This window comes from Camellia sinensis, chromosome 2 (assembly GCF_055761805.1).
Source record: "Camellia sinensis isolate YWXY chromosome 2, ASM5576180v1, whole genome shotgun sequence".
NCBI classification, from domain to species: Eukaryota; Viridiplantae; Streptophyta; class Magnoliopsida; order Ericales; family Theaceae; genus Camellia; species Camellia sinensis.
The window spans coordinates 226,933,025-227,005,113 of record NC_138962.1 but is presented as its reverse complement, the minus strand read 5'-3'; the positions used below and the strand labels follow the sequence as shown (position 1 = coordinate 227,005,113).

Here is a 72,089-nt window from a genome sequence, read left to right as displayed (position 1 = left end):
CCTACCACCTTCAACTTATTGCTAAGAGGGCCCTGGTTGTATCTGGTCAGAGTAGTCTCCTTTACCTTCCACCAAATGCTGAAATACCCTCATGGGAAGTGAGTGGCGATTGTCTTTGTGAATTCATTCATCTATCCTCCTCTAGAGGTAACTACACCAGTGCTGGAGATCGTTCATGGCAAGGAGGATGTATTCCTCTCAGGGTTTACTCTAGCTAAGGCCCGAGTAGTGCAGACCATTCTAGCTAAAGATGAGGGCATGTATGTCAGTGCCCAATCTATCTATTTCATGAACAAACTGCAGCATGTGCCAGGAATAGGGCTTGGAAGAAGTGGCCAGAAATGTGTCACAACATTGGCTGATGTGCTGCATAATCCGTATGCATTTGGTCTTGGCTATGTGTCCACCAAAGAGGATTGGGATAGGAAAAGAGAAGAGATGGCCAGTAGAGCTAGAGCCAAGCAGGCTGGAAAACACTATAAGCTTGTTCACAAGCCAATTTGGGAAACGCTGAATGGCCACTTTGTTTGGAAGGGTGAAAACTTCTCCTTTTATAGCTTTCCCGAGCCCTGGATGAATTCTACGAAGCAGCATGTTCTCGGCTTTGAAATCTTTTTCGACTTGCAGCTGCAAGATAGTGATGCTGAGGAAAGGGCTGAACCAACTGCTGAAGCTGAAAAGAGCATGAAAAGTAACTCGGACAACAGCGAGTATGGAGTAGGGATAGCACTGGCATGTCTCCTTGCAGATCCTCCGGCCGACTCAAAGAGTTTGGGGGATAACCTTACCATCTCCATGATCGGAGACTAACTGGGTGTGAACCCATCTGGCAACATTTTGGATGCATCTGAAGCACCATCTCTTGTCTGGAAGCTGGAGGAGGGCTACCTATCTAGTTCTGAGTCGGGTGATGAACCAGAGTTTGATTCCACAGAGTCTGTGGAATCGAAATCAGATTCCGGTTCTTCTGAGTCCAAGTCTAGTATTCTTGGGGGTGATAACCCAGATGCCAAAGTCTTGGGTAGGTCCTCTTTTTCTTTTGCTTTTGAGTTGGTTGTAACCGAAAAGCTAGATGAGCTGGATCTTATGAATGAGAATGCCGCTGATTCTGAGTATTTTTCTGTGCCGTTTGTTTATTGCATTAACCAAAAAATTTAGAATTTTAATGAAAACGAAGATGAAGGAATTCCTCTAGTTTTGAAAAACTTGATTAATCGAGAGGATGAGAGGTTTGCAAAACCCCTCACTGATGAAATCATTGCTATTAATGTGGGTGTTGAGAAGGATTCACGTCTGGTCCAGATCGGGTCCATGTTGTCTTTGGAGGAGTGCGAGTGCTTAGTCACGTTATTAAAAGATTTCAAAGATGTTTTTGCATGGTCCTGCGAAGACATGCTTGGAATTGATCCTGAGATTGTACAGCATTGAATCCCTTTTGACCCCGAGTCCCGACCCGTCAAGCAGAAGTTGCACAGAATCCATCTGGATTGGGCGTTGAAAATCAAAGAAAAAGTCACCAAGAAGATCGAGGCAGGTTTCTTGTTAGTATTTGAATATCCGACTTGGTTGGCCAACATTGTCCCAGTGCCGAAAAAGGATGGTAGAATCCAAGCGTGTATGGACTTCCAGGATTTGAATAGAGCCAGTTTGAAGGATGATTTTCCCCTACCGCACATTGATGAATTAGTGGACTTCACTGCAGGTCATGCATTGCTATCCTTCATGGGCGGGTTTTTCGGGTATAACCAAATTCTGATGGCACTTGATGACAGAGAGAAAATTGTATTTACTACGCCGTGTGAAACCTACTGCTATCAGGTTATGCCATTTTGGCTGAAGAATGCCAAGGCTACCTATCAAAGGGTTGCAACCACTATTCTGCATGATATGATCCACAAAGAAATCGAGGTGTACGTGGACGACATAATTGTCAAGTCCAAAGAAAGAGAGGGCCACTACACCGCCTTGAAGAAATTCTTTCAATGGATCAGAGAATACAGATTGAGGTTGAATCCGCAAAAGTGTACTTTCAGCATGACAATAAGGAAAATGCTGGGCTTTTGGATCACACAGAGAGGCATCAAGGTAGATCCTTCCAAAATCAAGGCCATCCTAGAAATGCCACCACTAAAGACTGAAAAGAAAGTGCGAGGCTTTCTGGTTAAAGTGCAATTCATAAGACGGTTTATTTCTAAGTTAACTTTGACTTATGAACTACTATTTGGTCTCCTGAAGAAAGAAAAGAAATTCCAATCGATGTCAATTCGTTTTTGAGCAGATTAAGCAGTACCTTCAGAATCCACCTGTGTTGTCGCCGCCAGAGCCAGGGAAGCCTTTGATTCTGTATCTATCAGTCACAAACACAACTATGGGATGCATGCTTGCTCAGAAATTTGAGGATAAGATGGAGAAAGCCATCTACTGCTCGAGTAAGAAAATGCTAGATTATGAGACTTGCTACACTCCATTGGAGAACGCTTGCCTAGCCTTGGTATGGGCTACTAGGAAGTTGAGGCACTACTTGTTAGCTCACTCCGTAATTATGGTTTCAAGATTAGATCCCATCAAATATCTCTTTGAAAAACCAACGCTTGCGGGTAGGCTAGCCCGTTGGTTACTTTTTCTCTCTGAATTTGATCTCAAGTATCTTACCCGCAAGTCAGTCAAGGGGAGAGCAGTAGTAAAGTTCTTGGCATATCATCCAGTAGAAGGGGATGAAACGGTGGAATACCTGTTCCCAAATAAAGCCATTCTGCAAGTCGAGGAAGAGACTTGGACAATGTACTTTGACAAAGCATCCAATCAATACGATTATGAGATAGGTGTGTTGCTAATAGCACCTGAGGACTCCCATATATTGTTAGCCTTCAAACTCCGGTTCAAGGTGTCCAATAATGAAGCAGAGTACGAAGCGTGTATCGCTGGTTTGGAAGCCGCCCTAAAACTAGGGGAAAAAAGATTAGACATCATCAGGGACTCGAACCTAGTTGTTTCTCAAGCAAATGGAGACTAGAAAGTTAAATAAGAAAAGATGAAGGTTCATCACCAGACCCTGGACGTTCTGATTCCTAGGTTTGAAAAGTTGACATTCACACATCTAGTAAGGAAGAACAACAGGTTCGCTGACGCTTTATCAATTCTATCATCTATGATAGACATCCTTCTTGGAGTCTGGATGCGTCCAATTATCATTGAGCAGAGATACACGCCAGCCTATGAGACTATCGTCGCAGAAAAGGAGATTTATCCACCAGGGGCAAATACCAAGGACAAAAGAGGAATACGGCGAATAGCAGTACTATTTATTATCTGCAGAGGTAAACTATACAAAAGAGGTCATCTGGGAATGCACAAGTTGTGTGTCAAAGAAGAGGAGTCAAAGCACCTGATGGAGGCCATCTATGGAGGAGAGTGCGGAGCACACATGAATGGAGTGATGTTAGCCCGGAAGATTCTCGGGCAAGGTTACTACGAGTCTACTATGGAGGAGGATTGTATTGGTTTTGTTCGGCGATACCACAAATGCCAAATTCATGCTAATCGCATGAATATTCTGCCGTCAAAACTGTACAACATGAGTTCACCGTGGCCTTTCTCAGTCTAGGGAATTGATGTCATCGGCGCAGTCACACCAAAAGAGTTGAATGGGCATGGATACATTCTGGTGGCAATTGATTACTTCACAAAGTAAGTGGAAGCTCAATCCTACGCAGTGTTGAAAGCAGTGCATATGGCTAAGTTCATCAGAAACAACATCATTTGCCGTTATAAGGTCCCAAACGAGATCATTTCAGATAATGGCTCTCACTTCAAGAAATAGGTGATAGACTTGTTGGAGAAATACAATGTGGATTTTCACAAGTCATCTACATATCGGCCACAAACTAACGGAGCTGTTGAGGCTGCCAACAAGAACATCAAGAATATCTTAGAGAAAATGGTTGAGACCTACAAGGACTGACCAGATAAATTGCCATTCGCATTCTGGGGCTATAGAACTTTAATTCGTACGTCTACAGGGCAACTCCTTATTCTCCCGTCTATGGGATGGAAGCTGTTCTGCCAATTGAAATAGAAGTCCCATCGCTGCGTGTTATGGCTGAGTGTCAGATAGCAGAGGCGGGCTGGCAACAAAACAAATTCGAAGAGCTGATGCTGTTTGATGAGAGAAGGCTAAAAGCATTGTATCACGTTCAGGGCTATCAATGCAGATTACTAGGGATTTTAACAAGAAGGTTAAGTCCCAGAATCTCAAAGAGGGAGATATGGTGCTGAAAGACAACCGAGCTCCCATCCATGACCCTAGCGGCAAGTTCAGACCCAATTGGACTGGTCCTTACATCATTAAAACTATCTGGTCGGGTGGAGCTGCTATTCTCATGGACCTGGATGGCCTGGAATTTTCCCAACCAATCAACATGGACAAATTGAAGAAATACTATCCCTGAGACGCTCGGTAGGCTGAAAACCCGAAAGGGTGACCTAGGCAAAAGTTAGAGTATAAAAAATAGAAATAAAGAAAAACTGAGCTTACAAGATTGAAAACCCTAAAGGGCTTCCTTGGCAAAAGTTAGAGCGTAAAGTGAAAGAGTTAATACTCGAGTGAACCTGAACCGAACTACATAAGGCCTAATTCCTATCTTCGGGATATGTAGGCAACTTCATTCTGAAGTCCGGCCGTAATCATCTCCAACTCAACTATCCTGTCCATGTGTCTGATCAGGTCATCTTTATTTGTTCTTTACTTGAGAGTTTAGTTGTGATCTTCACTCTAAGAGAAGAGCTGGTTACAATGCTGAGCAATGCTATTCAATCAAGGGGCAATTATCATCTTTTGATTCAGGATTGTACATCTCGTGGATTAATTCCGTGCATGTCAAGTGGTCATCCTTTTCAAAAATAGTTTTGAAAAGTTTTGATAAAAGTTGATTTTGTTCAAATTTTACCTTTTACAATTTAGACCATTTTTGAACCAAAAGAAAATTTTTTAGTGATCACAACTTTAATTTCATTGATTTCAACATGGAGTTCTCTAACTCTTCGATACAAATCAAAGTTGCTTTTATTACATTGAAAAAACTTGAAAAGAAAGGTCAAACCAATAAACTAGGGGCATAGATGAATCAGGTGCTCCTGCGTCCCCCGCTCGTGCTTGTGGAAGCTTCTGAAGCTAAAATGGGCCCGGTTTGTGCCTCATCCTTAAGCCGAGTTGAGCCGAGCCAAGCACTCGATAGAAAGGGCGCAACTGAAACTAGGGGCAGGGGCCAAAAATTCTCTCATCCTCCAAGCTATGAGGTACCTGGCCAAATGTAAACCTCAGATGGGGAATGAAACCAGGTACTCTACCCCCTCTTCTGGGCGGGTCTGATCATGCCCAAACTGACGTCTAAATAGAAAGAGAAGTAGAACACACAATGTGTGAGGCCAATCAATTGTATCCCAGGTTGCTGAGCTATGCTGTAGCTCATCTCGGTCAAATTAAGCTAGGGGCAATGCCAAGCTATGTTAGCATCAGACCTGTTGCACAGCCAGTGGCACCACCATCCCTCATTCGGGAAATCCACTAGTCGGTGGTGGAAGAAATAGCTTTGAGCTGAGTACTCAGGGCAAGAGTTCACTACCTTCAGCTTATCCATAAGCCACACCTGGGAATGGATGAAAGAAAAGAGAGATTAAAGAATAGAGAGATGTATGTTGAGAGAAAAGTGAGAAAAGTGCGTTGAGAGAAAAATAGAGCATGAGTGCCGAGCGATGTGAGAAATACATATGAGAAAGTGTGGGAAACATTACCTGAAGAAGTAATGGGCTCCCCGCGAATCTGGTAGTCTTCTGACGATGAAAGGCGTCAAAGCCCATCAAGGTCTCGGCCAGCACAAAACCAATGCAACTCTTTCTTTCTCTCAAACCTTAGGCCACTTTGATCAAACGAATGCTGGACCCTCCAAAACTATAGACAAGAAAAAAATGAGCCAGCATACATAAGCAGAGGGCATATTGCAGAAAATCCAGCCAAAGAAGGTTGCCGCAGTCTCCAATGTCGGAAAATCGATGAATCAAACTGAGATTGTCCAGCTCTCCGTTGTGGGCCAGAGATCAAACCTCGTGCAGAGTAAGCCCACACATCTGTCCCAAAGCTTAGATGTGCCAAAACAGGGCTGAGCATGATTTTCTCATCGCGCCAGGATTCCTTTAACGCCTGAAATTCTTCAATTTTCGGGCTTATTTCTTAGCCCCCAAAGCTAAAGACGTGTGTAATAAGGTCCCAACATCTAGTCACGACATGATGAAACGGAAAACAAAGTGGAGTTTGGCTCAACGAAAAAAGTACATTTATGCCGAAACCCTAAAAATTTACCTTTTCATAGCCATCTAAAGTCGCAATCCAATCCGAGAGTTTTTCGGCGAAAAATGGCTCCATTTATGGAAGAATTTGAGGCTGAAATGAAGTTCTGAAGAGAAATCACGAAGCTGAATCCTTTTGTAGAAGATAAGGCAGTGAGTGGAAGCCAGCTGTCAACAATCTGGAGATGCTTCACATTGATGGCCGGCAGGTGGCCGGCAGTCCATCTCTTGTGGCTGACATATGGTCGGCAAGCTCATTTCCTGGCCGGCAGCTTTCTTTTCAAGACTGTTATCCACCTTTGTGCTAAACAATGCTGAAAGCATGTGTTTTGTTCTGCTCTTTGTGTGTTTTAAGGTCTTGTTTTGAGTCATTTTGGTTTTAGCAAGTTTGTTGAGTTATTTTGTTTTGTTTATCGAATTGTATGTTGCATTTTGTTTGGTAGTCGGCTCATTACCCTATTAAGAACGTTTGTTTCAATCAAGTGCTCTTGGCTAATTCGATTCCATGTCCATTTTTATGTAAAAATGGTGCTCATGATGCAAAAATAACAACTCTTTTCATAAAAACTCGAGGTTTTTTATTCCGATCATAATTTTTTTTATAAAAGAGGAGTACAAGTTTTAAAACAAAAAACCTATCTGAGGCTATACAAGTGCTAATACTACTAGCAAAAAGAAACTAAGCAAAAGTACAAAAATTAGCGCCAGTCACCTTATACTCTAAAGGCCCTCTTCGTCCTCGTCCTCGGAGGAGAAGACTCTAGGGCACTATCTCCATCAGCACTGCTGTTTGAATTAGTCTCTGAGCCAGAACCAGAGTCGGCATCATCTCCGCTCTCTGCCCTTGATCCCTCATCGGCATCAGCACCTTCGCTCTCGGAACCCAAGCCGACATCATCGTCTCCACTCTCGGATGACTCAGAATGCTGACTTGCTGCCTCCTCGGAATCACTAGTCTCAGTATCATCATCGCGCACTGCTCCAGTCTCGAGTGCCCCTAGCTCTGCCTTTCCTCTCTACTACTGAATGAGGTACTGCCGCTACTGGCGCTACTGGCGCTAGAGCCATCGATATGGGTGGGATTTGAAAAAGGATAGTTGTCAACATATCAGTTTCAGTGTGTGTATCAGAAGCAAGCATGGTATGAAGAATGAGTGTATACAACAGTCAGATATAGTGTGTAAGTACAACGTTTGAATGCAATGTGCTAAATGTAGTGTATCAGTGCAGTTTGGGAGGTTTACAGTTGAAATGTCAATGTCAATGTATCAGTGGAAAATTTGATGCTAGAGTGCAAACTGAAGAAATTACCAAGATGCCGTGGAGGCTGAGCAATGTCTCTCTCCTCTGTACCATGCCCATCAAGGAGGCTATCAGCTTGAGAGCGTTCTATGTATACTCGATGGATGCTGGCAAATGCATTTGAATGATCAGTGTTCGCAATAAACATATCTAAAAGGAAATATGGGATGCAAATCGTAAAGTGTGGTCCATACCTGAGTCGGGCCTCGAACCCCGACAAGCTCGTGCCCAGCCGCTGTAGGCTCAATCGCGACCTGGTAAGCATCTCCAGTATGAAGCTCTGCCTCGCTTGGGAAGCCCCTCTAGCACAGGCCCTAGTCGCCCGGGTCACTTTAGGCGCCTCTCTCGTAGCAGGAGCTCTCGCTCCCTTACCTCTACGAGTGCCTGTCAGAGATGGCATAAGGTGTGTCTGAATGAAGGCTGCATAGTCGCCTCTGCTCGGAAGTAGTCAGTATCCAAGCCCACCATAAACTGAGTGACCTCATCGGTTAGGCAGGCCCATAGTTTGGTGCACGAACCGTTCGTTCAAGAACCAGGCCCAGCAGATTGGGCCCTCATGTAGAATGCGAAAGTGGGAAGTGGCCCAGGCCCCGGCGTACTGGTCCCGAATCCCAGCCAGCATCATCGCCCATGGCTGCCATATAATCTATAAATAGAGGTTGTACAAATTATTAGTTACTGTCAGTTGCTAAATGTGAATCAGAACAGTTGTAAAGCAAAAATGACTTTCGGGTTACCTCATGAGCAGCTACAGTGCCGAAGTAATGGCGAAAAAATGTGAAGGTCTCGCGGGTCCTACGCTGGTGCTGGCCGTCATACCTCTTCGAATAAGGGACTGCTAGGGGGTGCTCCTCCATCGGCTCTGGGGCTAAAGTTGGAAAATATGCATAGACCCACAGCTGTAGAGAAAATACAGTGATATGTGAGCATAATGTATGAACAGATACAAAAAGTGCAAAGTAGAAAGCACACTGTATGAACAGATATAGAAAGTGCAAAGCAGGAAGCAAAATGTATGAACAAATACATAAAGTAAAAAGTAGAAAGCACAATGTATAAACAGATACAGAAAGTGCAAAGAAGTAGGCATAATGTATGAACAAATATAAAAAGTGCAAAGCAGAAAGCACAGGTGTTGAATAGATGTAAAACATAAATTGTAAAGTACAAAGAGGGAACTGAGATGCATACCTCCTAGGCTCTCCAATAGCCTCCGATCAAGTCTCCTCTCAGGCAGGAGGTAGAGCTCATGTAGCCATACAGGGTGGCGAGGCCAGCTTCGCCCTAGTCATAGAAGCGCACTCGGGGAAGGTTCACCAGGGCACTTAACAAATATAAGCCCACGGTGTTCCACCTGTTTGAAAACAAGGTGGTACCGAAGACGAACATCAGAAAGCATCTAGCATACTGCTTCATGTCCTCTACTGTCTCGGGCTCGCTCCCTCTAAACTACTCGATGAACCAGGTATATCTGACTATGCCTACCTGATACAAGGATGGACGCACTCCTAGCAGCTCAACCCAGGCCGCCTCTTACTCCCCCATGTCTGTATCGAAGAGAATCAGATAAGTCGTAGGGAGTTATCGTCATCTCCTTAGTAGTGGAGAAGTTGAAGGAGTTAGTGGTGTCCCATCACCTCTCCACAAGTGCTCTAGAAGTGGATGGCTAGCAATGACTCGCGTCAGGCCAGAGCAGAATAGACCAAAGCCGGTCTCATCCACAATGTCACGAACTCCTACAGGGAGCTCACCATACCAATCTCGTGCGGTCGTAGCCTCGTACCCTCTAAAGGCATGAGACTCGCCCTGTGGCAAAGAACAAGTATAATCAGATAAGGCAGTAATGAAAGTATAGTCAGAAAATGCAGTGCAAGAAATGCAAGAAAAGAAAGGCAGAAATGCATGAAAACAAAGCTCATACCTCAACGGCGATGGATGAAAGGTGAGAAGCCGGCTTCCTCAGCAAGAGATCCTCTAGCACACCGAGAACGAAGTCACTAAAGCGCCTAATGCCACTTGCTGGCAAGATATATGTCCGGGGATGGTATCTTTTCGGGTCAAATGGTCGTGCTGTCATTGGTAGTGCCTCTAACTCAGGCTCAAGCTCGAACTTTGCCTCGAGATCAGCCTCAATACCTCTAGCCACCTTGGCAATGATCGACTCATCTGCCTCAGGAGCAGGTGAAAATGTGAGGGGAACCTCTAGAGGGGCCCCATCGTGTAGTAAACCATCTGCTATCTAGAAAATGGGTGAAAACTAGGTGAAAAATAAAGAAAAATGGATAAAATAGGGTAAACTTGGAAAAAGTCAACCCTAGTAGAGAGAAAATGGAAGAAAAAGTCACAGCTCGGAAAAGTTCACGGAACTCGAGAGAAACTCGAGGGGAACAAGTCTAGAAGGGTGAAAATGAGGAAAAGTGTGTCGAAATCAAATTCCAATCAGTTCAAAGTGAAGAGAACTAAGAAGGTTTAGCGAATAAAGTTTGCGTGGGGCGTTGGAAAACCCGTAAAAAGCTCGGATCTAGAGAGAGAAAGCACCTAGAGAGAAAGAGAGCAATTTCGGATGTGTGGTAGTGAGGAAATGAAAGGCCTTTACTTATATTTAAAGACCTAAGCCAAAAAGACCGAAAAACCCCCGCACTGCCATCGGTGGCCGGTAGGGGGCCGGTAAGGCTCATTGGTGGCTAGTAAGGCTTTGTAGTGGTCGGTGGCCTCCCCCTGTGGCCGGCCAATGGCCGGTGGCCTTCTTTTGTGTCGTGATGCTGTTTTGTGTCCTTGTTTCTCAAGAAGTGTAAGGAAGGTTCACTGTTAGGTCCAGATAGTTTCTACAAAAGCTCAAGACTATGTTTTCGACGCACGATGTTCATCACTTGTCAACACGAATAAGGTGTATCATTTTTAAACATATTTCCTCCGAGAGGTAAATCAGAAGGTCCTATCGAATGTTACTTTCATTCGTTTTATGCCTTTGTTTTCTTCTCATTCTCTTATTGCATAAAATGTGCATTTCATATATATCGTTGCATAGAATATGCATTACATACGTTGCATGCGTATTTTACATCGCATAGAACATGTTGTTAATCATGCATATAGGCTTTTATGTCTTACATGGAACATGCCCTCACTTAAACGTTATATCTCGGTTGCTTATCTTGCATAGAATATGCATTGTCTCTATATCGTACATTGTTCATGTTAGCTATGCTTTCACAAATAGAAAAGTTCCTTTCTTTCTTCCTTTGTCAACACAAACAAATGATATTGTATGTACAGTTCATTTGGAGGAGTTCCAAATAAGTCTTTCGAGCATCAATCGCACTTGTTCATTTTGTGCATCTATCGCACACCTCTGTTTTATCTCAGGGCACGTGATGCGTAACCCTGGGTGGGTTCCATCTCCGGACGTGCGAAGCACAAGCTCGAGCGGTTTTCTTGTTATCTCAAGGCGCGTGATGCGCAGCCCTGGGCGGGTTTCATCTCTGGACGTGCAAAGTACGAGCCCAAGCAGTATTCTTGTTATCTCAGGATGTGTGACGCGCAGCCTTAGGCGGGTTTCATCTCGGGACATGCGAAGCACAAGCCTAAGCAGTTTTCTTGTATCTCAGGGTGCATGACGCACAACTCTGGACGGGTTTTATCTTGGGATACGAAAAGCGTGAGCTTGAGCAGTTACGCGCAGCCCGGGTGTGTTGTATCCCGAGATACGTGAAACGCAACCCTAAATGGGTTTTCTCTTGTTTCTAGGGACGCGTGAAATATGACCCCGAGTGATTTTTATTCTCTTGTTACGTGTGAAACACGACCCCGAACGGTTTTTTATCTCAGTTTCTCAGGGTGCATGAAACACAACCCTGAGCGGTGTTTTCTTTCCTGGTCTCTTGTTTTGGAGTGGTTAGAGTGCAATTTTATCTTTTTTAAGCTTGAAGCTACTCATTCATATGTTGTTATCTTGCTTATTGTATTCATTCTTTCTTATCACATTTTGTTTTTGCTTATTACATCATCTCGCATGATCATGAGTTTTCAAAATAGACGGCTTCACGTAGCGCATTAGTCCAACTTTTAAAGTTTTTGTGCAAATCATTTGCGTTTTGCCCCAGAACTACGCTAGTTTGATTCCTTGCAAAGGGATACGTAGGCAGTCCGCAGGCGCAACCATTTATTTTTGTCTTGATTGTTTTTCCAAGTCTTATGACCTTGTCGAAATGGGTCGTCTCTGGGCTTTAAAATTCACTCACGTCATTTCATGACTCCGAGTTCTGTCAAAGAGGGGCAACTGTAGACACCCCATTTTTTACGGCTCTTATGACTTAGACATCCTCGCATGCACACCCGATGACAAATATATTTGCTCGCCAAGTGTTCAAAGTCCTCAGCAGAATGCCATAGCTTTTAGCCTTTCAAACCCTGCACCCTTGTTGCTTCATTTTTGGACCAAGCCTTAGTCCTTCAAGCCTGCAGCTTTTAGTGGCTTGCCGGCTACTTTTAGAGGTTGTCGGCTATCACTTTTGGGCTGCCAGCCATTGATGTGGCTTGTCAGCCACTAGTGATGGCCAGCCGGCCACCAGTGTATTTTGCAGATATTTTAGGCCAACTGTGCTAGCTGTTTGCATAGATGCATGCATCTATCTCCACGTGTAGGGCTGGATCTCCTTGAGGGAATTTCATATTTTCTATATATAGGAGACCCCTCTCTTATGTTTGAAGGTTAGAAAATTTTGAGATCAAAAATTTTCCTCTCTCTACCAAATCTTTACACTTTTGCCTACAATTCCTTAATCTTTGCATATACACCCTTAACCAAATCTTCTCATCTTTGAGCTAAGGTGTCTTTGAGCTTGGTTTGAGCTCTAGAGGGTGTTGTTTGCTTGGTTTTGTTGCTTGACTTGCTTCTTATCTTCAAGAGGTATAAGACTTTACTTATTTGCTTGCTTTCTCTATTATTTTTCCTACTATTTTTCCATTATTTTGGACTATCAAAACTCTATGTTTTTTTGGCTGAAGCTTGGGTTTAAGGCCATTAAAGGTTGAGGGGTTGATAGCCCTTTTTTATACCTTGTTTTGGAGGCCTTTGCCCTTGTGTTTCCCACCATTTTACTATTTTTTTTTCAAGATTTTAAACACTGATTTTCAGAGCTTTTTCAGTGGCTAAAATCATGTTTTGAAGTTCAAAATTGGAGGGGTTAGCCTCCCTTCCTTGTATCTTGCTTACTAGCCTAGTTTGTGCCATGTTTTAGCATGTTAATCTAGACTTTTTTAGCTCAATTCCAGCATGCTTTAGGACTGTACTAGACTTGTTTTAGTACTGTTTTGAGCTGTTGGTTGTATTTGAGCTTTGCTTTGCATGCTTATAGTGTAATAGTCCTCATGAGTTTGGTGTTCTAGGCCTTAGACACCATCTTGTTTGAGTTGATAGCATTTATTTATGCTTTTCTCAGCACTTAATCATCTATGCAACCTCCCTCATTTCGTAGCTTTTTATTTTTCTTTGAAAGTAGGTCAAACTATTTGTTTGTTTAAAGTATGAGATTGAGATGTCATGCTTAATGGTTTAATCCCTTAGGAGGTTCAGTACCAACGGTATGATGTTTCTTTCATGCCTAAAACGACTTTTGGTTTGATCCCTCTTTCCATTAGAGGACTTAAACTCACCATTTGGACTCAATTGATTAAAAAATGGTTGGTAATTTAAAATGGAGTAACTAAAACTTGGAACTAAAAGTGAGCAAGATAATAATTTAGTTGTGTTCAATCGGACGTTAATTGAACACATGGAAACTTGAATCATTTCATACGTATTAGTATAAAATGATTCAAGGTTCCAAGGTCACCACTTCCCGTGATCATTCATGAAAGGGAGGAGGTTTGTGTCTTGTTTTGTATTTATTGAACTTGCACGCTTGGTTTCACAAGCCATCATGCAATGAAATTGCATCCATTGATGGTTTGTGAACCGAACTTGCTACTCCTTTGATTTGCTTATGAAAAGGAAGGGTGAGTTGTGCAAACTAACCCTTAAAATACCCTGTATATGCTCTGTTTGTCCTCTGTTGTAGCAAGATAAACCTATGCATCAATGGTCGGTAGGCCACTTTTATGGCTGACAGGTGGCCAGTAGATGGCCAACCGGCCATCACTCTTTATCACTAGCCGACTGGCCACTAATGAAAAATTGAGCAGTGTGTTTCTGAAGTGGAATAGGGTTATTTTGGAAGTGGGCAATAATGTTAATGTTCAATTATGCAAACAGAGACATTCAGAAGCAAAACGGTGGTCTTTTCGAGTGGAAACCGAGCATATGCATGAGCATTCCTCACGTGCTGAGCATGTTTAAGTTTAAATTGTTGTAATTAATTAGTAGTAACTAATTAATTTTGTAAAGTGTTGTAACTAATTAGTTAGTTAACTAGTTATTTAATTTCGTTTTGTAATTAGTTAGTTAACTAGAATAGTTCGTTAATTCAACTGTTGTAATAATTAGTTAAGTAGCTTAGCTAGTTTATTCATTTTGGTTTGTAATAGTTAGCTTAATTAGGTTAGCTTTAATTAGTTAGTTAATTAGCTTAGTTCATTCGGACTCTCCTTTGTGAGAGCGCAATGTAATAATGTTTATGTTTTCCAACCCTACGTCTTTCTTTCTTTTATTTACTAGCTTATGATGGTTAGTTTAGGGACTTTATGTTTCAATTAGCATACTCCATGCTTGCATCCATTTGTGTTGCACCAAGGCTCGATTCATCATTCTAACTACATTGTTAGTTTAGTACTTCTTTGAAGGCGTACTTAGACCACATGCTATTTAATTGATTCATATGCCATATTAGTAACCGAGCCTAGTAATTGCATATTGCATGTGTTGCATTAGTCATATTGCATAGTTAGGAATCATGCATTTTTCTAACTTTTTCATCTTTTTGGCTTGGAGTACTAGGTGAGCCTTTACTCGCTTTAGCATATTACATGAGTGTTTGTTGCCATGTCTAACATTTTGCCATGAGGCTAATTGCTTAAGTGATAAACTGCCTGAATGCTCGTGGATGAAGGCTAATTTCTTGAATTGGAATAATTTGAGAAATGTTCATATGCGATCACTTTTTCAAGTGGTACATATTTCGAAACGATTTTCAAAACGAACATGACTCAAGTGTTCCAATTCTTGCGAGATATTCTATACTTGTGTGTGTGCGCATCACATATTAATGCTAGCCTAATAAACCGGAACAAGAGCATATAATGTAAATAAAAATTATATCATGATTAGTAGAGGCCGATCTTTGATCGGGCAAGCGGGGGGTGCTCAAATGTATTCATGACCTTCCTCCCTCGTACTTAAGTTCCCGAGCCGAGACAATCTTGGTGATGACGGACACGTGGCCTTTGGCACAAGGCATGGGTTTATTAAATTTTTCAAAAATATTTAGGTGGCGACTCTGTATCTGGCGCAGCAGTTCATTTTTGGCAATTTGATTCAAAATTGATTTTCCAAAAGATTTGTCGGATTTAGACTTTTTGGTGTTTATCAATTTCACATTGCACTTGTGAGATTAGATTCAGAACCGCGGGAGTCCGAATTGTAGGGCTTATATTCGAACTCCCGAAAAGGGGGCGTGAAAAAGCCGAGCTACATATATAACAAAACGTGAGCTAGAGCCTAGTGAATAACAGCTGTGTAAAGGGGTTCTGAATGATGATCATAATGTAAGACAAAGCACATACTGAACATATTCGTATCTCATACAGAAAGCATAAAAGTCATACGTGGTACATCTCAAGTCAAACTAATACAAGCAATCATGAAGACCGAACAGGCGGTCATAAAGACCGGTAATCAGATATGATGGCCATCACTATAGTAAATAGGATTACCAGAAATTGGAACTGATAGAGATCTCTGTAATCATGTAAACAGGTACTAAGGATGCTACGAAATACAGTGTAAGTAAATAGGATCATCATTCAACGAATATAAGATGAAACATGTTCAAAACAAGGAATAAAATACTTAAGTTAAACATATCTTTACAACAGTGTTACTCACAAGTTGGTTTCGAGATGCACGTGACTGGGACGTGGCGTTTGACCTACACAGATAGATATGAACGTAGCACATTTAATCCGTTATACAATCAACTAATTAGTTTCATTATTTAGGAAGTGATTGGTCTAAATGTCTTTTACTCTATTTTAATGTCTGGGAAATGTAAATGCACGTCTAATATGGATGCAAATTATGTTAATGGAGTCCCGGGAGTGGGGTAAACGAAGTAGAAAAATGAAATTGATGCTGCTAAAACAGTTGCACGTGCAGGACTCTCACCGCATGTGCGCTGCACATGCGCCAACAAGTGCAATTATTTCAGAATGCAAACTGACTCTCCTCTGTTTTCCACACGTGCAGGCCTACCCGCCGCACGTGTGGTCACCCCTACTGTACGTGGGGTTCTGGGCAGACCAGAATCGAGAATCTGCTCTGTTTTTGGTGAGTTCTCTCTCTACAAAACTCTAGCCCAATTTGAACAAATCAAAGTCCAAAACAATTACCAAAATAAGAAATAAGCAACCACCAAGTTTCAACCAAAAATGTGACTTTCACACCTCTTGTAAACACATGAATAAACTTATAATTGGAAAGAAAATAGGAATTATACATAAAGGGAGTTCTATGTTCTAAAAGCCGTGGAAAGCTAACTCAAGAGTCATACAAAACCAAGTGATTTAGTTAAAATAATGCCATAGATACAAAGGTTTGGAGAACACCTCTTATTAGGGTTGGTAACACAACCCACACTACTCAACTCCTCATTCTCTCCTTAAATTCCATGAGTTGAAGATGAAAGTTGTTCTAATGCAAGAAATTGCGAAAAATCCTTACCTTTAACGGTTAATTTGATGAAGTTACTTCAAGTTCTCTTCTTCCCCCTTTCTTTTCTCTTCTTCTCTCCTTGTTCTCTAGAATTCTCTCAAGCTCTAGAACACGTACTCTCTCTCTCTCTCTCAGGTGATATTTCTCTCTCTCCCTCTTATTTGAGTTCAATATATATATATATATAATATCTAATTTCCTTAACTTGGATTAATTAAATTAGAATCACAACAATTAAGTTGAACCCTACTTTGCCTAATTAAGGGGAATTAGGCTCTACCTACCTAGTCCATTATTTAGTTTGTAACCTTACAAATTTAACAAATCAGACAAGTCTTTTCCATAAATTAACATATCTGGCAAGCCAAACATGATGCACATAGTATATAACACATAAATAAATATAGAACGCACGAAGAAACACAAAATTAAAATTAACCATAATTTTAACGGCTTATCAAGAGGCGGGTGTTACACTTGGTCTCTCTCTTCTAGACTCTTCTTTCCTTAACTTGATGGGTGGAATTAGGAAATTATTTATTTATTCACTAATTTTTGTCTTAAGCCTTGTTTAAGTATAAGTTTAGTTAATAATTCTCATTATCTAAATTAATTCTCTTTTCCATCCACTTAATTTCATCCTCAAATTCTAGTTGAAATTAAACTAAACTTTGTCAAACTAATGTGAATTAGGCTCTAATTACCTATTCCAAATATTTAATTTTAACCTCACGATTTACAGATTCAGACAGGTTTAATTTCTATTCCCTACACATCTATTCACATTATCACAATTCACATAATATATGGCACATAATTAACATATAAGCACATGAACAAGGAAAATCATAGAATTAGCAATTAATTAAGAAGGTAGTTGTTACAGCCACGGTACAGAACAAAACAAAACAGAAGTCACAAGAGTAACAATCAGAATAGAGGTCAATGAATCCATGACAAACAGGGCCACAAAGTGACCAATCAGAAACCAATGGTTTATTTAAGTCCCCTAATGCATGGGACTCCGTAGTGGTACTCACAAAATAAATATTTAAATAATCATTATCAAATCATATCCATGAGTTTTAATTTAAGCAAAAAAGGTTCATAAAATAATTAACGTAATTGATGGATCCATAACAAATAAGGCCACAAAGTAACCAACCAAAAGCTAATGGTTTATTTAAGTCTCCCAAGGCATGGAACTCCCATGGTAGTACTCACAACATAAATATTTAAATAATCATTGTCAAATCATATCCATGAGTTTTAATTTAAACAAAAGGGGTTCATAAAATAATTAACGTAATTGAAATATTAGCATAATTTATAAATATGAGTTGCATAAAATAAACCATGGCAACTCAAGACATACGTAAAACATTTTATGATAACCCAAGATATAATGTAACTCACCTTAATATTAATTCATGACTCTTACTTTCTACTGTCAAAGACCTTCTTACTTATTAGTTTCCTTTCTCCAGTATATCTTTCCTTTGTTTGTTGCTTGATCTGAGCAAATCGTTGCCTATTTATAGAGAGGCAACCGTGGGCACCAAGCCACAAGGTTGCCCCCAGCTCATACACGTGGCTCATCCAAATTCTTATCCCTTAACTCATGTTAGCTAACATGTAACCTTTTTTTTTTTATTTTTTGTTTCCCCCTTAACTTTTGGTGTAATGTTTCTTTGGCCCAACATATAATTCCTGATTACTCTTTATTACATACAACCATAATATTCAATATTTTATTTTATATATATATATATATATATATATATTTATGTGGTATTTAACTAAATATTTGGGGTGTCACAAGTTGGGCCTAAACCTTTACGCTTGTCTTTGAGAACTCACACATTGGGATGATTGGAATTAGTTTATGACATTGGTCATGAACTGTAGACATCCCATTTTTGACCGCCCTTAAGACTTGGGCACCACTGATCATTTACTTGGTGATGAAAGTTGTGCAGTGCAAAGGTTTGATTTCTTTGGCAAGGAGAGCGTCAAATCCAACCTCACACCACCAAAACTATTTTCAATGGTTTTTAGACCTCTCTTTCAAAATATTTTTGAAATAAAGTTCCTACGATGTTCCAACGCTCGCATTTTGTTAAATGTTACGCTTTTCGGTAAACCGGGCAAGGACAAAGTGGAAATGAATGAAAGAGAGGTGAACTCTTTGAAAAATCTTCCAAAACATCTTGTGTTAGAGGTTTGGAGTTGAAGAAAAGAGGAGAGGAGAGGAGAAAGCAAGTTGGGGAAGAAGTTGGGCATGAATTGTTAAGGAAGAGTCGAGCAGCCTTCGCTAAATTAGGCCTATCCTTTTGTATACTTGGATTTAAGATATGAGGCTACCACCGTTGGAAAGAAGACTTCCGGGGCTTTATTTTCACTCAAGAATCTTCCAAAGTCGAGTCCGGATGAAGGAGATATGGTTGGTTGAAGTTGGGCATGAATCCGGTTGAGCCAAAATTGAACAGTCTTCACTAAAATAAGAATAACTTTTTGCACACTTGTAATTTTAATGTGAGGATACCACCATTGGAAATCTTATTTCCGGGGCTTCAATTTAGACATAAGAATGACCTGAAAAGGAGTCCAAATGAAGGAGTTATGCCCGTTTGAAGTAGAACTTGCAGAGCAGAATTTGCAGTCGCCCACAGAAGTGGCCGGTCGGCCATCATTAGTAGTAGGTCGGCCAAACAGATGGCCGGTTGGCCAGAAATGTCCAGAAAGCTTAGAATTTGAAGATATTTTGCTCCAACTGTCTTCCAAATGCTCCAGTTGTCTCTATATTCAGATATTTCGACCAAATGCTCTCTTTTTGCTATATATTGAAGCAATATCTATCATTTTGCAAAGGGAGAACATTTTAGCAAGTTTGGGAGCTTCTCACACTAAAATCCCTCTCTCTACAAAATTTTCAGAGCTAAATCTCTGCTTTTCTCTCTAGAGTTCACTCTCTCTTGCCCTTTTGTGCATGAAAGCTTAGATACACCATACTTTTGCATACAAATCCTTGATCAAACTTGACCACCATTGGGCTGAGATTTCTTAGGACTTTGTTTGAGCTCCAAAAGATGGTTTTGACTTAGATTTTGGCTGGTTTTGCTGCTGTGCTTTAAGGGTAAGCACTTCTCCATTTCAAGCTTATTTTTGCACACTTGCTTTATCCCCCATTTTCCATTGTTTTGTACTATTTTGGGGCTAGTTTTGAACCATAAAAAACTCTAATTTTGAGGTTCTAAAATGGTGGTTTAAGCCTTGTTTGGCTAGGGGGTGTTTCCTCTCTTTTGCTCTTTGGCTTGTAAAGCCTTTTGAGCTATCTTTCAAGATTTTCAAACAACTTCCTTTTGGACTTAAAACCAATGAATTCCAGAGGAATTTCAGTGGTAGAAAACTTGTTTTGAGGTCCCAAATAGGAGGGGGGAGTCCCCATTCCTCTTGTCTTGTTAACATGTGTTGTTGGCCTACCAAATGAGCATGTGTTTCTATCCTCTTAAGGCTTAGTTTGAGCATGTTTTTGTGACTTTTTGGACCTCCTATAACTCTGTTTTTGGCTGATTTGGTCACCTTTTGCATGCTTCATACACTTGTAGTGTAATCCTAGTTGCTAGCCTAACGTGCTTCATGTCTTAGCCTATAATTCTAGCATGTATTGGCTCCACTCCAGCATGTTTTTGGCCATTATTTAACATGCTTTAACTCTAATTTTGGTTGGTTGGGTCATCTCTTACTTGGTTTTTGTACTTACAGTGCAATCATGCTCACTAGCTTTATATACTTGATGTTTTGGCCTTTCATTCTAACTTGTCTTGGCTATGCTCCAGCATGATTTTGGCCTTGATTTAGCATGCTTAAACTCTGTTCGGAAAGATCTTGGCCCTTTGAGGCTTGCCTTGTATGGCCATAGTGTAATGGCATTTACTAGCCTTGTGTTTTAAGGCCCCTAGCATGCTTTGCTTATGATGTTTGCATGATATAGCATCCTTTAGCATGTAATTTCAGAGCATATATCACTGTTACACTCTCACATATTCTACTCTTTCATTGCTTTTGAGAGTTGTGCTTTGTGCCTTGTTTGTGAGCCAACACATGAGCATGTTTGTCTTGCCATCTATGCTTCAAGTCTAGCATGTTTTTGCTACTGTTTTGACTTGCCTCTGTTTTGAGTGGTTAAGGTCATTTGAGCATTGCTTTGTATGGTTGTAGGGTTAATTCCTTCGCTAGCTCATTGTTTTAGGCCTTTAAACATGAGTTGTTTGAGTTGGTTGCATGTTGTAGTATTATTTTGCATGAAATTTCAGCATCATAATCTCTGTCACATATTCATTTGTCTCACTTTCAATCGCTTTTGAGAATTGTTTCAAGTTTGGGATCCTTTAAGCTTGAGATAGAGTTTATGCTTAATGGTTTTAATCCTCTTTTGAGGGTTTCTACTAACCAAAGGCATGACCTCTTTCTTGCCTTCAATCATCTCTTGGTTGACACTTCTTTCTCTTTAGAAGACTATCACCCTGGACTTAATCGATTAAAGGACTAATCAATAATGTAAAATGAGTAAACAAAAGTGACAAGTAAAACATGACTAAGATAAGCATTTGTGTTGCATTGCATGTGTTTGGATCGGACGTTAATCCAAACACAAGAAATGAGGGACGTTTCATATTCAAAGTGATGAAACGTGTCACATTTCTTAGTCGTCCTCCCCCTTGATTGTGCATGATAGGGTGAAGGCCTTTCGAGTCTTATGTGTGCATTCATCAAGCTTGTATGAGCTTGGTTCTTTGGCCACCATGCATTGAAAGTGCTTGGTTGGTGGCTTGAGAGCCAAGTGCTACACTCCTTTGAGCTTGAGACATGATAAGGAGTGCAGTAGTACACACATTTCCTTGCAAGTACACTGTCATGCCTCTGTTTGCTCTTTGTTGCAGCAAAAGGAGGAATTTCAGGGAAGCAGTGGCCGACCGGCCACATGTACTAGCCGATCGGCCACCAAAGCCAGTCGATCGGCCACCATAGTTGGCCAATAGCCACAATTTCTACCCGATCAACCCACAGTATGTTCTTGAGATGAAACAAAAGCAGTCTGGAGATAATTTTCAGAGGTCCAAAAATATGCAAACAAAGGCATCTAGAGGCAAGGTGGTGGATTTTCAAGGCGAAGCCAACCGAGCATGCATATCTCCCTCGCTTCCCGAGGCCGTTGATTTGAATTGCTTAGCTAATTAGTTCATTAGTTTAGTCATTTTGTAATTAATTAGTTAAGTGTTTAATTAATTAATTTGGCTTGTAATTAATTAGCTTAGATTAGCTAGTTATTCAATTTCAATTCGGTTTTGTAATAATTAATTAGCTAGAATAGTTAATTAGTAAGTAGCTTAGCTTAGCGTAGCTTAGCCTAATTATTCGGACCCTCCTTCGAGAGGGTAAAATGTTGTAATAAGTGCGCGTATGTGTGTGAATGTCTGCCAACCCCATGTCTTTCTCTCTTTTACTTAACCGCTTTCGATGGTTAGTTTTAGGGCATGTTTCAATTAGCATCCTTATGCTTTGCATGCGTACATCATTCATTTGTCTTGCATGCACTGGGCTCGGCGTATCATTCAAACTGCATCGTATTTCAATACACTTACTTGAATACGTGTTTCAAAGCATGTTATCAAGTGTTGCATTCATATGTCATCTTAGATAGCCGAGCCTATTTAGTTGCATTATTCCATGTGTTGCATTAGGCATTTTAACATAACTAGGATCATGCATGATTTCTAGCTAGTTCTCTGTTTTGGCTTGGAGTACACTGTAAATGTTTACGCTTTAGCATACTTGCATGTGTGTGAGTGTTGCCATGATAACGTGCTTGCCATGAGGCTATTTGCTTAATTATTATAACTGCATGAATGCTTGTGGATGAAGGCTTCATTACTTGAATTGGAACAATTCATCGAAATGTGAGTTTTAAGCCCACTTGGAGTGGCAAATCATTATGTTTTAAGCCCACCTTGTTTGGTAGCAAATCCGCGCTTTAGCCTACTTGTGAGTAGCACTTTCAAACCATTTTTCAAAAACAAACATTGAATTGTTTTGTTCCAATTTAGGCGATCTAGTCTATATTTGTATGCTGTGCGCATCACGTAGTAAGTTAGCTAAATAACCAAAATAAGAACACATGTGTTTTCAAAACAACATATCATGATTCGTAGAGGTCGATCCTTTGATCGGGCGAGCAGGGGTACTCATTTCATGACCTTCCCCCCTCGTACCCAAGTTCCCGAGTCGAGGCAATTTTGGTGATGACGGACACGTGGCCTTTGGCATGAGTCAGGGTTTCCTAAATTTCCCAAAAATAAAATATTTAGGTGGCGACTCTGTAATCTGGAAAAACAGTCCATGTTTGGCGCTTTTTGATTAAAATCGATTTTCCGAAACGATTTGTCGAATTTGGACTCTTCGGTGATTTATCAATCTTACATTGCACTTTGTGAGATTAGATACAGAACCGTGACAGGAGTCCGAACTATAGTAGCATGAACCAAATTCGCGCCCTTTTCGAAAAAGGGGGCGCACGGAGGAAGTTCGGGCGGTCTACATGAACCAATAGCTTATTGTACTTAATCACATTGATGAGAAGGTGATATGGATGGTTTGAGTAGGCACTCTTGGGTCCACTTGCTTGTGACATCTTGCTCTCATGTGAATGTGCAACTTTGTTCGCAATGGTTGTGCACAAGTAAGTTAGAAAGCTGCAAAAAAGGCATAGGTATTGGCACATTTAGTTCACTATGATATTTGTGACTAGATATGTGGAAGGGTATGATAGCTAACCCCAATCTCGACACATTTATAGAGTATGATATGCATTAGTCAAGACTATTTGATCTCCCATAAGTCAAAAATTTTGAGATGATTTTCAACATTGCACATATAAAGTTGAGATCAATTAAATAAGAGCTTTCGTGCTTTTAGTTTTGGCTGAGGTGACGAGTATCTATTTGAGTTATCTTTTTCAAAAAGTTCTGTGAAGAGAAATGGATGCTTAGAAAATTGATTATTCCTAGTACTCACCAACACAATGGTGTAGTAGAGATAAAGAGTTAAGTATTGTTTATGTTAGGTGGATAATGGCGCAATATATTTCCCAATTGGGAATTTCACTTTAGTTTGTTGCCTATGTCCTTCACTAAGTGCCCTCCATATCAGATTTTATACTTCATTTGAGTAATGGGTTAGCGGAGAGCCATTTGTCGGCAATTTATAACCATAAAGCAACTTATCTTTATTTTACTTCTCATAAGGTTACGAAGTTAAGACCTGGAGTTCTATGGCGCACTATTGTATGATGTTTTGTAAACGCTTAGGGTCATGTGGCACATTATTTTATGCTGTCATATAAACCCTCCAGGTTATGTGCTTATAAGTGAGTAGCTTTGTGGGAGTGTAACTGAGTCACATAAAGTTTTTTTAGTAAATGTGACATAAATAAAGTTTTAGAACTGTATAAGATAGAGAATTCTAAGTATGGCACTTTATGTAGCCTAACTGAGAATGGAAAGAAATTTCCAATATCCTAGGGACAACGGGAGTAACGTGTCTACTAGTGGATTACTCCATTAGAGAATAATACTCTACATTCTTAGTTGCGTGGGAGCAAATGTGAAAATTTTTCACGTCATCACTAGGTGATTGAGAGGGAACATTCATGATTGCTTCATAAGATGGTAAAAAACCTAGGATAATGCCAAAGGTTCTTTAGTCCCCTACTTTTAGAAAGTGGATTAGTGTTGCGCATTTTAAGACAAAGCCTTTGAGGATTAATCATTTCTAGGATTTGGTTGACTTTCTGCTATGACACAAAAATGTTCTAAAGTTATGCGCGATTTGGATAGTCATTTTTTAGGCGTAAGGCTCACTAGTGAGACTTACTTTGACTTAGGCTATGATTGACATGAGTTCAGAACTTCACTTTGTGGACATTGTGACCCAACTTCTTGTTGGAGAATTGGATAAGAAGATCCGCAAAGATTTACCTTATACTTTTATGACGAAAAGATAGGAGCCAAAAGATTGCTATTTCTAAGAAATCTTTTATGGCTTAAAACAATTATCCAAATAGTGATTCTTAGATTTCATTGAGCTATGATGGGCCAATGATGATCAATGAAGACCACTAAGGCATGATCAATGGTCCAAAGGAAGTTTTTCCTTACTTAGGCCTTGTTTGGGAACATGTTATTTTAGTAACTTTTTGACTTTTTACCAAAAGATGTGCAAAAAAGTAGATACAGTGATGTAACAACTTATAGTAACTTTTTGGCTAAAATGTATAATTGACAAACATGGCCTTAGTCATTATGAGCCGGGAATTTATAAGGTTGTTGCCACCTAGGGTTGGCAGTCCTCTATTTTAGACATGATGGACATGGGTGATATAATTTATATGCTCAAATGTACGATCCTTAGGGATTGTTCTGGAAAAATTCTCGGTTTGTCTTTGATGACTTACATAAGGAATATCTTAGAATGATTCTAGATGTGAAATTATAAACTCATTGACTTACCTATCGGTAAAAGTTAGAGTCTCAGCTATTGAGTGAATCCTCAGATTGTCTCTAAGATAGACAAATGATCTATATTCCTTGATTTTTTGTTGTGGGAGCCTAAAGTACATTGTGTGGGCATATTCTGCATGATGAATGTTATCTTTTGTAAATGGTCAACTGAGTAGTTTAGACCTTAACCTTGCTTATTAGATTATGGATAGGATACTCTATTGGTATTGTATAAATTTGCCCCTTGTAAGATTCAATGCGCTTGTTGGGCGCATCTTGAATAAATGCATATTGGTTACCAAAATATCTTTAGAGAGGTAATTATGCAAGATGTAGTTGTCTTGAACCACTTCATGTGAGGCGTACATGGTGGATTCTGTTATATATGCTTATCGCAAGAGGTGCTGATAGGACTTATATTTGGAATATAGAATTGTGCAAACTGTGGTTGTATTTTTTTTAATCGATCACTTAATTTTGTAAGATTATAAGATATGGTTTGTGTCACAATAATTAGCAGATGATGATGTCAGCAAGTAAGATTGACCCACTTACACGAGCAATCGCCTATGGTGCTTGGGAGCAAGTAAAGATGAGACTAGTGGTTTATGTTATTTAGAGCCAACAGAGGCTTAAATTATCCACTATATATGTTGCCTTGGTTGCAACCAAGATGTGGTCATGTTAAAGACCAAACATGGATGTTAGTACCTACTTTTCATGGTGTGCCTGTTATGATTAGCCAGATATAAGATCTCATTTGGTGCCTGGAAGACGAGCAAATAGAGAATTCGGGTTAGGCGCTAGAAAGCGACTAGACTAAGATCTGTACGATGTATCTAGTATGACGTCACTCTTTGGAAGAGTTACTCTACTGTAGCATATATTCATACTACATGTTCTTGGCGACCGAGTGATGGGGTGCGAGAATGGGTCCATGTTTCCTCATCGTGTGAGTCTTACGTGTCATTATTGATATGACTTTCACTTATATATCCTTTTGTGACCTTTGACTATGTCATAAGGTAAGGGATTGATGTTCTACTACTTTGGTATGTTGCCTGCAATCATGTATGATTCAGCTTTAAAGGACATCACTTGGAAAGCAGTCAATCTTAAACTAAATGGCATGAAGGCGAAAAGAAGATCATCTTGTATTGCACCACTGTTATATTCACTACGGGCAACTCACATTGCTATGTATGAGAGACAGATTGTGTGTGAATATATTGCATGAATTGAGAGGATCAAACATGCTCTTTTGAGGGATTAGAGATGTTTTTTAGACTGATGTAATTAGATGAGTATGGGTTATATGGGACACTATTTTTATTTTCGGGTTGATGTCTCTATGTTGGTTTTTTTTGAGTTTCTTGTATAGAGCTCCCACACGCAAATGTTTTCAGCGGTCGCACGGTCCAATGGCTAGTATGATCATGTTTGATGGATAGATTGAGATAAAGAAAGCACGGTGTCATGCCAATGCATGTTCGAGTGGGAGATATTGAAAATTGGGTCGGGTTTAGAATCCATATTCGATTGAGTCGCCTATGGTGGCATGACTCAAGACCCATAAGGAGCGATCCAATCAAAGTAAACTTAGATTAACTTATATTGGAGATAAGTGTGATTAACTCACTATCTATCTATTAAGGAGATAGAGTTGTGGGTGGTTATAATACTCCAATATAATACACGTATTATATGGTGAGAGTTAATTTTAACTGTATCTAATTAGGCTCTTGTAGTCTTCTCTATTTTTTTTTCTCTCTATAGAAACACATAATAGCCTTTATACTGTGAAGAGTGTGGGTAGTTCTCTAGTAATTATATTTCACTGTTGGGAATTAGTCGAAGACATCAATGGAGGCACGTGATTTATCCACATGATTCATGCATTTGGTTTGAGTGTAAACGGTATGCTCGAATCTGTTTATTTCCACTATATATTGTGGGTGTTTGGGAAGTGACTATTTTAGAGGTTTTTTGGTTATTTTAGTAGACTATTTTAGTTTTTGTGTTTGGGAAGATGGGATGGATTTTATTTAAGTTGTTGTATTGAAATAATGTTTGAAGTTAAAATGACAAATTTGTTCCTAACCTCACATTTTTCAAAATTAATCTAAAGGGACAAAATTATAATTTACCAGTTGTGGGACTAGCTGTCACTGCACGGCACCTACACTGTCACATTAACTGTGTAGGCTGCCATTGCCCAGCTACTTTTCTTTTGCTTTTTTTTTTTTTTTTAAAATATAAATTATTGGTTTAGGTACTATTTGAGGCTATTTGACTTTTTTAATTTTTAAGATTATTTTAGCCTCAACCTGGGGTTGCCAAACAGTGCCATTATTTCTTATTTTTCCTACAAGATAAATTGTGAAGACAAAATAAAAAACATAAGAATATCAATTTGGAGCAAGACTAGATAAGTATTAAATCCAGTCTGTATGTAAGTGCCATAATTTTTCACCAAATACCTGCCAGTGCTGAATTTTGGGCCAAAATTTAATATATGGTTCGGTGAGCCTTTTTGTTGTCTGTTGTTGGGCCTCTAATGCAAATATGCCAAGCAGGGCGGGCCAAATGCTAGGGCTTTATCTGAAATAAGAGTCCATGGCCTTGTTTAGTTTGATTTTGAGAGAATTTTTTTAGAAATATACTCCGCAAATATTTTTTTAAAAGTAATCAAACTAAATAGTTTTTCTTAAAAAAAACTCTCAGAAATGTGTTTGGTTATCCAATTTCTAAAATTACTTTTAAAACATGTTTGCAAAAAAAGTAAATCAAACAAGTTTTTGTACTGTTATCTCAAAAGTTACACAATAAAAAGGCAAATCAAATAAATTTTTATACTTTTTATCTCAAAAACTACTCTACCAAAAGGCAAACCAAATTCTTGTACTTTTTTTTTATCTCAAAACTACTCTACAAAAAAGCCAAAGTTATTTAGAGAGAATATTTAAAAAAAGACAAATCAAATAAGTTTTTATACTTTTTATCTCAAAAATTATTTTACAAAAAAAACTAAAGTTATTTTAGAGAGAATATTTTTAAAAAACAAACCAAACAAGTTTTTGTATTTTTTAATCTCAGAAACTATTCTATAAAAATAATTAAATTTTTTTTAATATTTATTTTTATTAAACTAATTTATAGTCAGTAACGCTGGACAGAGGACAAAATATAAAATCGAAATTATTCCACGGAATGACTGAAATATAAAATCGAAATTATTCCACGGAATGACTGAAAAACACCAAATCATAGTGAGTAAAATGCTGGACAAATCCTACAGTCACCGTGCATCTGAAATACCAAAAAACATGGCAACTCTCTTCCGATCCCATCGTCACCACCACCGCATCAAAACCATCTCTATCGCCGCTCGATCTCTCTCCTCCGCCGCCGACCCCTTCCTCGCCCACCCATCCCACCACCACCTCTCCGCCGTGAAATCCAAAACCCACCTCCTCAAATCCTACAGAGTCACACCACCAATCAAACCCTGGCCCAAACACCTCTCCCCCAAACGCCTCATCTCCATCATCTCCCGCCAACAAAACCTCGATCTCTCCCTCCAAATTTTTCACCACGCCTCCAACTACCACCCTAACTTCCACCACACCTACGACACCTTCCAGTCCATCGTCCTCAAGCTCGCTCGGGCTCGCGCTTTCTCTCCCATGGAAACCCTTCTCGATCAACTTCACAAATCCCAAATCAAATGCAGCGAAAGCCTCTTCATCACCGTCATTCGAAACTACGGCATCGCTAGCCGATCCAAACAAGCCCTTTTCACCTTCTTGCGAATAAAAGATTTCGGCGTCCAACCCTCTGTAAGATCGCTCAATACCCTCTTGAATGCTTTGATTCAGAATCACCAGTACCAGTTGGTTCATGCTTTGTTTAAGAATTGTCGTAAAAAGTTTGGTATTATACCCAATGTGTTTACTTGTAACATTCTGATAAAGGGTTTGTGTAAGAACAATGAGGTTGAGAGTGCGATTAGGGTTTTGGATGAAATGCCCAGCATGGGAATGGTACCGAATGTTGTGACTTACACGACTGTATTAGGTGGGTATGTGTCGAGGGTCGATATGGTTAGTGCCAAGAAGGTGTTCGATGAAATTCTTGACAGAGGTTGGGTTCCTGATGCCACGACGTATACGATTTTGATGGATGGGTTTTGTAAGCAGGGACGGTTGATTGATGCGGTGAAGGTTATGGATGATATGGAGGAGAATGGTGTTGAACCGAATGACGTGACTTACGGGGTCATGATCGAAGCTTATTGTAAAGAAAAGAAACCCGGGGAAGCGCTCAATTTGCTCGATGATATGCTAAAGAAGAAATATGTACCGAGCTCAGCACTTTGTTGTAGGGTGATTGATGCTCTGTGTGAAGAAGGGAAGGTTGAAAATGCATGTGATTTGTGGAAGAAGCTCTTGAAGAACAATTGCACGCCTGATAATGCCATATCAAGCACTCTTATACATTGGCTTTGTAAGGAGGGGAAAATTTGGGAAGCGAGGAAGTTATTTGGCGAGTTTGAGAGGGATTCGATTCCTAGTGTATTGACTTACAACATGCTTATTGCGGGAATGTGTGAGAGAGGAGAGTTGCACGAGGCGGGGAGGTTGTGGGATGACATGGTGGAGAAGGGATGTGTGCCCAATGCTTTTACGTATAACATGTTGATTAAGGGATTTTGTAAAGTTGGTAATCCGAGGGAGGGAATTAGAGTTTTAGAGGAGATGTTGGAAAAGGGGTGTTTGCCAAACAAGTCGACTTACTCTATTTTGATTGAAGGCCTCTGTGACTCGGGTATGGAATCATATGTTACCAAGGTGCTTTCCATGGCTGCTTCAAGTGTTGAAATTGATACTGATTCTTGGGGAGTTTTTATAGGCAAGGTTGCTAGAAACCTAGACAGTAGAGGAAGCGTGCTCGATAAAATATTGTTAGAGGCTGCTTCATAGAAATCATTTAATTGAGATCATAGTGTGTTACTATACTAATCAAATTGATAGTTGAAAAGTGTGAATTGAAGCTTGTCGTGATCATAGAATAGAGATTCAAGAACTTTCTCTTCTGCGTCAATCTGGATTCTGAACCTGGAAATCTGTGATATATCCTTGGGATATTGGTTTTAGCTGCCTATGACCAATGAGTTATATTTATGAGCATCTAAAGAACAATGGCAGCAAATAGAAATTTCTTGAGAAAGTTATAGGATTCATGAGAGCATGGTACGGATTGGTGACTGAGCTGTTGGAACAGAGGGCTGCTTAAAGAGCAACTTGGGAATATGTTTAGAGATTTGAATTTTCATATCTCAGGCGAAATCTTGGATGTACAAACTTTCGGGGTTTAATGGATCTCCCACTGATCAACTTCTCTTTCTGGAGACAAGATGGACACTGCTATTTTTATGTCTGTGACTATGGATGCATGGACAGTTCTGATGAAGAAGGCTCTTCTAAAAAGAAGAGAAAGAACTATTCTTGATACTTGCATACATGCAAAGAGAAGCATAGTCAGAGCAAATCTAAAATTCTTGACGCTCGAAACTGACTTCAACTGTGAGGTCTCTCAAAATGTTAAAATTCTTCAACCACCCTCCCACCCACTTTTCTCTATTCTCTTGTTCATGGCTTATAGTCCATGTTTGGTTTATTATTGGTATGAACAGGAACAGATACAGCTCATAAATTGATCTTGAGTGTTAGTCTGATTGGTTCACTTGTATTTAAACACCCATTTTGTCAAATTAAAGCCATCTTTTGACCTGTATATGTTTCACTTATTGTCACCTCATTAGCTATTTTCATGTTTGAATCTAGTAATTTATGTGAGTATTTGTCATGATAGATGGATCTGTAGAATACAGGTCATATGGAAATCTAGAACCATATAAAAGAGGCAAAGCAATTTCGTGTCCCAACGCACCATATGCCTGAAGGTGACCTTCTAAACCTACACAAATTACATAGTTCAGTACACCTCATTCATTCCTGGAGCCACATGGGCCTGCCATCTACCGACCACAGCGTTGACGCTGTGCTACGTGAACAACTTGTACCCTCTCCCCCAATCAATGGAAGATTGTTTTGTAGAGGAGCTGGGATTAAAGTCACGGTGATAACTGGCGATAATAAGTTGACTGCAGAGGCTATTTGTAAGGAAATTTGATTGTTTTGTGAAAGTGATGATCTTAGGGGAAGCTTCACGGATAAAGAATTCATGGCTCTTTCCTCTTCTGAGCAAATTGAAATTTTGTCTTAACCTGGAGGTAAAGTGTTCTCACGTGCGGAGCCTAGGCACAAGCAAGAAATTGTAAGGATGCTAAAGGAGACGGGAGAAATTGTTGCAATGACTGGTGATGGTGTGAATGATGCACCTGCACTGAAACTTGCTGATATTGGAATTGCCATGCGGATCACTGGCACAGAGGTAACACCGACTCTCTTTGATTGAAGAAACAACAGCTTATGTTTGATAGGAAAGAAAAATTTTCAGCCTCTCGTGTGGATGGGGATAAAAATCTTTATTGTTTCCCTAAATCCCATTTAATTTCTAGTATAAATAAATTATAACATCATCTTATAACAAAATATGATAGATATACAATATATTTAAATGTTTATAACATGTCTACGTGCAGATACTCAACTTTTGGATACATGTCCCCCATATCTTAACTTAGGTTTAGCAAGGTCTGATAGCTAGAAATACACTTTCTCACTTGATACTCGTACCCGAGTCCAAAATAAATTATGTGGCTTAGTAAGCATATTACATTGTCCTTGGATGGTTGACATTGTTGAATACATTCTTATGTGAATCATCCAGGCTGCAAAAGAAGGTTCAGATATGGTTTTGGCAGATGATAGTTTTAACCCCATTGTCTCTGCTGTGGCAGAGGGTTGCTCTATTTATAATAACACGAAAGCTTTTATCAGGTATATTTTCACTTTGTGAGCTTTCATTTTTGTTTTGGGTAGTTAACGTCAAAGCTTAGTTATTTTTCTCTATCTGCAGGTACATGATATCGTCTAATGTTGGGGAGGTTATATCCATATTCTTGACTGCTGCTTAAGGAATTCCAGAATGTATGATACCGGTGCAGCTTCTTTTGGTCAATTTGGTTACTGATGGCCCACCTGCCACAGCTCCGGGATTCAACCCTGCTGACATAGATATAATGCGGAAACCACCATGCAAAAGTGATGATGCGCTCATTAACTCCTGGATTCTGTTCCGGTACATGGTTAGTGTTCATTACTATTATTTTTTATTTTGATTTTACATGTCAAAGGTTGTTGTGCCGGCACACATTTTTAGTTTCTCATCTTTTAACTTGCTAAAGATGAGTTACTGTTTTCATTGTCAAGAGTATTGATGGTCTTGCAAGTTATTATTATTGCCATGGAAAAAAAATTAGGAAGTTTCATGCATGCAGGTGGTGCTAGTGGCCACAATAGGAGTAATGTTCTCCAATTAGGAAAATTTTATAACCCTACATTGTTGTGGGACCCAACACTAAAGTATGATTGGGCAAGATGACCACATAGTTTACTCCAATTGGTCACTTGCACCTCTTACATGGACGGAACTGTACATAAGCTTTTTTCCTATTGCTATATCATCTAGAAAGTTAAGATGAGTATTTTATTATAGATTGTTTATTTTCTTGTGATATACCTAGGACAAGATTCGATAACATGTAGAAATTTTCAGAAGGTATTGTTTTTAGAGTAAAATATAATGTATTATTTTATAGTTAAAGATGAGGATTTCCTCAGTAAAATACTTTATTGGATATCAACTTTGCAACAAACTTTGCCACTTTACTCATTGAATCACTATTCTTTTGCATTAGGATTGTGCATTACATGTTGAGTGAACAAGTTTTCATGTAATATTCATTGTATCAGACTCTCAGTACCTTAAGTGCATGGAATTGCAGGTAATAGGTTCTTATGTGGGCATTGCAACGGTTGGCATCTTCATCTTGTGGTACACTTAGGCTCCGGTTCTGGTTATAAATCTTGTAAGTGACGGTCACTCACGCGTTGAATTTTCTCAGCTTTGGAACTGGGGAGAATGCTCATCATGGTGGTCAAATTTCATCGTGACTCCATTCACAGTTGGTGGAGGCCGCGTGATCACCTTTTCAAACCCTTGTGACTATTTTACCATTGGTAAAGTGAAGGCGATGACTCTCTCACTTTCTGTCTTGGCGGCCATTGAGATGTTCAATTCCCTAAACGCCCTTTCTGAAGACAATAGCCTTGTCACAATCCCACCTTGTATGAACCCTTGGCTTCTTGTCGCCATGTCAGTCACGTTTGGGCTCCATTGCCTAATACTTCATGTACCTTTCCTAGCTGATGTGTTTGGTATCGTTCCATTGACTCTAAATGAATGGTTTCTGGTTTTCTTGGTTTCGGCACCTGTGATTTTGATCGATGAATAGCTCAAATTTGTGGGGAGGAGGAGGAGGAGGAGGAGGAAGAGATGGAGAACCAAGGTGAAGAAGGCATAAAATGCCCTTCGGTTTACATTTTGGCACAAAAGCAAGTTTCACACTGGAGGAGAGGGATTAGAGGCAACGATGTTGTGGATGTATTAAGAATATTATTAGACAGTGTTTGTTTTTTCTATTTAACAGTACCATGTTCCATATAAGAAAGATATGCCAATTCGTTCACAAAGATTTTTTTGGGTAAGTCGTTCACAAAGATTAGCTTAAATGAAAATGGGAATTTAAAATATTGTTCAACTGTGTACCTCAGCGGGGGCTACATTACCAGATTCTGTTATTTTCTTTCTCTAAACTCAGTTCATGGGATGGGTTCTAATCTTATTGCAAATACTCAGGCGCCATTTGGTAACATTCAGTTTACAATTTTTATTTATTTATTTTTTAGCTTTTTAATTTTTTGTAGAAAATAATAAACATTTTTATGTTTATTTGAAAGAAAAAAAGCATAGATGGTACACATGCGTTTTTAAAATAAGTGAGGGGTTGGCTGGAGATGGTTGTTGATTACTGAAGATGTGGCCGGAGGTGGTGGTTGGCTGTTTGGAGGTGGTTGCCATAGGTGGTTTTCAGCGGGAGGAATTGGTTGATGGTTGTAGGTGGTGAGAGGTGATCGTTGGAGGTGGTCACCAACAATTAAAGTGGTTGTCAATTGCGGAAGGTGATGGTTGGAGGAGGTCGCTGACGAAGGTGGCTGCTGGTGGTGGTGGTGGTGGGCCACGGGTGTGGTTGGAGTGGTTCTTAAACAAATGAAACAAACCATTTTTGTTACAAAAATTTAGTAAATTTGTATGCAATTTATAATTTTTCAAAAAACAAAAATAAGCACTAAACAAGTTTTTGTTTAAACACAAACCAAAAATTGTATACATAAAGGTTACCGATCATGTTAAATAAACATCCATCCTACTATCAAATTCACTGAATTCCTACACCTGGCAAGAGTTGGCAATAGATAAGTACTGTTTGATGAATGTGGACTTCACAAAATTTGCTGACATAGGAAATAGCAGACTTGCTCCATTATACATGATTCTTCAATCATAGAATCAAAATCAGTGGTATTTCCAATAAGCTTCAGTCTAGATGAAACTTCATCTCAAAGCTCATATATCTTAACAGATTGTGGATGTGATCAACCATGCATCCATAGTGTTCTTGTCACGCCCTAAACTCGCCCCTAAAAGTTTGGGCATGATCACTTCAGAAACGGACATAAAATTCGGTATACATACATATGGGGCCTAAACGGAAGCATTAAATATTATAAAATAACATGAAATAAAAAGAAACTACATCCATTGAGCGACCACTATCATGCCAGGATCACAAACAGTGAATCAGATGATAAATATTTATATACACATATACAACCCCGCCCCTTGTTTGGGCGTATAACAAAAACATTGGAAACTTCAACATATTATAGACAATCAGAGTATAAGCCAAAACTTAGCAAACTTCACAAAAACAGGTACACACACAGAGGTTGACAAAGGAAGACGAGCATCGAGGGTTATGGCTGACCTCCAGATTTATTACCTACAGAATCAGACAAAATACAGAGTGAGACAATCTCAGTGAATAATAGTACTTTAATAACTCAATGTTCAACTTGAATTATAATGCAGAACAATGTGTATATAATTTAAAAGGCAGGTAGTTAATCTGATTATGTACTAATATTCAGAATGGCCTCATCGGTTCACAACGTCACAGATTGGCCCTTGGCCTGGTGGATTCACACATTCACAAATTGGCCCTCGGCCTCATAGATTCATAGCTTCACAAATTGGCCCTTGGCCTCATGGATTCATAGCTTCACAAATTGGCTCTTAAACAGAACGACATTAAGCCCTTATCAGAATGGCATTAAGCCCTTATCAGACATGTATGAACTCAAGAGGTGTCTCACACGGATTCTAGAGGTGACTCACATTGTAGCACCTAGTTCCGTACAACACTTTGTTTCATACCAGAAAATACAGATTGGCCATAGGCCTAACAGATCACACAGAATGACCTCTGGCCTAACAGATCATACAGAATGGCCATAGGCCCAAATTGGCTTTAAGCCCAGTTCATGTATGTATGGACTCAAGAAGTGTCTTGCACGGATTCTAGAGGTGACTCGCATTGCAGCACTTAGTTCCATGCAGCACTTTGTTCCATACCAGAAATTATTAGGTCATAAAAACCGAACAATGCATATTATGTCATAACATAGCATAACCGGAACGAATAAACAGAAGCAGAATAACCTCAGTTCTTTAAGAGTACCATTATGGGATAGTGCACATAAATTTCTCATAACTTAGTTACCGATTAACACAGTTATCTCGCGTATAACAGAATAAGAATAATAACTATTACAGAGAGCACATAATAATGTTAAACCTTTGCATTCATATCGTAGGTTTTGAATGACCTCGGGTCCATATGTAACACAACAGAACTATTTCGAATTCATACGGATGCACATAGCTTGTCCAATTATTTTGATCCTTCAGAAATATCCATACTCGATGATTTATAACTGAACGGCCTCAGGCCTATTAGTAGCAAAACGGTATGCTTTCATAGTTACTCTAAAACCGTTATTCTAGAATGAACATAAGTTCTCTTTATTCATTAAGAAACGACGTAATTTACTTACAGAGAATAGAATGTTAACATCAACTATTAATCAGAGTCATACAGAGGTATACACCTTTGTTTAATCGTTCATATACGTTAACATAATTAACCTGCAATTAACAGAGTGCTAATGGCAATTGGTAGCTGTAAGTAACGCATACTACGATAGTACTATTACTCACAGTGCTGTAGCGAAGTGCTTGCTCCTCCCGAGTTATGACCTACACACAGGCACAACTTATACATTAATTATTTTTCCTTCTTAATTCATTTTCTAACTCATTTCACTTCGCATGAATTTACAGATATCTTAAAAACATCAAATACAGATTTTAGCAATATTAGAGGGTCAAGCACGTAAAACGGAGTAACCCGTATTTTTCAGCATGGGCCGCACGTGCGGCTGTGAGCCCCGCACATGCCTTTTAGACAGTAGCCAAAACCTCAAAATTCCTCATTTCCCGCACGAGCGGCTGGGGTTCCCGCACGTGCGGCTGGGGTTCCCGCACGTGTGGCCATGACTCTCGCACGTGCGACGATCTGCTCAATCTACACAATCCGAAATTCAACAAGGTTCCATTTTTTGTAGGTATTTTTAGAACTCTATAACTTGTCCATAAGTTGCTAGTATATGGTCCCAACTCATGTGAATAAGAATCACAGCGCATACATCAATTGAGTATAAGTTAGATCATTAATCTTAAGTTCATAAACACACTCAATCTCATGAGATTTCTAACTTTACTCACACATATAGACACATATACACAAAGCCATGCCACATAATTGAATTCAAGCAAGTCAATTGAAGGAATAGAGGGTAGCTTCTCATAGATACTTCAAATTAAGTCAAAACATTCAAAAGTAAGGGTATCTTGCCAATTCACTTCTTACACACACACAGAACCACAATTCTAACCCTTAAGTGACATGATTATGAGGATATCTCACACAAATTAGGAAAAGAAGAGTTGTAGGAGTTAGTTAAGATAAACATCTACATACCTTGAGCTTGAGTTATGAAATTCCCAACCTTCTTGCTGATCTTCTCCTTCTATCTTTCAACCCTACTCTCCCCTGATCTTTTCTCTCAGGAGCTATTTTGCCATTGAGACTTCTAAGTCAGTGTTGGAGCATAACTATATATATATAAGGTGAATAAAACAAAAATCAACCAGTTTAATCATCCCAAATCAAATTCCTACGAACATGCTTATTATTACTTAAAAATTATACTGATTCCAAATATAAAATCAGTTTCGGATTACCAAGCCTTTAAGGCCCTCAATTTCTGATTTAAACATTCCAATTGCGACAGATATTTTCCTTACCAAACAGATATAGGTTCAATTCATAAGATACATGTGCTTAAACTTAATTTCTCGTGGAATATTTCATTAAGGATTTAAATGCACAGAATAAGGGACTAAAAAAAATATACCAAGAACATGTGTGAGGGTCGGGTTATTACACTCTCTCCCCCTTAAATGAGTTTGGTCCCTCAAACTTGCTTTACCATGTAACAGATTAGAAATCTCAATCTCACACCATTGTCTAATTCTGTTATAGATGTGCACATAACTTCTCAATTCGAACAATTCACAGGTTAATTCGATATTCCTCACAATTATGCGAAGCTATCAACATATAGGCAAACTTTACTCTTTTATTTCATAGAATAACATGTTGTATAAGATACAGCTATAAGAGTCTATTGCAGGGTATTTAAGGCATAAAATCCTCAGTAGGCAGGGTCTATAATCACAATATTTTCCCTATCAATAAGTTCCACAGTGTTAATTCCCAAATACAGAACATACAATTCTTAAATACAGAAATATAGTAGATTCCGTTTCTTTAGGCACAGAATTCATATATTCCACAGCATACGTTAATTCCAATCACAATATATTCTTTACTATGTTCATACCCAGATTGAACCGGTATTAATAGTTCATATACAAATTTCATTACTTGGTAAATCCCATATTATAAGTCACTTAGAGCTAAGTTAGTAACCAAAGCTGTATATCATCGCCACAGAAATCAATCTTGTAGTTAAATTCAAATCGTATAATGCATAATGAAATTGGTTATCAGAGTCCACCAACAGGGTTTTGCCCATTTAACAAGGTGTACATCATTCCAACAGGCATAAATAAGTCGCGTAAGCATGTAGTCACTAGCTTCACAACTGTTCTTAGTGTTCTCCATTTCCGAAAACATACCAAAATCATATCATTATTGCTTCAAAACCATATATACTAATTCTTGACAAGGCCCGAACAATATCCTTAATTTTTTCATAGCTTCACTCCTAAGTATAGTAACACAAGGAGAACCATATTTCAAGTCAAATAATTACGGTAATACCAAAACAAATAACATATAGTTTTGTAAATTCATGCAGACATACTGTCACGCCCTCAAAATAAACCCATAATAACCATAACATTAACATGCATTTATAAAAGAAACTGAATCATTTGAGTTATTCATCAGAGTATTCTTATTGAAAGACATCACATGTAACATCCTGCAACATCAAAATAAATGCCCTAAGGGCTTACATCTTTCCAAGCTAACACTTGGACACAAAAAGGATGAGTACTAACTCATTTACAAGTTAAGCACTAGGCTTGAATGTTTACATGAAATCTCAAAAATAACAAAATAAAACATATAACTAAAGACAAGTCTTCAAAATCCCAAACATCAAATCCTTCCAGGCTAAGTCCGTGGATGTAGCTTATCACCTGAACCTGAAAATGATGTTCCCATAAAGGGTGAGCCACAGCCCAGTAGAAAAATACTAAACCAAATATAAGAATTGAATAAAGCTATAGCATTCAATAATTGGTTAACCAAGATAATCAGTTATATCTTTACACAGTCTCATGACATTAATGTCTAGGACACGTTTTACTTTCCAATATATTAATTCAATATGGCTCAGAACCTGGCCAAACTTACAACAGTGAGTTGTATATCATATTCACATTACTTCCAATATCAACAAAACAAACGAGACTCATGCTCATATCAAAACACTTCATACTTCCCATTTGATACACATTTTAGTGCTGTATCAATAATCATGTAAAAACACTTCAATATAATAAGCACACATAAAAAAATGGTGCTAATGGAGTCCATCCCCTATCTCCTCCCAAACAAAAATCCGGTTTAGAGGTCCATCCCCTATCTTCCCCTAAACCGTGGAGTACATCCCCTATCTCCTCCCACACAAAACAATGTATGCAAATGCAATGCTCAAACAATACACGTATTTTCTGTATTAATGCAATAGTCAAAATTAATGACTTAACCAATGTGATTAGTTTCAGTTATTCCTAATCCACATGCAATGTCTACAACAATCACGACTATCCTCCACCGATAGCCCAAAACAGTTATTTCTAGACTGGAAATAAATATAACAACAATTCACTAGGCGAGTGGTTTAAATTGTCCCACCACACCATTTAATCAATGAATTCCTCAATTTCATGAATTTAACCAAATTCCCTTAAACTAATTATACAAATTAATTTATTAATACAACTCGGGTTTTTCCCAAATTACCAAAGTATCCCCAACATATCAAAAACCAAAACTTAGAACAAAACTTATAGAATGGAGTAGGAAATCCCTACCTCGAAGAAAATAATCCGTATAGAGAAGATGGAGATGAAGACCAAAGACCAACGTGCTCCAAATCCCAAGTTTCTCAGATTAAAACGAAGCCCTCAACTTACTCTAACTTTTTAATAAAGGATCTAAGGTAGAAACTCACTCTAAGTAGATCAATCGTAAGAGAGAAGGTGTGTAGAGGGAGAGAGAGAGATAAAAACACTCCAGGGGCGGTTTTTAGAGGGTTATGAAAGAAAAGTAGGTCAAAAAGTGATCCAAAAAGTGAAATCACGGACTGATATAATCGACTCTACGCTCGAGCGTAGAAAGCCCCGCTCGAGCGTAAGACACAGAATCATGCTCGAGCGTGAAGAAAGCCGCTCGAGCGTCGATTGCACCCTTCCAGAAGTTTTGCAGGCGCTGCACCCGCTCGAGCGTCAAACTCCCCGCTCGAGCGGAGGAGCAAAAACAAGGGATCACGCTCGAGCGTAAAAACTACCGCTCGAGCGGAAGAACTGCAGAGCAAAATACTGGGAGATGGAAAATCCCGCTCGAGCGTCAAAAATCCCGCTCGAGCGGAGAAGCAACAACGAAGGGACCGCTCGAGCGTTAAAACTTCCGCTCGAGCGTGAAGGCCAAAATCTGGGCATCACCTATCGGCATCTAAAATCAACCAACCTGTAACAGACCCGTCCAACACAACCTAAACTTCAAATACAAAGAGATTAAAGGACAACAACAACCAATAAGTAATGACAGGATCCACGGAACCTAAGTCTGGATACAATAATTTAAAGAGAAAAGACCGGGGTCGCTATAACCTCCCCTCCTTAAAAGAATTTCGTCCCCGAAATTTAGCACAAGGTTTCGAAAACAAGTTTTTCTCAAATTCCAACAATATGATAACTCACTAATAAACAACTTGACCCAACACCGGCCATTCCATCTCTTAACAAAGAGGCATGCCACAATATGCAAAACAACCATATATTTCAACCTGCATTACACTATGCAATTTTCTTTCAATTTCAACAATTTTCAATATATTCAATATATACAATGTTCCATTAAACTTCCATTTCGAGGCAAGTTCCAAAATATTTCCATTAACCAAAACATTCTAAATGTTTTACAGCTTAAGACATATATAAAAAGCTTTAAAGTTTGACAATATTACAAAATCTAACTACAAGATTACAAATCAATAAACATGTCCGGATATTTCTCGCGGACTTCCAACTCACGTTCCCATGTGGCTTCCTCCACCCCGTGATGTTTCCACAAAACTTTCACCAAAGGAATGGTCTTGCCTCGCAAGACTTGATCCCGTTTATCCAAGACCCGAACCGGTCTCTCCTCATACGAGACATCCTCATCAACTACTAAATCGGTCCAATCCAATACATGTGATGGATCCGGCTCATACTTCCGAAGCATACTCACATGAAACACGTCATGTACTCCGGACAACTGCGGCGGCAAAGCTAAACGATAAGCAGTCTCGCCAATCCTCTCAAGGATCTCAAAAGGACCAATGAATCGAGGGGACAACTTCCCGCTCTTCCCAAACCTCATCAATCCCCGTCTTGGTGATATCTTCAAAAAGACATGATCACTCACCTCAAACACCAAAGGCCTCCTCCTACGGTCGGCATAAGATTTCTGACGACTCTGGGCTGTAACAAGCCTCTTACGGATAAGCTCAACCTTCTCCGTCGTTTCCCTTACTAACTCCGGACCCAACAGAGGTGCATCACCCACCTCGGCCCAACAAACAGGAGACCTACACGGTCGGCCGTATAAGGCCTCAAACGGTGCCATACCGATACTAGACTGGAAGCTGTTGTTGTAGGCAAATTCCACTAATGGCAAGTGCCTCTCCCACGACCCGCTAAAGTCAAGAACACAACCCCGAAGCATATCTTCGAGGATCTGAATAGTACGCTCGGACTGCCCATCAGTCTGAGGATGATAAGCTGTGCTAAAGGTCAACTTAGTACCTAAGGCGCTCTGCAAGCTCTGCCATAATCTGGCAGTAAAACGAGGGTCCCTATCGGAGACGATCGTCACTGGAACCCCGTGCAACCTCACTATGTCCCGAATATACAAGTCGGCAAGATGATCTACTGAATCTCTAACGCGCATAGGAATGAAGTGCGCCGACTTAGTCAACCGGTCTACAACCACCCAAATAGCATCACTGCCCCGCTGAGTCCTCGGAAGACCTATAACGAAGTCCATAGTGACATGCTCCCACTTCCACTCGGCAATAGGCAAGGGTTGCAACAAACCCGCTGGCCTCTGATGTTCGGCCTTCACTTGCTGACAAGTAAGGCACTTAGATACGAAAGCTGCCACATCTCTCTTCATACCCCGCCACCAAAACTGGCGACCCAAATCCTGATACATCTTAGTACCTCCCGGATGCACCGCAAGGCGTGAATGATGAAACTCTCGGAGTACCTCCTCTCGATGAGACTCCGGCACAAACAGACGGTCTCGGTATCTCACACTCAGGTCGGGATACACCGTCAAACCTTTCTCAACCTTCCCACCCGAAATCTTCTCACGGAGGGATTCTACTTCAAGGTCGCCCCTCTGAGCCTCTAACACTCGAGTCACAAGTGTAGGTTGCGCAACAACAGAAAACAAGGCCGCAGCCTCAACGGATTCGCCCAGAAGCAAATCAAACTCTCCAAGTGCACCTAACATCTCCCACTCTCGGATGGCTATACCAGCTATGTCACCAACAGGTTTCCTGCTAAGGGCGTCTGCCACCACATTGGCCTTTCCCGGATGATAATGCAATTCAAAGTCATAATCCTCAATAAATTCCATCCACCTCCTCTGCCTCAAGTTCAAGTCTTTCTGTGTAAACAGATATTTCAGACTCTTATGATCCGAGAATACCTCGAACCTCTCACCGTAAAGATAATGTCTCCAAATCTTCAAGGCAAATATCACAGCTGCTAACTCTAAATCATGCGTAGGGTAATTCTTCTCGTGAACTTTCAACTGACGTGAGCCATAGGCAACCACTTTCCCCTCTTGCATCAACACACAACCAAGACCCTCTCGTGAGGCGTCACAATAGACTGCATAACCCAACCCTCTCTCCGGAATAATCAAGACTGGAGCAGTGGTCAGTCTAACTTTCAACTCCTGGAACGACTTTTCACAAGTCTCACTCCAAGCAAATTTGACTCCCTTCCGAGTCAATCTAGTCAAAGGCGAAGCTAATCTGGAGAAATCTCTTACAAACCGGCGATAATACCCAGCTAATCCCAGAAAACTGCGGATCTCAAACACACTCTTAGGCTGTACCCAATCTTGCACTGCCTCTGTCTTGGATGTATCAACAGACACCCCTTCCCTAGAAACTACATGGCCTAAGAACTTCACCTCCTCTAGCCAGAACTCACACTTCCCAAACTTAGCATAAAGCTGATGGGCTCTAAGTAAATCAAGCACCACCCTCAAGTGTTCCTCGTGCTCTTCCTCTGAAGGTGAATAGATAAGGATGTCGTCCACGAAGACGACTACAAAACGATCTAGAAATTCCCGGAATATCCGGTTCATCAAATCCATAAATACTGCCGGTGCATTGGTGAGCCCAAATGGCATCACCAAAAACTCATAGTGGCCATACCGCGTACGGAATGCCGTCTTTGGAATATCCTCCTCCCTGACTCTCAACTGATGATAACCTGATCTCAAGTCTATCTTCGAGAAACAACGGGAACCTTTCAACTGATCGAACAGATCATCTATACGGGGCATAGGGTACTTATTCTTAACCGTAGCTCGATTCAATTTCCGGTAATCTATACAAAGTCTCAAAGCGCCACATTTCTTTTTAACAAAGAGGGCCGGTGCTCCCCAAGGCGAAACACTAGGACGTATAAAGCCTTTATCTAGCAACTCCTGGAGTTGGATCTTCAACTCAACTAACTCAGCTGGGGCAAAACGATAGGGTGCCATAGAAATCGGTGCCGTGCCGGGCACTAAGTCAATAGAGAATTCAATCTCTCGATGCGGTGGCAAACCAACAAGATCCTCGGGAAAAACATCCGAGTACTCACACACCACCCTTGGCAACACAATCTGAGTCTCACCGTCCTCACTAATCGAAAGGTTAGCAAGTAGACCACTAAGCTCACTCCGTCCTCGCGGAACATACCCCGGTGGCAAAACACTACCAACACGGTCCCCCAGAAAATGAAAACACTCACCATTCACGGTACAACAAGTGACCCTCTGGCGGTAGCAATCAATAACTGCCCGGTATGACGATAACCAGTCCATACCCAAAATAACATCGAAACCTCTCATAGGCATAACTACAAAGGAAAATGGGATTCTATGGTAATCAACCTCTATATCACAACCCCTAACACCGTGTTTCAAAATCAATTCACCCCCAAGAGGCGACACTACACAAATAGGAGATGCTAACTGTGCTAACTCCAACTCCAAAACAGATGCAAATGCAGCAGACACAAAGGAATGAGATGCACCCGTATCAATCAAAACATTAGCAACCGAGTTGCAAAATAAGAAAGTACCTCTCACAACAGATGGAGCCGGTACAAGATCCTGCGCGGTAACAGCATACACGCGCCCAGATGACCTCTGATCAACCTGCTCACCCCTAGGAGCATAAGATTGTTGCACCGACTGAGACGATGAAGCCCCCTGATTGGCTCTCGAGGCCTGACCCGACTGAGCTGGCTGTTGACCCTGAATCTGCCTCAAACCAGATGCACCAGGTGTGCCACCCAACTGCGGGCAATACCTCTTCATATGCCCTGGCTGACCACACTGATAACACGAGAGTGGCTGGCCTCTACCCTGACTCTGGCTCTGAGATCGAGCCGAAGATGATGCTGCTCTCTGCACTCCTCCCCTCTGAGGACAAACTGGAGACTTGTGGCCCAGCTGGCCACACTTGAAGCAGGTAATGCCTCCTTGACTGCCTTTCCCCGAACTAGCACTCGGCACAGGAAAAGTCGATCTAGAAAAGCTACTCTGAGACTGTTGGGGATTAAAACCCTTCTGTCTCTTACCATCACTCTGACCATCCTGACTCCTCTTGGAGCCCTTCTGTCCATCCTCCTCCTCCTGCATCATGATTTCCATGTGGGCTGCAGCATCAACCAAACGCCCATAATCCCGAATCATAGTTCCCCCAACTCTCAGCTTGAGGCCACGCCTCAACTTCCTCTCAAACTCAATACAACGGCGTTCCTCAGACGCCACCAATTCAGGTGCAAACCTGGATAAACTAGTAAATGCAGCTTCAAACTCGGCCACTGAAGAACTCGACTGCTTAAGTTGGCAGAACTGGTCTCTCAGCTTCTCCCTAACTGCTGGAGATAAGAACTTCTCCTGGAAAGCATTCACAAAAGCCTCCCATGTACCTCCTATACGCCCCTTAGTGAACTTCCACCACTGACCCGCATCCCCCTTCAACTGGAATGATGCCAAGGTCACCTTCAACCCCTCGTCTTCGATGCCAAGCATCTCAAACGTCTTCGTTGTCTGTTCGAGCCATTCGTCTGCCTTAAGCAGCTCTTTAGGATCACCCACAAATTCATCCGGATTAGACCGGAAGAACTCCCTCTTCAGAAAGGAAGGTCCTGCATCCGCAACAACAACCTGGGCTTGATTCTCAGCCCTAAGAATGCCTACTGACTCCCTGAATGCCCCTGCTATCTCTCGGGCTAAAGCGCCCATAGCCTGCTGGCCTACTGGCTCGGCCACATTGGCCTGGCCAATTCCCTCATGAACTGCCGGAATCTCCTCTGGCACCGGTACCTCCTGCCTACCCGGCCTACCACGCCTACCGCGTCCTCGTCCTCGCCCTGACATCCTAATAAAGGAAACAAACAAAGACGTTAGCACATTAATAAATGTGCCGAAACTAAACACTCGCGTCCTAATGCATTGGACAAAAATAATTCATTCCACGTAAGCACATAATCACATAAGCACCTACGAATTTCATTCCTGGATAATAATAGTCCCGAAGCGTTACTATAGTTCCGGTTGGAAACAGCATTGATCAAGTGCCTTTCCAACAAGACTACTAGAAACTCAAGGGTCCAATTAACATCCTAGAAACTACGTTCCATACCCACATAATCACATAAACATGCTATCATATAAGCACATAACAGTACATCTAAGTCTCTATCAAGCGAGACGAACCCATTGTGATACTAATCACTTCCCACGTACCCAAAGTATTCGAACCCGGTACGCTCTGATACCAAGTTGTCACGCCCTCAAAATAAACCCATAATAACCATAACATTAACATGCATTTATAAAAGAAACTGAATCATTTGAGTTATTCATCAGAGTATTCTTATTGAAAGACATCACATGTAACATCCTGCAACATCAAAATAAATGCCCTAAGGGCTTACATCTTTCCAAGCTAACACTTGGACACAAAAAGGATGAGTACTAACTCATTTACAAGTTAAGCCCTAGGCTTGAATGTTTACATGAAATCTCAAAAATAACAAAATAAAACATATAACTAAAGACAAGTCTTCAAAATCCCAAACATCAAATCCTTCCAGGCTAAGTCCGTGGAGGTAGCTTATCACCTGAACCTGAAAATGATGTTCCCATAAAGGGTGAGCCACAGCCCAGTAGAAAAATACTAAACCAAATATAAGAATTGAATAAAACTATAGCATTCAATAATTGGTTAACCAAGATAATCAGTTATATCTTTACACAGTCTCATGACATTAATGTCTAGGACACGTTTTACTTTCCAATATATTAATTCAATATGGCTCAGAACCTGGCCAAACTTACAACAGTGAGTTGTATATCATATTCACATTACTTCCAATATCAACAAAACAAACGAGACTCATGCTCATATCAAAACACTTCATACTTCCCATTTGATACACATTTTAGTGCTGTATCAATAATCATGTAAAAACACTTCAATATAATAAGCACACATAAAAAAATGGTGCTAATGGAGTCCATCCCCTATCTCCTCCCAAACAAAAATCCGGTTTAGAGGTCCATCCCCTATCTTCCCCTAAACCGTGGAGTACATCCCCTATCTCCTCCCACACAAAACAATGTATGCAAATGCAATGCTCAAACAATACACGTATTTTCTGTATTAATGCAATAGTCAAAATTAATGACTTAACCAATGTGATTAGTTTCAGTTATTCCTAATCCACATGCAATGTCTACAACAATCACGACTATCCTCCACCGATAGCCCAAAACAGTTATTTCTAGACTGGAAATAAATATAACAACAATTCACTAGGCGAGTGGTTTAAATTGTCCCACCACACCATTTAATCAATGAATTCCTCAATTTCATGAATTTAACCAAATTCCCTTAAACTAATTATACAAATTAATTTATTAATACAACTCGGGTTTTTCCCAAATTACCAAAGTATCCCCAACATATCAAAAACCAAAACTTAGAACAAAACTTATAGAATGGAGTAGGAAATCCCTACCTCGAAGAAAATAATCCGTATAGAGAAGATGGAGATGAAGACCAAAGACCAACGTGCTCCAAATCCCAAGTTTCTCAGATTAAAACGAAGCCCTCAACTTACTCTAACTTTTTAATAAAGGATCTAAGGTAGAAACTCACTCTAAGTAGATCAATCGTAAGAGAGAAGGTGTGTAGAGGGAGAGAGAGAGATAAAAACACTCCAGGGGCGGTTTTTAGAGGGTTATGAAAGAAAAGTAGGTCAAAAAGTGATCCAAAAAGTGAAATCACGGACTGATATAATCGACTCTACGCTCGAGCGTAGAAAGCCCCGCTCGAGCGTAAGACACAGAATCATGCTCGAGCGTGAAGAAAGCCGCTCGAGCGTCGATTGCACCCCTCCAGAAGTTTTGCAGGCGCTGCACCCGCTCGAGCGTCAAACTCCCCGCTCGAGCGGAGGAGCAAAAACAAGGGATCACGCTCGAGCGTAAAAACTACCGCTCGAGCGGAAGAACTGCAGAGCAAAATACTGGGAGATGGAAAATCCCGCTCGAGCGTCAAAAATCCCGCTCGAGCGGAGAAGCAACAACGAAGGGACCGCTCGAGCGTTAAAACTTCCGCTCGAGCGTGAAGGCCAAAATCTGGGCATCACCTATCGGCATCTAAAATCAACCAACCTGTAACAGACCCGTCCAACACAACCTAAACTTCAAATACAAAGAGATTAAAGGACAACAACAACCAATAAGTAATGATAGGATCCACGGAACCTAAGTCTGGATACAATAATTTAAAGAGAAAAGACCGGGGTCGCTATACATACCATCGTAGATACTTGGTCATGCCATCATAAGTCCTAATCCGAACAATAAATACAACTATAACAACCATTATTTTAGGCAAATGGAGCCACTCAAAAACAAAACCAGAAATCAAATTCAAAATCATACTGGACTAATCAGTTATAACCGTAAGGTGTAACATCTTCCCTTCATAAGCGTTTCTTCTTGTTACGGTACAAATTAATTTGGCCTCTTCTTAATCATTTTAGTATTCCACTATTCAGATGATTCTTTCTTTCCTACCATAAGACACGAGATCAACCACATGGTTTCGTATTCACAACTTATTATTACAGTGGGTCAGCAAACAGCCATACAGAAATTATAGACCAGTCGTCTAGCTCAGTTAATTAACATAAACAGAGTACCTAGTTACTCCACACACGTAGGTCCTACTAGGTCCATTCATGGGATCATAGATTTCCTTAAATATATAGTATCACATCCATCTCGATTCTATAATGTCTAGAAGTTCAACAGTTTAGCAGTAAAATAATTTAACTATTTGTAATCTCTAACATTTGCATATCTATACAGAAGTATATCACAGAGATAATTTCTCAATCTTAAGTCATTAACATACAGAAATAGGATTTTAATCCTTGTGGCAATTTATCAGTTGATCAATCATTTAGTTTGATCTTGAAGTAGTCAATAACTGTCTATCTTTTTACGGGTGTCATATGGGCAGACACATAGTATAGGTGGGGTTCTTCATGCCATTCAACCATGTCTTGTACGAAATTCTTATTGCAGATTACAGACTACACATAAACAAAATAGATTACAGATTACAGATAACAGAGTACAGATTACAGATTGCAAATTCCAAATTGCAAATTCCAGATTACAGGTTTCCATAACAAATTGCACAATTCTAAGAGGGACCACTATATGCATAACTTCTTCTTACAACCAATCGTACTCAACATAATTCAACTGTCATGCAAATTACATCTTATCGAAATATCTAAACACAATAGCGTCTCAAAATCACAGATCTGCATATTGCTATGGTAAGAAAGATGTGACTATCTCATAGAAATTAAAACATGACGTGTACCATGTCAATTGGTCAATAAGTCCGAGGGATCAATAATTAGAGTTTAAGCAATTCATCTAAACAGATGATAGGTAACTATCAGTCCACAAATAACAACCGATAACACGTATCTTACTTAATCATGTGCATATTAAATATCTTACCGATCAGCTCGAACCCTCACCACACTTGGACAGTGCAGCACTATTAACTTAATCCCACCCTTCCGTTCACATATGTTATGCAATTTCCCTTTGCATTTTGTCTAACCGTACGAAGGTAGGATCCTTCGAATCTTCCATCTTTATGCTCCCCATGTTCTGCATAACAATCAATCACTATATACATACATAATATACAATGGGCATGGATCATAACCGTTAGCGTTAACAGAGTACATTTAGCGTTGCCATCAATCCTTCCATTTACATTCAGAGTATTATGCATGATGCCAAAGTCTTTTCTAGACATCCTAAGGCTTAATGGATTCGTATGTGAGATAGCAACTCGTGCTCTGATACCACTTGTCACGCCCCAAACTCGCCCTTAAAAGTTTGGACATGATCACTTCAGAAACGGACATAAAATTCGGTATACATACATATGGGGCCTGAACGGAAGCATTAAGTATTATAAAATAACATGAAATAAAAAGAAACTACATCTATTGAGCAACCACTATCATGCCAAGATCACAAACAATGAATCAGATGATAAATATTTACATACACATATACAACCCCGCCTCTTGTTTGGGCTTATAACAAAAACATTGGAAACTTCAACATATTATAGACAATCAGAGTATAAGCCAAAACTTAGCAAACTTCACAAAAACGGGTACACACACAGAGGTTGACAAAGGAAGACGAGCATCGAGGGTTATGGCTAACCTCCAGATTTATTACCTACAGAATCAGACAAAATACAGAGTGAGACAATCTCAGTGAATAATAGTACTTTAATAACTCAATGTTCAACTTGAATTATAATGCAGAGCAATGCGTATATAATTTAAAAGATAGGTAGTTAATCTGATTATGTACTAATATTCAGAACGGCCTCGTCGGTTCACAACGTCACAGATTGGCCCTTGGCCTGGTGGGTTCACACATTCACAAATTGGCCCTCGGCCTCATAGATTCATAGCTTCATAAATTGGCCCTTGGCCTCATGGATTCATAGCTTCACAAATTGGCCCTTAAATAGAACGGCATTAAGCCCTTATCAGAATGGCATTAAGCCCTTTTCAGACATGTATGAACTCAAGAGGTGTCTCGTACAAATTCTAAAGATGACTCACATTGTAGCACTGAGTTCCGTACAGCACTTTGTTTCATACCAGAAAATACAGATTGGCCATAGGCCTAACAGATCACACAGAATGGCCTCTGGCCTAACAGATCATACAGAATGGCCATAGGCCCAGATTGGCTTTAAGCCCAGTTCATGTACGTATGGACTTAAGAGGTGTCTCGCACGGATTCTAGAGGTGACTTGCATTGCAGCACTTAGTTTCATGTAGCACTTTGTTCCATACCAGAAATTATTAGGTCATAAAAACCGAACAATGCATATTATGTCATAACATAGCATAACCGGAACGGATAAACAGAAACAGAATAACCTCAGTTCTTTAAGAATACCATTATGGGATAGTGCACATAAATTTCTCATAACTTAGTTACCAATTAACATAGTTATCTCGCGTATAGCAGAATAGGAATAATAACTATTATAGAGAGCACATAATAACGTTAAACCTTTGCATTCATATCGTAGGTTTTGAATGACCTCGGGTCCATATGTAACACAACAGAACTATTTCGAATTCATACGGATGCACATAGCTTGTCCAATTATTTTGATGCTTCAGAAATATCCATACTCGATGATTTATAACTGAACGGCCTTAGGCCTATTAGTAGCAAAACAGTATGCTTTCATAGTTACTCTAAAACCGTTATTCTAGAATGAACATAAGTTCTCTTTATTCATTAAGAAACGACGTAATTTACTTACGGAGAATAGAATGTTAACATCAACTATTAATCAGAGTCATACAGAGGTATACACCTTTGTTTAATCGTTCATATACGTTAACATAACTAACCTGCAATTAACAGAGTGCTAATGGCAATTGGTAGCTGTAAGTAACGCATACTACGATAGTACTATTACTCACAGTGCTGTAGCGAAGTGCTTACTCCTCCCGGGTTATGACCTACACACAAGCACAACTTATACATTAATTCTTTTTCCTTCTTAATTCATTTTCTAACTCATTTCACTTTGCATGAATTTACAGATATCTTAAAAACATCAAATACAGATTTTAGCATTATCAGAGGGTCAAACACGTAAAACGGAGCAACCCGTATTTTTCAGCATGGCCGCACGTGCGGCTGTGAGCCCCGCATGTACGGCAAAGGTTCCCACACGTGCGGCAGTGATGCCCCGCACGTGCCTTTTAGATAGTAGCCAAAACCTCAAAATTCCTCATTTCCCGCACATGCGGCCATGACTCCCGCACGTGCGACGATCTGCTCAATCTGCACAGTCCGAAATTCAGCAAGGTTCCATTTTTTGTAGGTATTTTTAGAACTCTATAACCTGTCCATAAGTTGCTAGTATATGGTCCCAACTCATGTGAATAAGAATCACAACACATACATCAATTGAGTATAAGTTAGATCATTAATCTTAAGTTCATAAACACACTCAATCTCATGAGATTTCTAACTTTACTCACACATATAGACACATATACACAAAGCCATGCCACATAATTGAATTCAAGCAAGTCAATTGAAGGAATAGAGGGTAGCTTCTCATAGATACTTCAAATTGAGTCAAAACATTTAAAAGTAAGGGTATCTTGCCAATTCACTTCTTACACACACACAGAACCACAATTCCAACCCTTAGTGACATGATTATGAGGATATCTCACACAAATTAGGAAAAGAAGAGTTGTAGGAGTTAGTTAAGATAAACATCTACATACCTTGAGCTTGAGTTATGAAATTCCCAACCTTCTTGCTAATCTTCTCCCTCTATCTTTCAACCCTACTCTCCCCTAATCTTTTCTCTAAGGAGCTATTTTACCATTGAGGCTTCTAAGTCAATGTTGGAGCATAACTATATATATATATAAGGTGAATAAAACAAAAATCAACCAGTTTAATCATCCCAAATCAAATTTCTACTAACATGCTTATTATTACTTAAAAATTATGCTGATTCCAAATATAAAATCAGTTTCGGATTACCAAGCCTCTAAAGCCCTCAATTTCTGATTTAAACATTCCAATTGTGACAGATACTTTCCTTACCAAACAGATATAGGTTCAATTCATAAGATACATGTGCTTAAACTTAATTTCTCGTAGAATTTTTCATTAAGGATTTAAATGCACAGAATAAGGGACTAAAAAAAATATACCAAGAACATGTGCGAGAGTCGGGTTATTACAGTTCTAATTTGGAGGAGATTGAGAATTCTCGTTCCATTGATAGCCTTTTCATCCCAGTGCTGCCTTTTCATCACTTAGTGTTAGCATTTCGAATGAAAAATATATGAGTGCAAAATTAGAATTTACATTGATAGCCTCTATAGTTTTTTTTTTTAATTTTATTTTTGTCCCTCTAATTTTTCGCATAGTTTTTTTCCGTTCAAAATATTAATAGCATATAGTGGAAGGGTAACATTACAACAAAACTAAGAATATTAAATTTAATTTATTCAAATCAAAAATATAAGAATCAAAATAAAATTTTATCAAATTAGAGACTTTTGGTTGAATTGGCCTTAATTTTTACCATATCAAAATTTAAAACACGTCAACAAAAAGACAAAATTCAACGAAGCAAAACAGTAAAAAAATTTCTTTTAATAAAAATTAAAACTCTAAAACAATGTAATTATATTTGAACTTTAAATCTGAATGGTAAGGAAAGAAAAAATCATGAGAGAAAAAGCTTTGCATGAAAATATCTATGGTTTCATTTTTCTCAATAATAAAAAGAGTGAAAAAGACACTTAAAAAAGCCGTGTTAAGTGAGCATCCGTTTGAAAATAATTTCTTTAGTCAATTTTTTTTAATATTTTGACTATTTTAATTTAGACAAAAAAATTTTCTTTTAGGTGAACTTTTAATTTTTCCTTTTTTCATAATTATGTGAAAAAAATAATTATAATTAAAATATAGGAAAAATTTCTCCTAAGTCCCATATTGAAAAATGTTACTCTATCTAGTCCTGAATGTTTTTTTATAAACCATTTAGTCTATTTTTTACATCACAACATCATCATCAAAACAACATCAAACATCATCATCAAATTAACATCAAACATCACAAGACATGGACCAAGTTTTATACCTTCTCTCAATGTCTCTGCGGGGCTCTTGGCATTCTTCTTCGTAAAGACATGGACCAAGTTTCTGGACAAGGCTGGACTCCTCAAACAGCCTTTCACTCACCAAGAGAACACCGTCATTCAAACCTGCGTCGTCGCTACCTCCGGCATCGCCTTCAGCGGTATGTTCTTCTCTTAGATCGTGAAACTCTAGGCAGCGATCCATCCATCGCACCATTAGCTCCTACTCCGTAATCGCCGCAAACGACGGCGACTGCGCCGCCTTCGTGGTTTGTTCTAACATTGAACATCATTGAATCTGGGTTTTGAATCGCGATGCCAAGTCGGTGGTGATCGAAGTCTGCCTTGCGGCGTTTATTGCCGGAATCGCGTTCGGAGTCAAATTGATCGGCACAGACGAAACCCTAGGAATCGAAGAGATAGAGATTTGGAATTGAAATTGTTGAAGGTGAATGAAAAGGAAATGGATTTGAAATGAGAATTGAATTGAAGTCAAAGGTTTTCGATTGGAAAATTGAATCAGAATTTGAATCTGAGATGATGTATACTACAATGGATTATCAGAGAAGTTATGATGATTTTTTGTTTTTTTCTTTTTTGTTTTGAGAGGCCAATTTGATGTTTGATGAATAATGTTTGATGTTTGATGAATAATCTTAATGTTTAATGGTTGGGTTTGATGTTTGATGAATAATCTTAATATTTAATGGTTGGTGTTTGATGAATAATCCTGACGTTGATAATGTTTGATGTTGGATGAATAATTCTAACGTTGCTAATGTTTTCACCGACATTATACGAATAATCCATAAATAATTCTGACATTGCTAATGGTTGATGTTTGATAAATAATTCTGACGTTGCTAATGTTTGATGTTTGATGTTTGATGAATAATGTTTGACATAAAAAGGTCTATAATAAGTTTTTAGAGAAATAGGACCTATTAGTCCAACAAAAAACCTTCGGAACTAAATAGATTAACATTTTCAAATTTAGAATTTATTAATTCTTTCCCCTAAAATATAATATTTTATCTTATTAATTTTTTAACTTATTTAATAAACTAATTTAGATCCAATCATCTCACCAAAAGAGACCTAAGCATAGGCTGGTTTAAAATTATAGTACTCGAATTGGTCATGCACGTGCACTTTATTTGATCTCTCTGTCTCTACGTCTCTTTTTCATGATAAATTTTTTGAATAATGTTATATATAATAATTAATGTATTAATTAATATATTAACAAATGATATGATATAATTTTAAAAATTTTAAATATTTATAATTGTGTTATGTTAGGAAATCCAAATAAATATAAAACCCACACAAATGTATTGCTCATGTAAAAAATTTGGTAAAAATTAACCCATGTAAAAGATTTAGTAAAAATTTAATAATTTATTTAACATCTATAATATTTTCTCATATAATTTATATAATAAATATAATTAATAATAAAAATATAATATTAATTAATACATATAGCACCACCGTAAAATTTTAACTTAAACACGTTTGTTACGCGTTTCTAGGAGGAGCAGAGCGTCACTTCGCTTTGCTGATCTAAAAGATAGTTAAACCTCATGAAAAGTCAACCTTTATATCGTTATTTTTTTAGAATTTCTTTTATTTACATTTTTTAATAAGGAATTGTTTAGACTAAAAAATAGAGGAAAAAAAGATGATAGTTTAAAATAATTTTTTAATTTTTTATGAAAAAATTTGTATTAAAATATTGTATAAAATTATAAAATTATGAAATTACTCTCGCTGACACAAGCAGCAATACTGCGCTGCACAATTTCTATCTCTTTTCAAAATTTATTTATTTATTTATTTATTTTTTAGGGAAATATGTGGCTATAAGTGTGCCACGTTTTCAATTGATTTAGATGTGTGGCTGCACAGTTTTGTGCAGCACTGTTTTGCTTTTTTTTTTTGTTCCAATTGACAAATTTTTCGCCAAAAAAAGAGATAAATAGTATGAACTTTTTTACTTTTTTAGTAACTTTTTGACTTTTTAATTATTTTTATTGATGTCAAACCAACCCTAAATTAGAGAACACATCATAAAAATAAGAGGATGAGCTATAAGTACAACCATCATAACTATAATTATTTAGTTTTAAATACTTGTGATGGTTTTGTTGGTATTTTTTCTTCATGGGAAAGACTTTGAGAAGTGTATATACTATATGCACTTTATAATTATAGAAAAAATGATATAATCCTATACTTTCTGAATTATAACTAAAAAAAAATATATCATAACTAAATATTTCAAAATAATATCATAACTACAGGGGAAAAAATTAATCATAACTAAAAAAAGGATATAATGAATGGAGCATATGGTACGCAGTGTGCATAATAAAATTCTCATTTATTTATTTATTTATAATTATAATGAAATTAAACAGTCTTGGTTTTATTAATTTATAGAAGGGATCTTTCTTATATGTGCCTTGCATACCATATGTAAGGCACTTACACCTTTTATGTTTTGCACTTGCACTTTTTATATTTTGGGTTATACCAAATTTTGTTAAAACTTACACATTGGTAACCTGCTAAGTAGGTCACTTTACAGGTAAAATTAATAAAATAATATATTATATGACTAAAGGCATAAGTTGTCACAAAAAGGCGTAAATAATTTCACAAGGAGGCATAAGTTTTCATAAAAAAACATATGTAATTTCAAGCAAAATTTACACATTTTGTGAAAAATTACACCTTTTTGTAAACACTTGCATCTTTTGTGAAAACTTATGTTTTTTTTTGTGAAATTACTTACACATTTTGTGAAAACTTACGTTTTTTTTTTTTTTTTGTGTGTGAAAGTACTTACATTTTTCGTGAAAACTTATGCTTTTTTATGAAATTACTTGCACCTTTTGTGAAAACTTACGGGTTTTTTTTTTTTTTTTTGTGAAATTACTTACACTTTTCGTGAAAACTTACGCTTTTTTGTGAAATTACTTACACCTTTTGTGAAAACTTACATATTTTGTGAAATTTCTTACACCTTTTCTGAAACGTTACACCTTTTTTGAGAAATTTTCTTTCATAAAATTTATACATTTTCTTAAAACTTACACCTTTTGTGGAAACTTACACATTTTCGTGAAAATACTTACACATTTTGTCAAAAGTTACACTTTTTGTGAAATAATTTCTTTCATAAAATTTACAATTTTTGTTGGAACTTACACATTTTGTGAAATTACTTGCACCTTTTGTGAAAAATTTTCTTTAATAAAATTTACTTCTTTTGTAAAAACTTACACCTTTTGTCAAAAGTTATACCTTTTGTGAAATACTTTCTTTCATAAAATTTACACATTTTGTGAAAAGTTACACCTTTTGTGAAATAATTTCTTTCGTAAAATTTACACATTTTGTTAAAAGTTACACATTTTTGTGAAAAAACTTACACCATAAGTTTTCACAAAATGTGTAAATTTTATGAAAGAAATTATTTCACAAAATGTGTAACTTTTCAGAAAAGATGTATATTTTTTCACAAAATGTGTAACTTTTCAGAAAAGATGTATGTTTTTTTTTACAAAAGGTGTAAGTTTTGTTTTCATAAAAAGTATAAGTTCCAACAAAATGTGTAAATTTTATGAAAGAAAGTATTTTATAAAAGGTGTAAGTATTTTCACAAAAAGGTATAAGTTTTCACAAAAGATGTAAGTTTTAACAAAATGTATAAATTTTATGAAAGAAAATTTTTCACAAAAGGTGTAACGTTTCAGAAAAGGTGTAAGTTTTTTCACAAAAGATGTAAGTTTTGTTTTCACAAAATGTGTAAGTTCCAATAAAATGTGTAAATTTTATGAAAAAAAATATTTCACAAAAGGTATAACATTTGACAAAATATGTAAGTATTTTCACAAAAGATGTAAATTTTATGAAAAAAATTATTTCACAAAAGGTGTAACTTTTCAGGAAATGTGTATGTTTTTTCACAAAAGGTGTAAGTTCCAACAAAATGTGTAAATTTTATGAAAGAATGCATTTCACAAAAGGCGTAACTTTTGACAAAAAGTGTAAGTATTTTCACAAAAAAGTGTAAGTTTTCACAAAATGTATAAGTTTTAACAAAATGTGTAAATTTTATGAAATGAATTATTTCACAAAAGGTGTAACTTTTTAGAAAATGTGTAAGTAATTTGACAAAAGATGTAAATTTTATTTTCACAAAAGGTATAAGCTCTAACAAAAGGTGTAAATTTTATGAAAGAAAGTATTTGACAAAAGATGTAAGTATTTTCACGAAAAGATGTAAGTTTTAACAAAAGGTGTAAATTTTATGAAAGAAAATATTTCACAAAAGGTGTAACTTTTCAGAAAAGGTGTTAAGTTTTGTTTTCACAAAAGGCGTAAATTTTATGAAAGAAAGTATTTCACAAAATGTGTAACTTTTGACAAAAGGTGTAAGTAGTTTCACGAAAATGTGTAAGTTTTCACAAAAGATGTAAGTTTTAACAAAATGTGTAAATTTTATGAAAGAAAATATTTCACAAAAAGTGCAACTTTTCAGAAAATATTTAAGTTTTTTTACAAAAGTTGTCAATAATTTCACAAAAGGTGTAAGTTTTGTTTTCACAAAATGTGTAAGTTCCAACAAAATGTGTAAATTTTATGAAAGAAATTATTTCACAAAAGGTATAAATTTTCAAAAAATGTGTAAGTTTTTTCACAAAAGGTGTAAGTAATTTCACAAAAGTTGTAAGTTTTTACAAAGAGTGTAAATTTTATGAAAGAAAGTATTTCAAAAAATGTGTAAGTTTTTTTCACAAAAGGGGTAAGTAATTTCTCAAAAAGGTGTAAGTTTTTACAAAATGTATAAATTTTATGAAAGAAAGTATTTCACAAAAGGTGTAAGTTTTTTCACAAAATGTGTAAGTAATTTCATAAAAGGTGTATGTTTTAACAAAATGTGTAAATTTTATGAAAGAAAGTATTTCACAAAAGGTATAAGTAATTTCACAAATTACACTTTTGGCGACCAAAAGGAATTTAGTGGCCAAAAGTTACATTTTTTGTGACTAAAAAATTTATTAGTCGGCATTGGTTCAAGATTTAGCTACTATATTATTTTAGTCAATATATATTATTTATTGGCGACTAAAAAATGAATTTAGTCGCTACATATGATGTAAATAGGCGACTAAAAAATTTTTAGTTAGCGTAAGTCTAAATTTTAGGCTACTAATTCTTATTTTAGTCATCGTATACAATTATTTGCCAACAAAAGGAAGTTAGGTCGCCAAATAACAGGCTTATTTTTTGGTTATTCTTTGCTGACCAAATAATTTTGTCGGCAAATGTAAACTTTTGGTAACTAAAAAAATTTAGTCATTGTATGTTCAATTTTTTCCGACTACAAAAAAAATTAATAGCCAAATTATACTTTTAACTACAAAATATTAGTTATTATTGATTAATATTTACCGACAAATAATAGTTTAGTCGCTAAAGGTTGAAATTTTTTATTACCACCGGTGCTCCTCTTCTCTGTTTCACACAAACACGTTCTCTGTTCTCTCTCATACACACAGAGAATAGTCACCACCAAACCTCACCCCCGCTCACCACCCAATCGTCGCTGGTCACTGTTGCTCACCGTCGTCGCTTGCCACCGTCGCACATTGCCACCGCCACCGCCACCGCCGAAAATCACCACCGTCGCTACCGCAAATCACAGGTTTTTTTTTTCTCTCTCTCTCTATTGATCTCGGTCTCTCTCTGTTGATTTCGATCTCTCATGCTCTCTCGATCTTTGGTGAAGTTTTGGAATTTTTTTGTCTTTAATTTATTGTCCCTAAAATGATAAAAGGGTTTTGTTCGTAATTGAAGAAAAAAAATTCCGGATGGCTGGTTCTCCCATTTCTCTCTCTTTTTCCATCTCGTCTCTGCATTTTTACCTTTTTGCTCCTGCATCTTTGCAGGTTCTTTTCAGCATTTCCTTCTTTTCCTATATTTTCTTCTTATTCTCTGTTGGTTTCTTCTTTCTCTATATCTGTCTCTCTTCTCTCTTCTTCTTTTGATTTGGCTGTTTCTCTGTTGCTACTCCAATTGTCCTTTGATCTTTCGTCCTTGTTTTCTGCCACTGGTGTTACCCTTCTCACTTTTTTCCTCCATTATTGTCTATCTCTTTTCCTGTTTTTATTCTCCTTCACATTTGTTACTGTTGCTGCTGACCATCCCTTTTCTTCTCTCCTACTGTTTCTGTTGCTGACATCTATCCCTCCCCTCTATAATTGCTGGTTTCTTCCATTTCCAGTCACTTATTCTCCCTTTGTTTGAATTCAAACTCTATTATTTGTAATTGTTAATTGTTACTTAATGATAATTGAATTTAGTTTTGTTAATTTGTTGCTTCAAAATATCTGAGCTTGGCTGTATTATTTTGTACTACTGCTAGTTTGTTATCTATTTGAGATATTAGACCTGCTGCGTTTGGGAGTTTGGGCTTAATGTATAGAGCAATTCTATTTGAATTATTGTAATTCATGTTTTGAAAACCTATGGCTGCATCACTATATTTCGGTGTAGTTATCTCATTAACAATTCAAGACGAACTTGCATTGTTTATAATTTCTTTGTTACTTGTAGGTTCTATGAAAGTGTTATTGATGGTTTTGATCTTGTAAAAAAGAAACATAAGGTTAGTTCGCTTGTATATACTAGGTTCCAATTTTGTGCATGATTACTATGTAGGTTTTACTTGCATGTGCTATGCTTTACATGTCTGTGTTATGCATGTGGAGTTAATTGTTCCTAATTAGTTATTATTTCCGTTGTTGAACAGGTCTCATATACAGATGGTGATGAAGAGATATTAAATCTTAGAAACAAAGATAAGAGTTAGTCACTGGTAACTCTGAGTCAGATGGGATGGGTAATGGGCTGATTCATATTTTGGTTCTTATACTTTTTCCCTTTGTTCTATATTAAGAATGATATACTTTTTCCCTTTGTTCTGTATTAAGGACTTGGAGTTTTGGAAATGTAACTATTTCTTTAGCATCTCAGTGTTGCTAAAGGAAGGAATATATGAAATCCATTAATAGATTGGTTGGTCAAGCAGCTTCTGAGGTATGGACTTCTTTTAGTGACATATTTGGCATTCATTTAAGCCACATTGTAGTATTGCCAATATAATTTGTGAAAACTTGACAAGAGACCTACCCATATCAATTTAAAACTGTAAAATGAGTATTCTCTCAGCTACCTTCATTTTTCTGTTGAGCAAAACCTATCCAACTGCGCTTTACAGTTTAAACCATTATGAACCAGTGATGTCTCAGACTTTAAGAATGCATAACACTATAACACCAAGCCATCTTTGCCTAAAGTAACATTAATGTCTTTGCTTCCCCACCAAACTTCATGAGATTGCAGGCGAATGGCGCTAGTAGGGTTAACCTAGTTGTTGGAGGGTGGATGAAATTCTTCATGATAATGAAAGTAAAATTTTTTGACTGTATTTTTCCTAGGAGAAAGCTCCAGTATTTTAGCTAAATTTATGTCAATTTATTAGGGCTTAAAACAAGAACTCAAGCCTTATTATTGTAACATAATTGTCTCAATTCAGATTGTAAGAGTATTATATATTCCTATTGAAAAGGTAGAGCCTCCTTGGTGCATTCTTTATCTCTACAGAGAACTTGAAGCATTCCCTTCCCATGCTAAAATGATATTCCAAGACTTGTTTCACTAGACTATATTATACAAAAAGAAGTGTAGACTTTTTTATTTTTTTGTGTAATAAGTAAACATTATTGAAAGATGCCAAGGGCTAAGGGGTTGTGACCCATGTATGTTAGAAGTATGAATTATTAGATTATAAAATATGCTTACGTGATTACACACTACAAAACAATTCTTAGCAATTACAAGTTATACATGATAATGAGTTTAAGAGATTTCTTATGCTTAGATCACATATAATGTTTTTTTCACTAAATATCCATCACCCCTAAAAACATGAGTAAGGACCCAAAAATAAACATATGTGTGGAAAATTGGAATTGTACTTCTCTACCAACAAAAAACATGCAAGAGACTGTTATTTATTTGGTGTATGATAATAATTATTTAGTTGTAAACCCTTTAAGCATAAAAATATGCTAGAAACTCAAGGATCTATTTAATTGTACCAATCATTCATTCAAATTTAAAGAAAAATATGCTAGAAACTCATCGTACCTAATTGACTGACTCACAAACATATATATGATTACGATGATATTAGCCATAAATCCATTTTTATATAAGATTAATTTAATACTCCTCGATGCTTGATGAATTCCAACTGCAGTTGGCACAGAATAAATATTATTATAGCATATTAACCTAATGATATCCTGGTGTTAAGCTGCAAATAACCTGAAACATAGTTGGGCAGCCCTCCATTGGAGACATTGGTATGTGTTCTGTCCATTTGTGCAATTAAGAAATTCAATTAAAACCAATTTCACATAACCAAAATCAAAGACAACTAACAAAATGCTACTAGAAAGATGAACATAACTAATCAAATACTTGCATAACTAAAAACTAAAAAGATCTTATCATGGAACAAATAGTATTATCACTCACCTGGTGAAGGAGCCACTAAGAAATACCCTGCTGCCCCCATATGGCCACACAAATTGCTTTGGCACCAATACAGGTCCCAAGACCCGCTCTTATCAGGCCCAATATCCACACCAGAGCCAAACATGATCTCCAAAACTTATTTCAAATCCACAAACCCAATAAGCTAAATTGAAATTACAACAAAATCACTGAAACCCCAAAATCATTATCAATTATTACATTACCTATTATTGCTCTTTGTACATTTTGCGTATAATGGCACAACACCTCATATCCACAGAAAATTAAAAATGTTAAATAAAGTAAAACCTTAGCTAGTTTGTACTTACCTTACTATATAATAGAAGAACTGACAATTCCATTTGTGGATTCCTAGGTGAATGAAGGGACTTGATCCTTAGGATTTAGATGGAGGAAAATGAATAGGTGGTACTGATTTTGTAATTTGTAAAATGAATCTAAATCTATTGCAGTCTTTGTTTTAATTATTTTTGTAGAAAGCATGAATAGACCTTTGGGTTTGCAAAAAAATGGTTTTGAGCCCTCTGAAATATGTCTTTCCCAGTTTTAAAATAAGCCAGTGATGTAAATGGCTGATGTGCTCTGCATTGGATGTTAGTTGATACTAGATATAAACTTACACGTATAGGGCACGTAGAGCCTGAACATTCACAAAGAAGCAAGGTTTAAAAATTTAGTTGATGTTGATGATTTTTTGTGGAAGCTTGATGCAGGAACATGATTTTTGGCATCTTGCCTTCAAAATTTTAATTGTTCTAAAAAAATGTTGTGATCTTTATTATTATTATTTTATTATTATTATTATTATTATTATTATTATTATTATTATTATTATTATTATTGTTATTATTATTATCTTCCTTGATTGTTCTTGTGGAAGAATGAGAAAACTAATGATTTTGGGAATTATTTGTGATTTTTATAGAGGACGAGCCAATTCTATCTGCTCTAAAAAAGGAGCAACCGAAGAATAGATGGGATGACGAAAATGTGGATGGAAATCATGTGAAGGATTCTTGGGACGATGAAGAAGAAACTACTCTAGTAATGTTGATAACATGTTTTATTTCATTTTATTTTATTGGTTTATTAAAATGTTGATAACATTCTTTGTTCTATTAGATGTGGAGATGAGTTATCATAGCTGGTAAAGATGTGGAGATAATGTAGCCATACCTAAAACATGTAATTTTGTAGTATGTGTTAAATGACTGAACTTCATTTTCAGCCATTCCAACTTAGTTGTGTGTTCATTAGATTAATCTAATATGTGATGGTGAGCATGGAAAGAAGAAAAAGGGAAAATTTGAAATTTCACATGAAGCACATTTAAGAGATTATGGATTGAAGTTTGGAATAATTTTGAGCCTTTATTTGAATTCGTTCAAATTATAGTAGGTTTTAGTAGTAAGGGTATTAATAATATTATGGTAATTTCAATATTAATTATGCTGCAAAATCAAATTACATGTCTGCTGGCTAGATAAATGTTCCTATTGTTTTTAAAGGACTAAATGGTGCTACTGCTGGCGTAGGTGCCCAACACCCCTAGGTATGGTTCCTCAAGCTTCTTTTGCAAGTGATGGTTTTTTACTCGCTTGGTTGTTTTCTAAACAAATGACACGTTATTAAGCATCATTGCCTTCAGCCTTAAGGTAATATGAGATATATATAGTAACTACATATCTCTAAAGCACTGTGTATAGATGATAATTGAAGAGTATTAAATTAGTATCCAATTTGGACGGTTGCAAACAGTTGTATCAATAAGTTTCAACCCACCAGTTATCAATAGGGAGAATGTCAGATTCTTTTTTTCCTTCTTCATTTTCACTAGGTATTTATTAGGTTTAAGGTTTGAGTACCTCCAAGTCTAATATTTGATTTACACAGTATCGTTTCTTGTTGCGAACATGTTGAGATTCTTCATTACTAATCTCAAATATGCTTTCAATAATAAAATTCTAAATCAGCGACACACATAACCATTGATGACACATATGGAATTTCATGTAGTGTTTCGCAGCATAGCATGGTGCTTGCCCTGGTTTGAAAGTGTTGGCCCCATACTCATCTGAAGATGCTCGTGGATTGCTAAAAGCTCCCATTAGAGACCCTGATCCTGTTGTTTTCCTTGAAAATGAGTTGTTGTGAGTACTCAGTGCAACATTAAGTTGTAATATATCAACCTTATCTATATATATCATTATTGTTATCCAATGTGACTTTTGTGCTTTAGATATGGTGAGTCTTTCCTTATTTCGGCAGAAGTTCTTGATTCCAGTTTTTGCCTCCCAATAGGGAAAGCTAAGGTATTTTTCCTTAAGATTATGATAGTTTTTGTGGTTACTTCTGCTGTCTTGTGTTGTTATTTATTTTATCATGATTCACTATTGTTGCTATTTAAAATTTATTACCTTCTGTCTCCTAGGTTGAGAGAGAAGGAAAGGATGTCACGATTACAACTTTTTCAAGGATGGTAGGCTATGCCATTAAGGTTTGTCTATGAAACTTTATATACCTTTTGAGATGTGATCTTTGTCATTTAGATATATAACCTAATGTTGCTTGTTCCATGGGAGGACAATGCTTTTCCACACGAAGTGATCTTAAGTTGAGAACATGAAGCTATAGTTTGAACTTGAAAATTTTTAGGAGCATCTCTGTATTTGGTATGGTATGCTAACTAGTAATTAGCCTATTTTCTACAAGGTATAGTGGTTTTGACTATCACTACCACAGGGAATACAGAGTTTTAAGGCTTGAATTAGTCTCTATGATATTGTGACATTGTTTTTAGCTTTGTGGATGAAATTACTTTGAACTGCAACTAAGCATTCTCATATAGTGCTGTTGTAGTTCCTCAGTAAACACTTTTGTGTTCATCTTCGATGAGAACATTAGTGATCTCTGTTGTTTGTTGACATTGCATATCTTTCAAATTCTTGTTTATATTGCCTTTGGTTACAATTAGTCAATTTTGTGCCCCCTTTTTAAATGTAACTGTGTTGTGTGATGTTCAGGCAGCTGAGATTCTTGCAAAGGAAGGGATTAGTGCTAAGGTATAAAATACATTAAATGAATATGGTAGTGATGGTGTAAGACCTAAAATCAATTCAAGTATCAGTTTTAAATATGGTAGTGTTGGTTTACTGTTTAAACAGGTTATAAATCTTCGCTCAATTAGGCCACTAGATAGGGCCATAATCAATGCTTCAGTTCGAAACACAAGTAGACTGGTGACAGTTGAAGAAGGGTTCCCTCAACATGGTGTTGGTGCTGAAATCTGGTATGTAACTCTTTCCATGTGCTTTTCTCATGCAGAATTTGATTGTGATATATAATTTACTTGTACTTAGATGGATATACATATACATGCACACACACATAATATTGTTGTTTTGATTATGTGCTTGTTATTTTAAACAGTGAATCAGTTATAGAGGAAACCTTCATGTATCTTGATGCTCCGGTAAAGAGGATTGCTTATTTCTGAAAATTTAAATAGTGCATCACTTATTTATGTGCCATTGTTTTATAGAGTGGAAAAGCTTTTACTACAAAGGGAATGCAAGTGCTTGAGCTTGTAGGCAAGGAGACCATAGATCTTCTGATTACAGAAACTGGTATTGAAGTTGATAAGAAGGGAGCTCAAGCACAAGATGATGAGGATCAATTGTTTGAAGAAGTGACATTTGATAGATGCTTCTACATATACAGAGATCCAAAACAGTTGGAGATCACCTTATTTATCTTCTTGGTTGAATGTCTTTCAATTAAATACCATTTGGAATAATAGTTCTGGCTTAAGATTCTAAATTGCTATCATTTCCAGGAATTGGAGTCTTTGTCCAACCACTATGCTTTGTTATTTAACCAAAGAAAAGCGAAGCAATTATCTAAATAGAAGTCCTTTAATGAAGGAAAGCCAAAACAGGTGCAACTAATTTTCAGTTCAAATTCTGAAATTGATGGAAGTGCCACAACATCAGAAAAAGATAGAAAATAGAGACTGGAGTTAAGGGGAGTGTTGATGAGATGAAGAATCTACACGACTCAAGTGTCAAAAAGGCTGCTGAAATCGCTTCGGGTTAATCTTGCCTCAAATAATCTATTTTTCTCCCTTCAATTTTCAACTCTATTAATGCTATTAAGTAGGTATAACCTGTGTTGTCTGCATCATGAGTGAAGATGTTGGGGTAGGAGGTGGTTTTGTTGGTTTTTTTTTTTTTTTTTTTTTTTTTTTTTTTTTTTTTTTTGACTTCTTAAGTTTGTTATCGCCCAATTTCCATTATATCGTAAGGATCTATTTGGTGATTGGTGATTTCCTATATTGTGCCACTCAAGGTTGTAAGTACTCAAGGGTGGTCTATACAATAAAGAACCTATTTAGAGTTGGGTCTCAACTTTTAAAGTTTTGGGCAAGATATATTTACCCCCGTTTGATTTGGCCTCAAAGCACTTCGTGAGGAGCAAAAAAGAGATCGTGAAGAGTTGATGAGAGAGCGAGAGGAGCGTGAGAAATATTACAATGAGATGTTGAAAAAGCAAGAGGAGTGTGAGAGATGTTATAATGAGATATTGTAACAACGGACGCAAGGATAGAAAGATCAGGAGGAGACAAATAAAAAGGTTGATCATCTGAATAATGTAGTCACCAAACTCACACAACTCTTGGGGATCTGAGGTGGTCAACTGACGTTTACTGTTTGGTAAGAACAATTTTATTGATGTTTAAAATAATTTGTTAAAATATGTTAGATTTTACAATGAACTAGTCAATTGATATTATTTACGTACTCTAGCCTAAACCATATGTACCATTTATACTTATCAGAACAATATTATATTTTGTCTAATATTCCAATGGGGACAAATAGTTCATAAATAGGATAACTAGGTTGGGAGTTAGAGTCAAAAATCATTTAAAGTAAGTTGAAAGGGTGTTAGGAGGACGAAAACAAAACAGCCCACCAACCACTATTAGGATGTAACGAGCAGCTTCCTCATACCAACAATGACTTGTGAGAACTGATGGTATATAATTTGGACACTTAAATTGGGAGTTAGAATTGAAAACACCTTAAAGTTATTCGGAAAAAGTGGTTCGGGGGGTGAAAATGTGAAACAGCCTCCCAACCAATGTTGTGCTATAACCAGAAGCTTCCTCGTGCCAAATATAATCTGTATGGACAGACAGTACGTAAATAGGGCATGTAGGTTAGGAGTTAGAGTCAAAAATGCCTTAAACTTAGTCGAAAAAAGGCATTCAGGTGGCGAAAATGCAAAACAGTCCCCCAACCAATGTTGTGATGTAACGGCTAGCTTTCCCATGCCACATATGACTTGTAGGAATAGACAGTACGTAAATTGGACACGTAGGTTTGGAGTTTGAAAATGCCTTAAACTTAGTAAAAAAAAGGCGTTTGAGAGGCGAAAATGAGAAACAGACCCCCAACCAATATTATGATGTAACAAGCAGGTTTCCCGTGCTAAATATGACCTGTAGGAACAGATGGTATGTAAATAAGACACGTAGGTTGGGAGTTAGAGTCGAAAATCCCTTAAACTTAGTCGAAAAAAGGTGTTCGAGGGTTGAAAATACAAAACTGCCCCCCAACCACTGTTGTGATGTAATGGCCAGCTTCCTTGTGCCAATTATGACCTAGAGGAATAGACGGTACGTAAATAGGGCACGTAGGTTGGGAGTTAGTCAAAAATACCTTAAACTTAGTCGAAAAAAGGCGATGGAGGGGGGCGAAAATGCAAAACAGCCCCCCAACCAATGTTGCGATGTAACCAGTAGGTTCCCAATGCCAAATATGACCTATAAGAATAGATGATACATAAATAGGACACGTAGGCTGAGAGTTAGGGGCGAAAACACCTTAAACTTAATTGAAAAAAGGTGTTCGGATGGTGAATATGCAAAAATAATTATTAATTATGTGCAATTATTACTTGTAAAATATTACTTGTTGCCTGAAATATGCGTTTGAGTTTTACATATTTTTCTTTTATATAAATTCGAGTATGCAAAACTAATGATTTATTTGAAAATATTAATTATATTCGAGCTTTATATGTTTTTTTTTTTATAATTTTTAATATGCAAATATTTAGTCAATACTAATGATTAATTTTATTTGTACAGATGGTTTTTGGTGTGGAATTGTAGACATGACTTTTTTTGACAAGTACGAAAGAAATTGTTTTTAGTCCACGAATTAGTATTGTTCGTACATATTAGTTTTATGGCGTGGTACAACTTAGCTTTTGACGTGGTATAGATAATTTTTGATGCGGTACAGATTACCTTTTGACGTGGTACAGATTACTTTTTTGGCATGGTACAGATTACCTTTTGGTGTGGTACAAATTAGTTTTTTGTGGTACTGATTAACTTTTGGATGTTAATTTTGTTTAATCCTCTATTATGTATGGAATTGTATCTTTGAGATTGGATTATACTTGATTTATATGGAATTTCTATTGCATTTATAATTTGATGTTAAATATGAATTTTTTTGATGGTTGAAAATGAAATGTGTGCATGTTGTGGAATGGTTGCTAATTTCATCAGTATAAGGAATATTTTATTTATATACATGGTACAAGTTGCACTAATAATGAAATAAATACAAGTGGTTGAGAAATTAATTTAAAAAAAATTATAAAGTTTTTTATGACTAAATATTTTGGTAGCCAATAATGCAAGCAAAGGTTTTTCATGACTAAATATTTAGTAGTAAAAAAGAAACAAAAGACTTTTGGCGTCCAAATAGTTAGTAGTCAAAATAAATCAAGATGAGGGAAGAAACTATTGCCGACTAAACATTTTATTCACGAAAGAACATGGCATCCTTCGGTAACTAAAATGTTTGGTCGTAAAAGACCATGAAATGTAAATATCTAATCTTTTGCCGACTAAAATGTTTAGCTGTGAAAATTAACAATGACTAAACTATTTGGTCACTAAATGTATTATTGTTAGTGACTAAAATTTTTAGTCAGTAAATGTGTTATTATTAGCAACTAAAATGCTTTACCAACCAAATATTTTAGTCGTTGAAAGGGAATCTCTTTTTGATTTAATTACTTTCGGCGATTAAATATTTTGTCGCCAAAACGTTATGTTTGGCGACTAAGTTCATTTTAGTGGCCGAAGATAAGATAATTAATGACCAACGTCAATTTAGTCGCCATTGACTATTGCCGATAAGGCTTTGGCGACCAACGAGGCAACGAAGAACTTTAGTCATCATGGCGGTAGGATGAAGGTGGATGTGGTGGTAAGGTAGTAACAATGGCAGTGGTGGTGTAGGGCGCGAATGTGGTGGTGGTAGAGTAGTGATAGTAGTGGAGTTCAAATGGTGATAAGGCATGACAATTGTTGTAACAATGGTGATGGTGGTGGTGAAATTGGTGGTGTTGGCGTAAGAGGGGAGGTACCCTTTATCCAATCCATTTGTTTCATTAAATTTTAAGTTTATAAGATAAAAGTCATTTAAATTATGACAAATTTCTCACATTAAATTACATAATTATTTAATGCTAATTGAATTTATAAATATTTATACACAGGCATCAACATATACCATTATAACCTCACAATCGCTACAATTATCACCAATATTGTTGCTACCATCATCACCGTCACTGTTACAGTCACCACCACCACCATTATCAAGCCACCATTGCTATTACCACCATTTTCATTATCATTGTCATTGTCACTGTCACCATAAAACACACCGTCATTTCACTACCAGCATTACAGTTTTTATGATCATTGTCACCACCTCTCCACCACCACCTTTACTACTACAATCATTCACCTCCATAATCATTACCATCATTACCAATGATTTTTTAATGTTGGGCTCTCAAAAATCCAAACTAAAAGTAAGTTATTTTATTAGTCGGGCACATAAACATGCGATATTCCTGATTTATTAGATAATTTATGCAAACAGTAACAATTTTTAATTAATTTATTGTCTAATTAATTCTAAAATATGAAATTACCAAAATTTTAATATTTTTTAATGGAAACTTGATAGTAATAATTATTTCATTGTCTTCAACTAGTGAAATTTCATTCTCTTCAAATAGTAAAATTTAGGCTTAATGTTTAGGTGAAATTTAACTATTATCAAAGTGAAATTTCTAGTAAATGAGTAAAAATTATAAAATTAAATGCCAATGACGGACTAATGAGTAAATGCTTAGGTGAAATTTAACAATTAACATCATAACCACATATAATTTGACATTTCACTTTACACGTAGTTTATCCATCTAATCTAATTAGATATGTGGTATGATTAACGATTTGAATATTATCAAATTAGCCCTTCATCTAATCTAATTAGATATGTGGAATGACTAACGATTTGAATATTATCAAATTGGCCCTTCCATCTAATGACGACGTAGCGCAACCTTGTCAAAACCATTATTCTTGCAACTTATAGTTCATGTATTAGTATATTTATTGAAGGGTTTGATTGTATCATTTTTGAGAGGAGTAAATTGATACTTCGTGATAGCTTTAGGGAGGTCAAATAATACAAGGGGTGTGGTACATTTTCATATAGCGAAAGAGAGGCCTACAAGGACGTAGTATTGCGGAAGAATCACGAGATAAATGAGAAAAAAATATGTTTTGAACTTTTTGACAATTGCCTCTACAAATTTTAATTTTTCCGTTGATAAAATAGAGAGAAAGAGACATAAAAAGAAAGGTAAATAAATAAATAAATAAATAAAGGCTCGTGATGGATGTAGATCAGTGTTAGGGTCATACATTCATTTAGCCCTTGCAATCAGTTAGGCACGCAACTAACATGAAATTTCTTCAATGTTAATATTACCAAGTTTTAATTTTATTTTATAATTATTAAATAAACAAAAAAATAAGATAAATTACCAATAGGTCATACTTTTGGGACTTATTATCCATTAAGTCTTATTGATAAATTTTTCAGTCTTGTAGGTAAATAAGTCTAGTTAGTAGGACTGTTGGTAAGTGACCAAAAAAACTTATTAATTAACTATACCAGTTCAAATAATTATTTGATTAAATTATTAATTTAAAATGTTAAATTACTTTAATGTTAATATTAATTAAATTTGTTACTATTTGTAATAACTATTAATAATTAAATAATAAATTATTAACAACATAATAGTAATTATTTTTTAATATAATTATTATTTATTGATTAAAATCATAAAACTCCACAAATTTATTTTTTCATTTACAAAATTAATTAAACTTAAATAAAGGTAAAAATACAAGCATAAATAATAAAACTTAAAAAAATGTATAAAATTTAGACCAATTTTTACTATAAAATTTTATCCCAAATTCAAATTTCTTCTAACAAACCCTCCAAAATTTTACCTAAATTAAAATTCCCTCCTAAAATTTAGAAGCCCCCCCCAAAGAGCAAAAATTAGATGGAGAGAGAGAGAGACAGAGAGAGATGCGTTTTAGAGAGAGAGCGAGAAAGAGCGAAGACGAAGAAGAGAACATGAAGAGAAGACGAAGGGAAGAGTAGTCCTTCAGAGCGACAACCATTGCTTTGCTTGCGACGGCCATTACTTCGCTCGAGCAGTCCTTCAGAGTTTCCTCCTTCGTAGCTCCGTTCATCTTCGCTTCTATGTCCAGTCGATGAAGACCCATAAACGAAGCAAACGGAGCCGTCTCACCTCTCCCTCTAGCCGAAGCTCTTGTATCTCTCCCTCGCACCTCCCAATTTCAGGTACATGTTCAAATATAAGGGTTTTGAGATCTG

General features: G+C 37.5%; 1 protein-coding gene and 2 pseudogenes across 3 annotated transcripts; all 3 read left to right on the top strand.

The window, feature by feature from the left end:
• Positions 1-28,278: 28,278 nt before the first annotated feature.
• LOC114280469 (uncharacterized) lies at positions 28,279-33,788 on the top strand. 3 transcript variants are annotated; one of them, XM_082917202.1, is made up of 4 exons: positions 28,279-31,524; positions 31,994-32,033; positions 32,113-32,341; positions 33,041-33,788. In XM_082917202.1, exon 1 carries the CDS (start codon positions 28,314-28,316, stop codon positions 30,048-30,050), a length of 1,737 nt encoding a protein of 578 aa, XP_082773328.1. In that variant the 5' UTR covers positions 28,279-28,313; the 3' UTR covers positions 30,051-31,524; positions 31,994-32,033; positions 32,113-32,341; positions 33,041-33,788. The 3 variants fall into 3 exon arrangements, with proteins under 3 accessions (XP_082773328.1, XP_028078646.1, XP_028078647.1); XM_028222845.2 differs by having other exon boundaries at positions 31,924-32,033; XM_028222846.2 differs by lacking the exon at positions 31,994-32,033.
• Positions 32,186-33,550, top strand: LOC145819466 (calcium-transporting ATPase 2, endoplasmic reticulum-type pseudogene; annotated as a pseudogene).
• A 19,909-nt stretch (positions 33,789-53,697) lies between the features above and the next one.
• Positions 53,698-65,782, top strand: LOC114287373 (pyruvate dehydrogenase E1 component subunit beta-1, mitochondrial-like; annotated as a pseudogene).
• Positions 65,783-72,089: the final 6,307 nt, after the last annotated feature.

Coding starts and splice junctions, on each gene's coding strand:
- LOC114280469 (XM_028222846.2), top strand. CDS start 28,314: ATGACTGAAAAACACCAAATCATAGTGAGTAAAATGCTGGACAAATCC.